At 32.0% G+C, this 60,948-nt stretch overlaps 4 protein-coding genes and 1 pseudogene across 6 annotated transcripts; 2 read left to right on the plus strand and 3 right to left on the minus strand.

Annotated features, from left to right (window-relative positions):
- Window positions 1-1,592: 1,592 nt before the first annotated feature.
- LOC146934208 (protein TRANSPORT INHIBITOR RESPONSE 1-like) lies at window positions 1,593-5,341 on the minus strand. The gene is made up of 4 exons (XM_085706090.1): window positions 4,622-5,341; window positions 3,274-3,778; window positions 2,379-3,171; window positions 1,593-1,990 (listed from the first exon to the last, which is right to left on the minus strand). The coding sequence occupies exons 1-3, from the start codon at window positions 5,080-5,082 to the stop codon at window positions 2,416-2,418; spliced, it is 1,722 nt and encodes a 573-aa protein (XP_085562216.1). The 5' UTR covers window positions 5,083-5,341; the 3' UTR covers window positions 1,593-1,990; window positions 2,379-2,415.
- A 5,984-nt stretch (window positions 5,342-11,325) lies between these two features.
- LOC146934209 (RNA cyclase family protein) lies at window positions 11,326-16,217 on the plus strand. The gene is made up of 7 exons (XM_085706091.1): window positions 11,326-11,660; window positions 11,757-11,969; window positions 12,053-12,205; window positions 12,643-12,821; window positions 12,893-13,068; window positions 13,206-13,422; window positions 15,836-16,217. The coding sequence occupies exons 2-7, from the start codon at window positions 11,765-11,767 to the stop codon at window positions 16,043-16,045; spliced, it is 1,140 nt and encodes a 379-aa protein (XP_085562217.1). The 5' UTR covers window positions 11,326-11,660; window positions 11,757-11,764; the 3' UTR covers window positions 16,046-16,217.
- Window positions 16,218-39,359: 23,142 nt separating this feature from the next.
- LOC146934210 (CCT motif family protein) lies at window positions 39,360-41,512 on the minus strand. Its single transcript, XM_085706092.1, has 4 exons — window positions 40,573-41,512; window positions 40,328-40,480; window positions 40,124-40,252; window positions 39,360-39,763 (listed from the first exon to the last, which is right to left on the minus strand). Exons 1-4 carry the CDS (start codon window positions 41,155-41,157, stop codon window positions 39,656-39,658), a joined length of 975 nt encoding a protein of 324 aa, XP_085562218.1. The 5' UTR covers window positions 41,158-41,512; the 3' UTR covers window positions 39,360-39,655.
- Window positions 41,513-44,881: 3,369 nt separating this feature from the next.
- On the plus strand, window positions 44,882-51,036 carry LOC146934211 (uncharacterized). 2 transcript variants are annotated; one of them, XM_085706093.1, is made up of 9 exons: window positions 44,882-44,973; window positions 45,085-45,240; window positions 45,347-45,368; window positions 46,457-46,513; window positions 46,602-46,683; window positions 49,805-49,900; window positions 50,149-50,273; window positions 50,364-50,382; window positions 50,472-51,036. In XM_085706093.1, exons 2-9 carry the CDS (start codon window positions 45,141-45,143, stop codon window positions 50,760-50,762), a joined length of 792 nt encoding a protein of 263 aa, XP_085562219.1. In that variant the 5' UTR covers window positions 44,882-44,973; window positions 45,085-45,140; the 3' UTR covers window positions 50,763-51,036. The 2 variants fall into 2 exon arrangements, with proteins under 2 accessions (XP_085562219.1, XP_085562220.1); XM_085706094.1 differs by having other exon boundaries at window positions 45,099-45,240.
- Window positions 51,037-55,105: 4,069 nt separating this feature from the next.
- LOC146934212 (uncharacterized) lies at window positions 55,106-59,607 on the minus strand (annotated as a pseudogene). Its single transcript, XR_015007695.1, has 4 exons — window positions 59,414-59,607; window positions 57,772-57,904; window positions 57,301-57,543; window positions 55,106-57,206 (listed from the first exon to the last, which is right to left on the minus strand). The product of XR_015007695.1 is annotated as an uncharacterized LOC146934212 (transcript).
- Between the last annotated feature and the right edge of the window lie 1,341 nt (window positions 59,608-60,948).

Here is a 60,948-nt window from a genome sequence, read left to right on the forward strand (position 1 = left end):
TAGTCAATGTCACTAATCGTCATCATTAACCTTCTTTTACCACCGTTAACCACAAATCAAACTCACAAAAAGTTTAAAAATTATATTTGCATTCTTTATGTCTGTTCTCATGAATTCAAATTGATCCAGAATTCATCATAGTACATCTCATCACCTCTAAAAAAATTAGAAAGTTCCAAGCCTCAAGAGCTTGATTAATACTTCTGAAGCACCAATGAATGGAATATCTTTAAGGTCCACTTCATGAATTGAATATCTTTCTGTTATATCCTTCGAACAATTTACTTTCCGCCAACATTAAAATTCAAGCTTTGTTTTTACTTTTTTTTTAGAAGAATGAATGAATCAGAATTTGAGAAAATCAAAGGTGAACAATAATCACTTATGCAAAAAAAAACAATCCAAAGTTTATGTTTTTTCCTGCTTTTATTTCTCACAACTCTATGAGTTTTTTTAATTATTTTTTAAATAAAAATAATAGCCGATGAGGATTGGACTATAAATCTTCTAAAAAAGTATTAGTAACAAACGTGAGCAAAAAACATTGTTAAAGATTGGACTTTAAATCCTCTAAAAAAAGATTAGTAACAAACGTGAACAAAATATTAGGATTCAAAATCGTTTAGAATAAGATTTGTTAGCACTATATTAAATGGACTATAAATCCTCTAAAAAAAGATTAGTAACAAACGTGAGCAAAAAATATTGTTTAAGATTGGACTTTAAATCCTCTAAAAAAAAGATTAGTAACAAACATGGACAAAAAATAATGTTAAAGATTAGACTTTAAATTCTCTAATAAAAGATTAGTAACAAACGTGAGCAAAAAAAAATATTAGTAACAAACATGAGCAAAAAATAATGTTAAAAATTGGACTTTAAATCCTCTGATAAAAATATTAGTAACAAAAGTGAGCAAAATATGTTGAGTTCATAAATAATTGGTATATGCCTTGACAATATTTTGTTTATAAATCAAATATCAATAATTTTCATTAACATTTTAAAATTTAAATCAAAATGATACAAATAAACATAATAAAATAATCACATGCGTTAGCGCAGTAGAAAGAGCGGACAGACGGGCACAATAGTGCCCGTCTTTCCGCTAGTGTAGATAATGAATATGAACTGTGATATGTGTTGGTCACCATCCTTTTTTTTTTTTTTTTTTACTAAATTTTGTTACTTGAGTTGAGCAAGTCAGAATTTAATTTTACACCACCGGTTATACAAAGCATCGTCCGTTATTCTCGTTATGTCTTGTTTCCAAAATATAAATACCAAAGTTCTTTGAAAATATGGTTTCTAAAAGTTAATTCTCATGCTTTAATTTTCTGAGAGTTTCTAAATTTAAATTAAAAAAAAACATGTGAAAAATCTTCTCATGCTTTTACTACATGTCATGCATAACAAAATGTTCATGCTTCTTTCTTTCAAAAAAAAAAAATGTTCATGTTTTTATCTCAATCCAAAGAATTTGATCTTCATGTCGATAAAAATTGATGTGCTACAATTTATCCAATCATGCATGATTCAATTAATTTTTTATTCTTTTAAACTCATTTATTTCAATGATTTCCACATCTATCTATCAAAAGGGAAATATGTTTGTCTCTTCCAGGATAAATATTTCAATTCAACAACATAATCTCTTGAGCGTGCAGCAAAACTCCTAACATGATCCCCTAAAATTAAAAAACTTTTTGTCTACAATCAAATAGTACAAGATTTTTCATGCCATTTACAATGGACACTTGCATTATTTCTCTTGGTGGACCCAACTAGTTGAAAGAAGGCAAGTTCATTGCAATTATTTGATGTCAAAAGATTACTTTATTGATGATACACCAACACAACAACAATCAATGGCTACATGATGGAAATTTTGATCTTGCAGAATCCCCTATTTTTCTTCCTTCCACCTTCCATATTACTGAGGCTTCATTGTCAGTATGCCAACTTTGCCATATACGGTCACATTCCAAGGCTGCAACACAAAATTATGAAGCAAGAGATTGTTGAAATACTAAAATATTCTCTTCATACTCTAAAGTAAAGTGACAAATAATTGGAGACAAATCAAAGTATTCAGTCATGCTTATCCATTTGAAAAAGTTGATGATGCATGACATGACAACATAGTTGACCCAAAAATAGTGATGTTTCCACTAGTAAGTAGTAACCAAGGCCATTATTTTTTTACCAATCAACAATTTGTTTTCCAAAGAGCAGAATCATATAATAACTCATGTCACTTCTTTCTTAGTCTAATTAATTGGGTTTTGGGTAGTTGTGAAGTGGCTGCCATATGGCATGCACATTTCAATGTGAGTTCATTGTTAACTATTTGTGAGAAAGAATGAGAGAGACATTACCTCTTGAGCTTCAAAGTGTAGGACTAGACTTGACATTTCAGAGAGTGAGAACAAATGGAGGGGCATCCCTTCTTGGGCCGGCAACAGAACGATAAACATAAACTTTTTCAGCATGACTATCATCGCTTCCTTCTTCCTTAATTACTTCAACATTCAACCTCGGCTTTTCTTTTGCTAACAATCTACATCCATTCATTGTTACTTGGCAGTCCGACATCCAAAGTGATCTCATTGACTCATACTTCTCCAAACCAGACAAAAGTGCTGCATCGCCGAATGGACAGTCCCTTATCTCAAGTTTTCTCAGCTTCGGACAGCCAGCAAGTACAGACTGCATCCCCAAGTCACTGCTTCCGGCAAAAGCCACTGAAAGCGTTTCCAAGTTTTTGGCATACTTCCCTATATACTCAAATGCGAGGTCAGTTAGATAACCTGATACAGAAAGCCTTTGGAGTTTAGTGCAGGTCTTAACAACTGCTCCAAAGGCCTCATCCATAGGTTCATTCGTCAGGTAATCTGGCTGATTAGGGGTCATGATGCACAGCCGGAAATGAGTGAAGTCGGGACAGTTTTGCACAACAGTAGCAACAGCATCATTTGTCATCTGATGGCAAAAGTAGAGGACGTAGTGAAGCTTCCGGCATCCTTCAGAGACAGCAATAAAACCTGATTCAGTAACCCCGTGCACAACGCCCTCGTCAAAGGGATCTGCAGGAAAAACACGTAGCTCCTCGAGCAATGGACAATATGATCCAACAGCTTCCAGTCCCTTGTCTTCAACTGTGTCTACAACCTGTATAATGTAGATGTTCCAAAACATTTTCATCATTCTTTTATGTTGCTAAAATGTCAATATCAATGAAACTTAATAAAGAGCAGATAAAGAAAATCATACCCAAAGGCGTCGAAGATTAGGACAGTGAATAAGAAGATCAGTAAGATCTTCACTGTCAACAAGAGCATAACTAAAATTCAAAAAAGTCAGATTTGTGCATGCAGAGTATAGAACTTGAAGTTGGATATATTGTGCTGATGCTGAAGCCACCCATAAACCAGAAAGGGTGTGAATACTCTTACAATTGTTGAACGCGCTTTCGAGCTCTAAATACTGCTGACATGTCAGCTCTTGTGAAAATGAGCCACTGCCAAGCTCACATAACTGAGGGGCAAGAACAAGAAGTCTTTGAAACTGTTCTAGCGTTACGCTTTTGTTAACCTTCAAAGTCTTCAAAGATTTGCACCTACCGACAAGTTTCTCAAGCGCATCGATATTTACATCATTGTTTAGGTTAGCAAAGTTCAATACTTCCAATGATGTAAAGCTTTCTGGGAAGCAACTCAACCAATCACCGCTTTTGTCATCGATGTCATTCTCTTGTATGTCAAGCTCGGTTAAATTCCTGCATCAATGTAATATTCAGAAGATGATTTATCCAAGAAATACCAAATTTTCAAATCTCGATATGATGTTGTCATTACTGAAGTTTTTTAGATTCATAAAATGCTAGCAAAATAGTGTAATTGATGTGATCAACAAATATCACACTGCTTATGCTTTCAGGGTAAAATTTTGCTGAACCAAAGTTAATAATCATATATGCAGTACTTAAAGGTTGCCCTATGCTAAATCTAAAAAAAAAAAAAAAATGTTTCCCTATTAAATCACATTTAATTATGTAACAATGAGGAAACTAAAGTTCCACAAGTATTTTTATGGATTCAACAAACATGCATGGTATCAATCAATTATAATAGCCGGATCATTAAAAATGCTTGTCCTTAATTAAGAATCTTTAAAAGCTTTTTGCACATATACAAGTGGTTGTGATTGCTTGACAATGTAAATAATTTATGTCAACGGTATATCAAAATTAAACTCTATTTATAAATGTCCTGTATTTTAGTGAATCCTAATAAATCAATCTATGAATTAATGGAAAATTGTCATTCTCATCAACTTTTCTCCAGTAAATGAAAAACAATGCAAACCAGGCAGCCATACAGACAACAAATCTTAGCCAAGCCTATCCTCATAGGACAAGGATTCTCTAATTGGTCTCTACCGAAAAATGTCCGGAAGGTCTAACGTTTATCACAATTGACAATAAATACTGATATATTTAGGCTCATCATCTTCATCCAGATTCGAATCCAGGATCTTGCAGTTGTGTGTGAATTTCAATTGGTATTTATCAATTAGTGTACAGATCATAAAATAAAGTTTGAAGACAAATAAATCTTACTTGCAATTAGTGGCAACTGCAGCCAAGCCATCAGTGCTAAATCCTTCACAGCTCAGCAGAGAAAGTGCTTTGAAATTATGAAAAGAAAAAGCCAAAAACTCTAAACTCTCATCAGTAACAACCATTCTCTTAAGCCTCAACTCCTCAAGAAAAGGGTACTTTTCAGCAAAAACAACCAACCATGAATGAATATCAGCACCCCAATTTTCAGGAACCAAGTTGAAGTCAGAGAAACGTGGCTTCCCTTTGAGTGTAACACTTCTTATGTTTGGAAATCTACTTGTCAAGATCTCAGGAGTGACAGAATAACAGTTACCTATGAAAACATTCCTCCTTGACAATCTTTCAGCGTTGTACCACTGTTTGCAAACTAAAGAAACTGAATTTCTGTCTTTGTGTGACTTCACTGTTCCAAGAACTTGTTTCAACACTTCATCTTTGTCTCTCTTACACTCCTCCATGTTCAACAACACAACAACAAAAAGAAACTAACTTTAAACTACCCTTTTGGAGATTTTTTTTGTCAAGTAGTTGAAATATAGCAATGTACTAACTACTAAGAGTGATTCTCAACACTGAAAATTTTGAATGCAAAGGTACTTGGTTGCATACCAAAACATGGAACTTGATGGAAGGAAAAAACACAGAAGAATAATTAATGAAGAGATCTAGAAAAGGAATCTGAGATCTGTTAAATAATACTATTTTATGAAGAAGAGTGATGATGATAAGGAAAGGTCAATGAAAGTAGTGATTTTTCACATGAATTTGTCCTTGTTGTCCAACAACACAACATTGTAATTGGTACACGTGTGGATACTTTTCCTTTCAACTATGTAGACGAGTCCTCGCGGATAACACTTGGTTGACAGTGTAGTTGGTGATATTGAGGATACTGTTCAAGCACAATGTCACGATTACAAAAAAAAATGTGAAAAAAAAGAAGAAAATCACTTGTAACATTGTGGTCGATCAATTCATCAATGTCATCCAAGTATTATCCGAGTACTATCTAATATGAGTTTATTTTTTACTAATCTCATATGAAAAAATAATGACGGAATTAATGTATCTAGTTTGCGTATGAATTTTATTAAATTATCAGTTTTTGTATATATATTTTACGTGTGGATTACAATAGATAAAATATATTATTTATTCAATAAATACAAAAAAGAAGAAAAAAATTACTTTTATTTGAGATTGGAAGGAGTATTTTTTATTAATTTCTTTTCTCTCGAAATAAATACAACTATTATAAATAATAAAAGTTTGTATGATGATGTGAAATTGTTTTTGTAAATGTTGAAATAACATTTCTTGCGGTGACAAGAGTAAAGGTGAAAACAAGTTAGGCCAATCTAGGAAGATCTACATCCTAATCTATGTTGGTATCAATTTTTTAAAAGCATGTTTAGCTAAAAAGATTGAACTACATGCTATAAGAAAAGCCTTTGATACCTTATGTAAATATGAATGATATTTTTTTTTTATTATTATATTAAATTTTGTACTTTAGATTAAACTATAAATTTGTTAGTCTTCGTTAGCTTAACTCAGTTGGTTGGACAATGCATAAAATATGCAAGGTCCGGGGTTCAAACCCCGGCCACTACAAAAAAAAAACTATAAATTTGTTAATTTTTATCTGAAATATTAACTTTGTTGATCTACATTAATTTTTCCATATTTAAATAGTGAAATATGATGTCGTATATAGTCAATTTTTGTAAAATATCATGTTAAATATCAAAATGGAGTATGATCTCATTGAATTGTCAGATCATTAGTATATTTAACCGTATATACGATTACTTATTTAAATAAGTTCATATAAAATAGACTTTTAAAGCAATGGAGAATAATTTGTATAGTTAACAACAACTTGAAAGTTCAACTCTTTAGACGGTTTGCTCAAAAAAAAACTCTTTAGACGGTAAAAAATTCACGATGAATGACATGAAACTCAAGAAGTAGTATGTCGAATGTGCCTGCAATGTGACTTTAAAAACCTGTTGTGGTTACCTAAATAGTTGCCATCAATATTACTAAATGTGCAATTATAATTAGAGAGTTTCACTAAACCCATTGATCCTCAAGACTTGTGGTCGGTGAACTAAAGATGCAAGAATTGAGAGTGGCACACATATTGCAATTTTCCATTGAAAGACAATAAGTAAGGATCGTAGTATGTGAAAAGCAACCAAAGTTCTGATTTCTTCAAAGACCACCACACCGTAAAGGATAAGATATTGAAATTAGGGTTAATTATGTTTCTAGTCCCTATAAAATAGCGATCTTGTAAGTTTAGTCCCTACTTAATTTTAATAGCATTTTTAGTCCCTAATTTTGTTTTTCTGCACTGAGTATTAGTCCCTACTCAATTCAAATTTTAGTCCCTACTCAATTCAAATTTGTTTAATTTATGCTTAAACTCTTAAATTTTTGAACAATTTTTTGCAGACATGTTTAGAACATTACTAAAAGTTCGTCCGCAAAAAATTATCGCAAAATTTGATTTCTACATCCAGATTTTATTACTTTTTATCTTTAACTTTTGTCGTTTTAAAAAATTCATATTAATTCATTTCATGTCAGAAAATTCTAAATTTTAGTAAACGAACCTTTCATAGTGTTCTAATCTTATCTCAAAAAAATCGTACAAAAATTTAAGAGTTTAAGGATAATTAATCAAACTTTGTTTTAGCAGGGACTAAAATTATAAGTAAATTTTTTTTTATAGGGACTAAAAATGCTATTAAAATTAAGTAGGGACTAAACTTACAAGGTCACTATTTTATAGGGACTAGAAACATAATTAACCCTTGAAATTATGGGAAGAGAGACCTAGCTTAAGCCAATTGAGAGCATCGAGATCAGAGAAAATCTCAACAAAGAGGAAGCCCAAAACATGTCGAAGATGTTAAGGTCGTGAAATCTCAAATGCAATAAAAAACAATTCATCAAAGGAAGAGAAGCACATACAAAGATCTTTCTCTCATCTTTTATCTCTCACTCCCACATTTTTTTTTCACTTTTCATTATTTTTTATTTTTATTTTTTCATTGAATAAAAACTATTTATCTTTGTCCTCTCCTTCGTATTCTCTATTTCTCCGACTCTCTTTTTACACTTTTCAAAAGTTTTTTTTTACTACCACTTCATTAACAATTGTAAAACACAAAAATTAAATCCAATCACTAATAGCAATTCCAAAATTTGAAAACGTTGACAAGAGAGCAAAAACACATGGCTGTCTCCATGCTCTCATTTTTAATCAGCTGTTAATAAGTTTTAAGGCTGCAAACAAGCAAGTTCGACCTCAGAAGTGCTGGGAAGGATAGCGAAAAAGATATCAATGAAAGGAGAAATGTGAATTATCATCCTTCCTTAAAGTATAATGTGAATTGAATTACAGTATTATAAATTAATTAATTATTTTAATTAATAGGTTTGTTATCAATTTAAGAGAATTTCAGACCAATTAAGAGGTTTATGAGCTATTTTTTTCTCAGTTAAACCTTGGTTGATTTTTTTTATTGATATTTGAATTTAAAGTTCAAGTAACACATGTCTCTTGGTTCATTTGATTTGAGCCGAACTGAACCAAACTAAATTGTTCATGAACTTAAATCGAGTCGAGTTGAATAAACAATTTTTAATGAACTCAAATTGAGTTTTAAGCTGGACTGAACTAAGTTCGACTTAACTTCACCTTCACACATAAGTGTTAAATTTGAGTGAAGTATTTGTCTATGTGGTTATAAGGCCGGAGAGTGTGCGCATATGTTACCATTGGAAAAAAAAAACATTTTCTCTTGTAAAACAAATTTAGGCAATTACCGGTTATGACATAACATTTTAGATCATGTGTCAGCGCTACGTTAAACATCCATGTCTTAGATGAAAAAATGAACAGACGGACCAAACTGATATACAATTAACAATTTCAAAATACTTTATCATCTCTTCAATTTTGAGGGGTATTTGAAATTTTTACAATCTGGGGTTTTTATTTTTGCATAAGCGGGGGTTATCAACTATTTACACAAAATGAATACCCCTCGAAATTGTCCTTGTAAAATAATAACAAGCTTTTATGTTTAGGCCCAACAAAAAAATTATTTATTTTTAGTTCCTATTTACATTTTATAAGGATTATTTTGGTGGACTAAAAATGTCTATTTTTGTAAAAAGTTTTTTAAAATAGAGACTATTCTTACAAACTACAATATTATAGAGGGTTTAAATTATCATGAAAATTTATATGGATTAAATCTGAAAATTTGTAATTTTGTAGGGATTAAAAATGTATTTAACAAAAAAAAAAAGCTTAAATATGTAAATCGTCCTTGTAATTTGGCGTGTTTTTGGTTTTCGTCCCTGTATCTTTTTTTGTTCTAAAACTGCCCCTGTAAGTTAATAACTTTTTGATTTTCGTCCATCCCGTCAACTTCTGTTACAAAAATGCACATGTGGCAAACAGAGGATGACGTGACAGATGATGCTGACATGGCAAACTTATTGATGAGTCACATAGTGACAGGGACCAAAACCAAAAAACAAAATTAGTAGAGGGACCAAAGCCAAAAAAACAAAATTCGTAAAGGGACCAAAACCAAAAAACAAAAATTGTAGATGGACCCTGACTATTTCCAGGACCAAAACCAAAAAACAAAATTTGTAGAGGGACCAAAACCAAAAAACGAGAAGACGAAAAATTCAAATTTAATTACATTTCTTCATCTTCTTCCCACATCTTCTTCTTCATTACTATCATTGTCTTCATAAACTTCATCATCATCATCAAACAAACACAGAAATTCATCACTTCAAAATCGAAAAATCCATCAACTCAAAACAACAACAAACTCAGTCCAACACCTTCAATTATACCTTCATGTGATAATTTCTTTTTTATTTCTTCTCACAAACAACGAAATCAAATTATACCAATATACCCAATGTTCAACGTGCAATCCAATTTCACACACTTTAAAATCGTTTAAAATAAAACTCATCTCAATTAAACATTCCAACATATTTTTCAATTCTATTTATTATCCCTTTAGATCTTCAAATGAAAACAATATTCATATCAAACTTGAACCTTTTTCTTATAATCCAATTTCACACAACAATCTTCCAAATCAACCGAAAAAAGAACACGACCCAAATGTCCGAAACAAAAATGATGAGATTAAAGTTCAAAGAATCGACGAAGAAAGCATTTGGAGTGACCAAGAAACAGCAGAGACGCGAGATCAATGATGAGACGAGAGTTGGTAATAAAAAAAACAGAAAATTCATTCATTAGGTTTTTCAATTTGAGAATTTTTGTGAATTTTTTCAATATTGGGAATTCAAGCATTCACAATGAGGATTTTGTTGTTATAATTTGATTTTGATATTACCAATAAAAGTTTAGTTGGGACTATGGACATTGTGGATTTTAGTGTTGAGATGTCAATCTGACCATTGTCAATGAAGATTTTGTTTGGGTTTGTGAGTTGTCTATTGAGGGTGCGATGATGATTTTGAGTTTTTTTTTTAATCTCTTTTCTGAGTATTTTTTCTGGGTTTTTTGATGAATTTATGAAGACAATGATGAAGATGTAAAAGAGGTGGAAGGAAGAAGATGAAGAAATGTATTTTTTTTCTCGCTTTTTGGTTTTGGTCCCTTTACAAATTTTGTTTTTTTGCCTCTGGTCCCTCTACAAATTTTGTTTTTTGGTCTTGGTCCCTCTCACCGTGTGACTAATCAATAAGTTTGCCACATCAGCATCGTCTGTCAAGTCAGACACTACCACATCATCATCCGTTTGCCACATGTGCGTTTTTGTAAGGAAGTTGACGGGAGGGACGAAAATAAAAAAAATTATTAACTTACAGATAGTTTTAGAACAAAAAAAGATAGCGGACGAAAACCAAAAACACAAACAAGATTAGGTGGCATTTAGGGTGGGTGAGGGAAAGAATTTCCCACCATGGGAAAGATACTTTTTAACGGTTGGATCAAAGAAAGACCATAGTATTATCATAGTCTCTCAATATTATATTATTATTTTTACATTATCTTCTATCATCCTTCTCTCTCACCTCCATGTCTCTACTCCCTCACCCACTACCAAGCAACATCAACAACAACCACCTCTCAAAATCAACCTATTGACCTCCACTACAAATCCAAGCAAAAGAAGCTAAATGACCACCTCGCTATTCCCCCCATTCTCTTAGCCTTTTCTCACAAACAATGGACTGTAACCTTAGCTTCTTTCCCACATGTTGATCTCGTTACACTTATAATCTCACAAACAAATTCCTTAAAAATATTCATCGATAGAATTATCAACATTTTCTTACAAAAACCCTACAATGTCAATTTCAACATAATGAACATGAATCCTAAAATCAAGGAATGGCCGAAGAAACAGCAAAAACACCACAATAATTAAAACTTTATCTTGTTATTTTCTGTTAGAAATTTCATGAAAGTCTAGGAATAGAAAATTAAAATTAAAATGGAAAAGGAAAACAGTAAAGATTTTGGGGTTTTTTTTTTTTTTTTTTTTTCTATCAGTTTAATCATATCACTTTGAATGCATCATTCAATCTGTTTTTTGTTTTTTATTTTTATAATGATATGGTCATTTAGATGTTTTTTTTTAATTATTTATCACCATGAAGGGGAAACCCAGAAGTTGTTGATGGAAAGGTTGAGTGGGTGGCATAGAGGGGAGAGAATAGAAGTAGAAGATAGTGTTAAAAGAATATAGTGCTGAAGGACCATGATAAAAATGTGTTCCTTAATTGATCTAACAGTTTAAATAAACTGACCCATGATGGGAAAATCTTTCCCATTCCCACCCTAAATGCCACCACAAGATTATTACAATACAGGACACGCCCTGAAACCTAAACCCCGAGAGTCTCCGTTGAAAAAGAAAACCCTAAACCCCAACTGCTTCATCTCCGCGCGGCAGCTACACATCTCCTCGGCGTCCAATTTTCGGCGTCCCTCTCCACTCCGGCCGCCACAGTGAGTTTAATCCTTACTACTCAATCGTATCCGTTATTCCTCTATGTCGTAATTGATTTTATCTTGTTATGTGAAACTCGGAATTTTTTGGTCAAGGCATCATAATGGGGAAAACAGCGTACAAGAAGTTGAAGGGTAGCCAAAGTTTCAGACAAAGGTTACTTCTCTCCACTCTCTCTTCTACTCCTATTACCATTGAAGACATACGCCCCAACCAAACTTATCCTGGTCTTGCCAAACACGAGATTTCACTCCTCCGTTTATTTGATACTGTCTCTGATGGTTGCACTGTCGAAATCTACGAAACTGGTAATCTATTTTTTCTTTACCTTTTGTCTTTCTTTACTACTTCTTTTTTTGAAATTATAATTACTTTGATTGCGTTTTCGCAGGTACCAAATTGAAGTACAAACCAGGAACTATTATGGGTGGCAGAATAAATAATCCATTCCAATGCGATGTTTCACGTTCCATTGGTTATTATCTTGAACCGCTCATTGTCTTGTGTTTGTTTGCTAAGGAACCTCTCAACATTAGACTCAAAGGTTATTCTTACACTTGTTCTTCTTTTTATTTCATTGTTAGTACTTATAATTTTACAAAACAAGTAGAAAATGAAATAAAAGGATCAATATAATGCCTTGTTTGGATAAACAACTTAGCCAATTGCCTATAGAATTAGCACTTATTGTATAAGCTGTTTCTATAACAAACGATGAAATAAAAGTCAAATTGTTTCCATAAACTATCTTGGAGATTTTATGGAACTGAGCTGGAAGTAGCTTATGGACGGACTGTTTCCATAAGCTCTTCCAAGTAAGTAGGTCGATAAATGTTTATGTCAGTAGATAAGCTCAACTAAGTCAATGCAAACATGCATGGAGTATATAAAAGCTTCAAAACTAGAACAGAAGGACCGTTTAGAAGATATCCCTTAATGACGTTGATTGAGAGTTGAAACTGTTGAATGTATTGTTATCAGGAATTACAAATGATTCTAAAGATCCATCAGTTGATACCTTCAAGTCTGCTGCTTTTCACATACTAAAGCGCTTTGGAGTGGATTTTGAAGCCATAAGTCTTAAAATAGAGAGTCGTGGACTACCTCCTAATGGTGGCGGCGAAGTTGTTTTGTCGCTTCCTATTGTTCAGAGTCTAACCGTAAGTTTCTCAACATCTATTTATGCTTCATTTCAATTTATTTTGGTAGCTTATATTTCTTTTCCTAGCAGGCAGTGAGTTGGATCGATGAGGGTTTTGTTAAAAAGATTCGAGGAGTTACGTTTTCAACCAAAGTATCTTCACAGTTTGAAACTAGCATGATTAGAGCTGCACGTGGAATCATCAATCCACTAGTTTCTGATGTGCACATTTTTACTGATCACAGAACAGGTCCACCGGCTGGAAAGTATGATTCCTTTCTTTTGGTAGATATTTTGGAATATTTCATTTGAATTTTTCAATGTATATTTGATAGAAACAAAGAAAATCATATTGCATGAAACCATAATACCTTTTTATTTATTTGGTCGTTTGTTGGCACAGCTCTCCTGGATATGGAATTTCACTGGTTGCAGAGACTACTTCTGGTTGCTACATTTCTGTCGATACCACTGCTGCTCATGTTAGGGATGAAGATACTTCTGGCCTTGCAGATGATGTGAAAAAGGATCTGATGCCTCCAGAGGAGATTGGTGAGGGGATTGCTAATGTTTTACTAGGGGAGATAGCTCAATCTGGAGTGGTAGATTCATCATATCAGGTTAGCAAGTTGATAATTTTAGCCCGCTTTAATCGTTGTTTATCTAATGATTGATACTGGTATCTAACAAGTAGAAATATGGAGGGAAACCTTTTGTACTTGTAGATGATCCTAGCTAACAGATGCCGGTGATAAACAGTAAAAATATAGAATAACAGATTATAGAGAGTTAGACTTTTATCTCTGTTTAATTTTCGACACATCTTCAGCTGCCCTCACATCCCACCTTCAGCATATCCTAATCTTTTCCTCCTCTATTGGACAGTCTTGTTTGTTACAGTAAACTTCAATCAGTCTCGTTGATAATCACTTCTTTTCATGTTTTTTTTTTCTTTATTTTATATTCATTTGTCATGTTAGTTAGACTGATTTTCCGGGTGTGCATGTTTTGGATATTCATAAAACCAAATCATAACTAGATTTCAACTTCAAAAATCTCTTTGTAAAACCACTTCAGCTTCAAAGTCAGTTTTAGCAAAAACTTGTTCAAAACCTGTTGCAGCACCAATTGCATAACTAGATTCTTTGAAGAATTGGAGCACAGGAGCCACAATTTTATAAAGCCACATCAAAGTGCTACCTAAGTGCATCATGAAACATGTAATTGAATATAAAGCAGTAGTTTCTCTAATTTCTCTGGAACTACGAGTTTCTAAAGCAACTGTTGCATGGGTGAAGTTATCAATCCAAACTTAATGCTTCAGAGAATGTGATAGCACCCTTGTCAGAATGCATAAATCATAATTTATAAATGAAGTTAAAAGGACAGAGACTTGAGATCTCAGTATCTCTAGTAGTAGTAATTAATGTTGTCATTTTTTGCTTGGATAATCTTATGTCTAGTATGTGTTCCTATGGGTGCTGCATTTAAATCATTCCATGACATGGTTATCTTTTAATGGAAGAAAAAAGCATGTTTTGTCATGACAAGAAACACATAGACTATTGTTTTACCTATTTGAATAACTAGCATGAGATGAACAGGGTAGAATTGTGTTCAATTTATAATATAACTCCTAAAAGCAGTCAAATAAAGTAGAACCCAATTATTATATGAAATCTTTGCCTTTGCAATGCCAACTTTGCATTTGGCCCATTTCATTTTTCATATACACTGTTGGAAAAAATGTTAAACAAAGAGGTATGGTAATGGACGCATTTTCAAAGAAAATCTTAGCTGTATAAAACAGTTTTCAAAGGCATTTTCAACCTTGCTTGCACCACTTCAGATTCTGTTATTTTACTTCTTTGTGAAACTTGCTCTCTTTAGCAATATTGCTATATTTATCTGTAGCTAGCCATGAATATTGAGTTAGTAACATAGTTATACATGGCTTGATGTCTTCCTTGCTAGATGTGCTGCGTCAAGGCTTTGCCTTGGGACTCCAAGTCCAAGGTCATCAATGCCACTAATAGTATAAATAAGATTGGATAGTATCACCCAAACATTTAATTGATTCTTTCATTTAAAGTTCAAATTTCTCTCATATAAAAGACAACAATCTCAAAATGATCCCTGTGAGCATCTCATTAGTCATAATTTTGGTAATTTTTTTGAGGTCAAGTCTATGGTTCACAAGTGAGACAAGTCTTGCTTGCACCATGCACAAAATTTATTTTCACCAATGGATTGGATCAAATGTGATATGATGTGACTTATTGATCTAATGTTAAAAAACAAACATGTGCATGGCGCAAGACTAATTTACTTGTGCACATTAGACAAAGCATTTTTTTGGTGCCAAAAGAGGATTTCTATTTGGTAATAAAAAGTTTAAGTGAGTTGGGTCCCGCGTGTTCACCAGGGTTAGGGCAGACCTCACGACTCAAAGAACACTTGACAGAGGTACTTACAGATCACCTACCAACGAGGTCCTTATGCCGACAACGTGAGTTGAATCAAACCTGTGTTGGCTACTAAAAGAGGATTTATGTGATATGAAACTCAAAGCTTCTTTTTATTATTTGTATTTTGCTTGGTAGTCTCACTTAACTAACCTAGTTTGATTTTGATAACTTTTAGTTAACAAATCAATCAACAAAAGTAACTCTACAAGTTTAGAGTTCACACCGTTTTCGCAATATCAAAAACACCACAATCAAACCCTTGCAGGCACAAATTTGAAACAAGATCCTTTTATGAGTAACCTAATTTTCGGATTGTGTCATTTTGTATTTCGGGTTTACGATAGAACATTATGGCGTAATTTGATCCATATAGCCGACCCCAGTTAGTGGGAAAAGGCTTTGGTTGTTGTTGTTGTTGTCATTTTGTACTTCATTGTCAAATACCAACATATTTTTGACTTGGTAAATGCTATTATTTGATGGATTGTGCATATCATGAAATTTGTTTCTATTTTCCATAAGGGAGATATCTAATGTTTATTTTTAATATTTCTGGTTTATATAGGGTTTGCTATTTCTTCTTTGTGCTCTATGTCCTCAAGATGTTTCCAAAGTTCGCGTTGGAAAACTTTCCCAACATGGGATTGAAACTCTTAGAAACATAAAGGATTTTCTTGATCTGACATTTATTATCAAACCAGATCCAGATACACAGTCAGTTATCCTCAAATGTATTGGGTGTGGCATGAAGAACCTTTCTAGAAAGGTCTCGTGAAGACAAGTCTAGTGAATTGAGTTTGTTCGCCAATTTTGATGGTTATTATGTATAATTTTGAGCATGATTTCAATATTTTTCGTTGTTTAATTGTTCTCTGGATATGTTAACCTCTCAATCCTTTCTGTGTAATTTATTTATAATATATATGATTGCAACTATTTACTTGCTATTCTTAGCTAGCAACCTCGTAATTTCAGGTCATGGTGGCACATACTATAACTCTAGTGCATTTTACATCTTAAAATATAAAATATGTTTGTCATCAGTTTCAGGCGAGTCAAGGGGGAGCAACTATAATCCAACCACGTACTCGTGTATTTATTTTCTATACTTTTGATTGTCTTTCTTTAGGACTGGTTTGGTGCGCATAATAAGATATAGACATGATAAAATAAAGAGTTGAATAAAGTATATGATGTGATATGATATGATAAAGAGTTGTTTGGTGCACAAATGATAAGAGGATAACAATTTTTTAGAAGGAACATTTTATTTTATTACGTGTTTGATGCACACTTGATCACAATATATTATATTTAAATGATAAAATTATCCTTGTGAAATTAATACATATTTCAGAAAAGTCATTTTTTTATTGACATTAAAAGAATATTAAGTAATGAAATAATTAGAAAAAACACTTTTTATAGAAAACAAACGACATAAATTAGGAAAAATCATGGACGAGTATAGATGGGAACAAAAGCAACGACGGAAATTTTTCTTGATATGCAATAATGATGGAAACACTCAAAAACCCATCACAATTTTATGTCGATTAGCACGCAGAAGCAACGATGGAATCATCAACGAGGGATAAATATATGAATTTGCAGCAACAATAGAAATGTAAACTCAAGTACTCGTTGCAAAAATTTGATGTCTATTAGCACTCAGAAACACAAATACTGGGTCAGAGTGATAGGTAGAAGCACAATCTCGGAGTGAAGTTGAGGGGTTGCAATTGGAGTCGAAGATGAGTCTTTTACTGAGCACGATCCTTGCTGATCACAAAAAGATTTATGCATTTTCCAAGATGTTTTTTGACGAGTAGGAATCAAATTCAATACTTTGTCATACACATCAAAACACTTCTGCATTAATGCATCGTTTGGTTACACGTCTGAGCCACTTTTCTCGCGTCTCAATGCCCTCTTTCCGTGATAATTGTGAAGCTTGAAATTATGGAGTTAGATAAACACACGGTGGGAGGCAAATTCAACGTGGAAACAGACACAAGCTATATCTTGGTGGTACATATTTCAACATATGCAATTTTTGAAGAAAAAAAAGCTATTCTTGAGTGTGGAATTTTTAACCGAAAAACAAACGTCTCCTTAGGAAAAGGCCAGACTATCAGAACCTTCACCACTCTCTAAAATTATAGTAGTATAAAATATCAATTAACGTTAACAAGTCTTGTGTGGTCACTACTATAAATTTAAATAAATTATTTAAGCACATTACTTTGGATTTGTGATTATGACATACTAGAATTATCCTGCCGTAAAATAAATTTAAATTGTGGCGTGTTTACTTTCATATTTTTTTCTTTTCATCTATGGTGTAGTTGTATTGAAAAGAGGGTGGGGTTTAGCATGGGAATGGAGGGTTGTTTCCCATCATGGGAAAGTAAATGTCAGCCATTAGATTAGGTAGAGAACACAGTCTTATTATGCACTTACAACACTAGATTTTTTTGATCACTATCTTCTACTTACCAACCCACCACCAGAGGCTGCAACACCATCAAAACCACCGTGTTTTGACCACTCAATACTCACTCTCACATCTGTATTTTTTTCTTCTTCTTTCTAAGCAAACCCACATGTATTTTTTTCATCTCAAATATTTTTCATCCCAAATCTTTTTCATAAAGAAGCTGCCTTTTTCAATTGAAACCCAGATTATGAATTGTCCCAAAAAAACAAAACCAGGTTGTTAAGATATTAAATTGGCAAAGGATCTTCACGTGTTCTTCATCATCTTCATGTCAAAAAAACAACTCAATATATCATTTTTTTAATTAAAAATTAATTACTCATCTTCATGTGTTCTTCAAGTGATTCTTCATCATCTTCACCAATTTTTCTTACTAAAAAGTTCAGATCTAGAAAACTACAACAAGAAAATATACAGATCTGGAAAATCACCACAACAATAGAACCAACAATAAAAGGAAGTTGTGAAAAAATCAACTAAAATAATTCCCAAAAAAAATCCATAATGTTTATGCTACCATTTTCATTACAATTAAGATATGAATGGAACACGTGGTTTTGATGATGAGAACATTTGAAGTGTGAATAGTGCCAATGCGATGGAGATCAGTTTTATTATGCACTTACAACATTAGATTTTTTTTGTCACTATTCTCCCATCCATTTAAAAAAATTGTTGCGATAGAAATTGATGAATTAATAAACAACTTATGAGTTACTTATTATATGTTGAGAGCTGGGACCGTGAAGCTTTATGTTGGTGGTGGATGAGAGATGAGAGAGAATGGTTAGAGAAGATAGTATAAAAAATTCAATGCAGAGAGTGTATGATAAGAGCATGTTCTTCTTTTAATCTAGTGGTAAAAATCTAACTTTCCCATTGTGGGAAAAAACTTTGCTGACCCAGGCTAAATGCCACCAAAAGAGGGTGGGGTTTAGCATGGGAATGGAGGGTTGTTTCCCATCATGGGAAAGTAAATGTCAGCCATTAGATTAGGTAGAGAACACAGTCTTATTATGCACTTACAACACTAGATTTTTTTGATCACTATCTTCTACTTACCAACCCACCACCAGAGGCTGCAACACCATCAAAACCACCGTGTTTTGACCACTCAATACTCACTCTCACATCTGTATTTTTTTCTTCTTCTTTCTAAGCAAACCCACATGTATTTTTTTCATCTCAAATATTTTTCATCCCAAATCTTTTTCATAAAGAAGCTGCCTTTTTCAATTGAAACCCAGATTATGAATTGTCCCAAAAAAACAAAACCAGGTTGTTAAGATATTAAATTGGCAAAGGATCTTCACGTGTTCTTCATCATCTTCATGTCAAAAAAACAACTCAATATATCATTTTTTTAATTAAAAATTAATTACTCATCTTCATGTGTTCTTCAAGTGATTCTTCATCATCTTCACCAATTTTTCTTACTAAAAAGTTCAGATCTAGAAAACTACAACAAGAAAATATACAGATCTGGAAAATCACCACAACAATAGAACCAACAATAAAAGGAAGTTGTGAAAAAATCAACTAAAATAATTCCCAAAAAAAATCCATAATGTTTATGCTACCATTTTCATTACAATTAAGATATGAATGGAACACGTGGTTTTGATGATGAGAACATTTGAAGTGTGAATAGTGCCAATGCGATGGAGATCAGTTTTATTATGCACTTACAACATTAGATTTTTTTTGTCACTATTCTCCCATCCATTTAAAAAAATTGTTGCGATAGAAATTGATGAATTAATAAACAACTTATGAGTTACTTATTATATGTTGAGAGCTGGGACCGTGAAGCTTTATGTTGGTGGTGGATGAGAGATGAGAGAGAATGGTTAGAGAAGATAGTATAAAAAATTCAATGCAGAGAGTGTATGATAAGAGCATGTTCTTCTTTTAATCTAGTGGTAAAAATCTAACTTTCCCATTGTGGGAAAAAACTTTGCTGACCCAGGCTAAATGCCACCTGAAAAGAGATGGGAGCACAAACGTAGTGAAACATCACTATCTGAAATTTGGTTAGAACCCATCATGTAGACGTATTTGTGATGAAAAGAGTTGATAGTTGCCTTTTGTGGAGATATTTTTAGACGTAGGTAAAAGAATCTCCTGTTGTGGAGACCTAAAGAGATCTCTAGCATTTGACTACTTTTTTTTTTTTTTTTTTTGGGATATTCTTTTTGCTTAAGCATATATTGTAGCTGATTAATACTAATTACTTTGAATAATATGAATCCCATTCCAAACATAAGCACTCATTACACCTATGTTCAAAATATATAAAGAAAAGGGAGCCCAACTTTCCTCAGCATTTCTTCCTAACCGTTGCATTATTGATTTTTTGATGTAACATAGTTATGAATTATTTATGGCAAAATGTTTACACACACGGAAAAAAAAAGAGGAGGAAATATATCACCAAAAAAGAGAGGAAGAAAATGAGGGTGAGAAATGTAAAAGTTGCCGCCGTAAACTAGTATATTTTCCATCCCACTAATTAGTAATCTCTAAGCCGAGCAACTGTCTTAAATATCCTCACAACTTAGGTTGCTTGAGCCTTTACGAGATTAGATCTTAAGTCTGCAATGGAATAACTGTTTTTATATGGGTTTGGACTACGTGCATCTCAAACGAGCGGAAACTAAATGAGTTCTATTTCATAGTGAGAGTCATGTTTCCAACTCTCTAAACATTGTGTTGGTCTAATTTTATAGTTGGAGTACTATATAAGTAGCTAAAGGAATGTATGTAGCCGATGTACTTAAAAGGCCATTCTTTTTTTTTTTTTGGTACAACTTAAAAGCCATTCTATTGTCTCCTGAATTCAAAAATATATGGCTACCACAATTTGTAAAATCCATTTTAATTTGAACCTTTGTCATTTCCTTGAATTTGGTGTAGAGGAAATGAACACTGTCCTTTTCCATGTAGTTGTTGGATAATAGTTTTACGCCAAACTTTTTCTCAATTTCTGATTACCATCTTGCTTGATTCTCCACTCAAGCTAAAAGGGTCCTCAAAGTTTTCAGTTTTATCAGTCTTACCCTGGACAAAACTTCCATCATCGATAACATGTGCACTTTTCTTGTCTGCCAGATCACATATATTATTAATTATTCTAAAATGATTCTTTAGAATTACTTGCCATGTCTAATAAAAGGTTTCATTCGTGTGCAAAGCAAAACAATAAAACTGTTTTATTGATGATTTTTTGTTTTAATAATCCCATCAAATCACTAGAAAAATATTCCAAAGGACATGGACCGAACAATGGAATCTTTGATGAACCAATAAAAAGTCTTTTATTGGACCAAACAAAAAAACAATCCTAATGGTCAACTTTCCCTCTCAAGCACCCATCATCCTTATGAAGAAAATTCTCTCTAAAGGTTCATAGGGAATAAGCCTAGGCTTTGGGAACAAGAGGCTAATCATCTTATAATAATCAATAACAATATTGCAATCATAGAATGTTGAACTAATATTTTTAACATCCATTCTTTGCCATGTAGTAGTTTTGGTCAAAAGTGGGGGTTTGGAATCATTTGGGTGCTTAAGATAAAAAAAATTATTAGCAAATCTTTTTCCTTGCTGCCCTCTCCATTAAGGGCATTGTCTCCCTCTATCTCGTATCACAATCTTATCGTAATAATAATAATAATAATAAGGAAGTTAGTTTATGATTATATATGTACTATGCTACTATAATTAAGAGAGATTATGAGACCGCATTCAAAAAGCTACCAGGGATTGAGAAGGTGCGGTCTTTCATTTAGATGGTCTCTTATTCTTTGGCTGGTTACACATTTTTTTTGCCTTATTGATATATTAATCAATTCCTTCAAAAAAAAAAAAGATATATTAATCAATCAATTATTAGTATATAAGGCAGTAAGTTTTGGATATCACCGCGATCATAATAAGACATGGACACCGCAGTCATATTCTATATTGCGGTCCGCAACTTCAATTGTAGCTGCAAAATAAGTTTTAGGATGTTTTCGCAACAGCGTCACAATCTTAAATATGGCATCAGTTGTATTTACCTGCATTTTGTCGTAATATCAAGGTTCACACATAACCGTAATTTAGAACTATGACCACAATTATTCTATTGGATTATACTATTGGATTAAAATTAGACGATTCATATTCAACATCAATGAAGTATATTTTTAGTAAAAAAAATAATTAAGGATTGAAAGCTAACCTAGAAAAAACCTTTAATTTAATACACTAATTCATAATGTAAATTGTTTAATCTATATCAAACTCGTTTGATCTTATGATTGAAATGAAAAGTTTGTGGATTGCAATTTCCATTTCTTTTCCTCAAAAGAATGTGATGTTCATTCCAAGAAAATCGTATAAGAAAATTTGAAAAGCTTGATGAAGGTTTTTGTTTTGTTTTGAGGTAAAGCTTGATGAAGGTTGATCTATGAAATTGGATAGTTTAAAAAGGAAACATGTAAGCTTTATAATTAGAAGCATCTCTACTTTAATCATGTATGGAACAATTATATAAACGAATACTATTCTCTATGTCCTCACTGTGTTGTTCTGTCTTCACAATGTCTTTTCTATAAAATTAGTGATACTCTCTTAGGGCATAAAGTATATATTGGAAAGCTTCCTTCCATTTTTCACATATATATTGTCTCTATTTGGGAGTATTGCTGCCAAAATGGCAGCTGAACACTTGTTACCCCACTTTAATTATGCTGGTATTTGATAGTATATATATATGGCATATTAATCTCAGATTAATAATTTAAGCATTTTTAGTTGGCAATCAATTTGTATCTTTATGCCCTCAAGAGCAAAGTAGTATGCAAATCTTTATGCTTTTGAAATTCAAAATTAAAGAAATTAAAAGACATTCTGACACCTTTTATAGCTTTCAATTCAATAATTATTTATTTTAACTTCAGCTATATTATTCTTTTTTTTTTTAATAAATAAATTAGCTTTTGTTACAAAGAGGGGAGGAAAGCACAGAGAAGATTGGTTTCCTGTTATTTTCATGCACCGTTGGCTTACAATTTGAAAACATTTTCAGTGAGATATTTTTTTGGCTTAAATATGCAACTTAAAATTGTAATATTGATTAATATAGTCTTGACATTATTAATATATAAAATGATTATGGAATTACAGAATAATGATCAAGTTCGTCATCCTCTTTTGATATAAAAACCTAAAAATAACCATTGATAGGAAAAGTTGAGTTAGAAGCTCTAACCAGTTCACTTCTTTTGGATTACTTTTGATATGACTTCCTATGTTTTGGGTCACGAAGGGGAGCCCTAAGCATGAGAGATCATTACATTGGACTAAAATGAGCAGTTGCATAAGTGGAATTGAACATCAACTCTCAATAAAAAAAAAAAAAAAAAACTCAAGAAATTGTGTATACGCGTCCTCACTTATATGTTGTGCAACATTTGTTTTTTCATTTAATGTGTGACTTCTAACTTACACATGACAAATCAACAATCTATCATATAGCCAATTTTTTTTTTTTATCCACATACACCTGCACCGCCATTGCCACGGAACAACTAATACCCTTTAATCAAAACATCGACTATGATACCATTGTTAGGTCACAAGAGGAGCACGAAAAAACCCTAGGACCATCATACTGACATTACAACCAAGGGCAACCACACAAGCGAAATTTGAAACTATATGTCAACCTAAAATCTATATTGGACATATGAATCACATCTTTTATATATCAAACATTTAGCTCATTCATAGTCAACGTGAGATTGCATCGCCATTACAACCAACATAACATGTCTCTTGACTACACCATCAGAAAAACTTTCGATAAAAGGATTCAAACATAGAATCAACTCCCTCTCTCCACCAAGCTAGACCAAGGATCTAATACCACTTGTTGGAGGAGTCCAAAGAGCATCGGGAGCAACAACATATTAATAATCCAAGACCAACAAAAGACCGAAACATCAAATCTTCACAAAAAATTGTAAAACGTCGGATATACAAATTACTTCTTTATTATATCCAACATTTATCTTATTTATAATCAATGTAGTATTGATGACTCACACGAATTCCACACACTATGCAAGGAGAGATTTTTTTTTAAATGAGATATGTGCTTGGCTAAAAGGAGAGATTGCATGTGCACTTGTGTGAATACATGAAGGAATTTAGTCCTCCACTCCACACTTTGAGTTTGATGTGTGCTCTAGTCATCATTTTAAGCCAAAGATTTGACAGCACTAAAGTGTGAATCGTAAAATATATATCAACTTCCTTTTATCCTTAATTGGAATTTCTTTGACTGATGTTTAATTGGAAGATAGAAGTCTACTAGTGCTAAATTGATTAATTTAATTAACCAAACACTACTATATTTATCACTTAATTATGATAATCAGTAAAGAATAACAACTTTCGTTTTTATATTGATGCTTCTTTTTGTCTCTTTTTGTCCACCAAAAACTCAATTTGGGAGAAAGCTTTTTACCATTCGTGTTTTATCCTTCATGTGCTTAGCACCTAATTTTGGAGTTAGATGCCATGTTTGTAAATTGTTCTATTCCACACACCAATTTTGTGGATGGAAAAAAAATAAATTGTCTAGGAAAGATAGCTTCGCTAAATCAAGTTGGCAAGTTAAACTAGGTGTAATTGTAGCTGCCTAGAAACCTAGGATGTTCCACTCACGACAATTGAATAATCTTTGCTAATTAGTGACCGTTGGCATCAATCATAGTGTATAAACATTCTTGTTGAGCTAACTCTACTAGCTAGATTTCACATGGTTGGAAGGCAACGAATTTAGCATAATCGATCAATTGATCTTTTCTAATTTCTTGCTGTCTTCATTTTTAATTTTATTGTTGTTTAAAATGATAAATGTAGTACACGGTTTTTTTTTAACTCAATAAATATAGTAGACCACCACTAAAAAAAAAATACTCCATTCATCGCAAAATGTAAACAAAAAAGGGTCAAAATAAGTTGATGTATTTGGTACAAATTTTGAACCAAATACATTAACTTTTGTTGACCAATTTTTGCTTACATTTTGTGACGGAGAGAGTGTATAGTAGACTTAAAGACTTACATTTTTTAATGGGGGTTGTTAAATTATACCAACCTAAAAATATTAAGGTCTAAGTTACCAAATGTTCACTTTTTTATTTGAACAAAAATACTCACTTGTTACTATTCAAACAAATTTTAAACAGAATATCATTTTTGTAAATTTAGGAAACAATTTTCGGAATGTTTTATCAAAAAATAAAAATCAAGTGCAATTTACTAAATTATCCTTTATTTTAAATTGGTTTGAATGAGGGTGAGTGGAATTTTTTGTCAAAATAAAAAGGCACACGCTTCCTGACTTAACTTTAATTTTTTGTCAAAATAAAAATGGATCACAAAATTTAATTAATGGTTTATTCTATTTGGTATCACATAGTATGAAGAAAAGATAGATTGTGGTAAACAATGGAATTGGATGCAAATGTAGCATTCCGTAACTTTGGAAAACTAGTATGTGGACCCGTGCCAAGCACGGGCTAGAATTTCTCCGTACTTGAGGCGAGAATATGTTGTGATTTATCAAGTGTCAGTTACGGTCTAACATTGAATAGAGCAGTGGAAGTTGAACAAACTCTTACACTTGCATGGTTGCTCTTTATCCAATGAGTCGACCCATACCAATTATGATTCCCTTAGAAGGTCCGACGATGATATCATAACCCGATTCAACTTTGTGGGGAAGTAGCATTGGTTCATGATGGTAGACCGCAGATGCAGAGAGTCTCGTACTTAAGGAATAAATGTTAATGTGTTAAGTGTGAGTTAAGTTTCGCATTGGCTGCAAGAGTAACCGTTGAATTCATATACCTAATGCCTTAAGGTTTAGTGTGGAGATGTGATGTCAATCTCACTTTTGTGGTATCTGTTCGTCTAATGTGATGATCAAATTCAATGTAGAATCAACCAGAAGTCACAACATTATGATGAACTGTTTTTTTAGTTTTTGGATTTATTATTTCAAATTCCTTTATTTTTTTGTCTTTAGTGCATGTGACAATGGAAAATTGCATGAATGTTATGTTGAGTTGACAAAATACATGTTTATTAGACATTTACAATTATGTAATGTTTTTTTTAAATGAGTATAATAAAGAAGATTTATGATCATTTCTTTCTTCTTAAAATTCTTTTTTCATCTTCATTTTATTTATAATTTGTTTTCTCTCCTTTCTTGTAAGAAAGAAACATAAACCTTCATCCATGAAACCACCATCAACCCACATGTTTTACCATGTAGTGATGCAATATGATATTACTTGTCTATGTCAACAAATCACAAATGCGAAGAGTCCCACACTTGAGAGAGATATGCTAATGTGTCATATGTGAGTTTATATTCTATATTGGATTCAAGATTAGATGGTGAGAAAAATATAAGTGAGAAGACTCATATACATAATGCCTTAAGATTTTTTGGTGAATTAGAGTGGTGTCAATTTATGTCTAAAATTTTATTTCTTGGATGTGCTATTTTTTTTATTCAACCTCAATTATTTCAAAACATTTCAATTTTGATCTTTGGCGGGATCTGGAAATAGAAAATTGTAGATGTTTTATGCTGAGTTGAACAATAAATGCTTATTTGACATTTTAAGTTAAGATATGATGTCAATCTCACTTGCGTGGTTGCCTTTAACCTAATATGATGATCCAACTCAGTGTATGCTACATATGTAGTCTCCCTTTGTAGTCTAAGTCTTAGCATTATGATGAACTATTTTAGTAATGTTTGGATGCCATTTGTTTGGTTTTTTTATCTAAAAATTTAGTTTTTGCATGTCTTTCTCTTTAATGCTATTTTTAATTCAATTTTGGTCTTTGGTGGCATGTGACAATGAAAAAATGTTTATGTTGTTATACTAAGTTGACAAAATACATATTTAGTAAATATTTTAAAATGATGTGACATTTTTTTAATTAAGTATAATTTTTTGGTAAAATAGTTACCAAGAAATCTCTTACTCCTTTAACAATCTCATAGAAAAAGTACACACTACATTTTTTTCTTTATCATTTCTCTCATGTTCAAATTTCTTTTTCGTATTCATTATGTGAACCGTCAATACTTTCCTAAAGACTTGGTGCCCTCCAGAAGGGGCAGTCCCATATTTTCATCACTTTGCCTTGTCCCAAGACTCGTGCTTGGGGGACTGTGAACCGTCATAATATTCCAAAAGACTTAAAAACCCTCCAGAAAGGCTCTAAGCCCTCTAGAATGGCTCAGGCGCCCTCCAGAAGGGCTCTTGAGGATTAAGCGCGCTCACCTTAGGGCGCCACCCTTCTTAGCTTCTAGAAACCTCTAGAAAATGCGTAAAATACACAAATACCACTGTTGCTTGGGAACCAAGCAACCGAAACCGAAGCCGAAGCCCATAGTAGGCTATAAATACCACCTTGAGAGCATTCTCAAAGCATCCAATAATCAGTCTAAACCCTAGAATACGATACTTAACCCTAGTATCCCTTGTGTTTTTTGCAAGTACTTTATGTTTCTTCTAATTTCCGGTCTCTATTCTCATGAAATAAAGGTACATAAACCTCCTCTATGAAATCAACATCAACTCACCTTTTTGAACACGTTGTGTCTCTGTTTGACTTTATATGATTATGTCACATAATAAGAGGATGCATATAGTCACATACTTAATTAAATGATTTTAATGTGTGAAGTATAAGTTAACGTTCTACATAGTTGATGCAAGAGTATACTTCGGATAACATATTAGTGTGATATCTCATATACCCAGTGCCTTCAGGCTTTGGATGAATATTTGGTGTCAATCTCACTTGTGTGGTTGCTATTGGTCTAATATGACTATCCAACCTCATTTAGGCTTCTATGGAAGTCCCAAAAATATGATAAACTGTTTTGTTAAATTTTGGATGTAATTTGTTTGATTTTTTATCTTGAATTTTCGTCATTGGAAGTCATTCGCTTCCATACCATTTGTAATGTTCATATTGTTCATTTTCATACCAATTTTTCTTTGTTCGTTTTCATCATCCATATATCTAATGCCTTAATTTTAGGGTGAAAATGTGGTGTCAAAATGATTTGTGTTGATTCTCTTAGTCTAATATGATGATCAAACTTGACGTAGGATCTCTCGAAAGTCACAAACTTATGATGAACTGTTTTTTCTTTAATTTTTAGATGTCATTTGTTTAATTTGTTTGCTTAAAATATAGTTTTTGGATATCATTCTCTTCCACGTGAATCTTTTCATTCAACCACTCTTATTTCAAATTCATTTACTTTCGGTCTTTGGTGGCAAGTGATAATGGAAAACTGATTTTTTTAATCTGATGGAAATCTGAGTTGACAAAATATATGTTCATTAGACATTTAAAATTATGTGGATTTTTTTTAATTGAATCTATTTTTTTTGTAAAATAATTACCTAGAAATATCCAACTTCTTCAACAAACTTATAATATTACCAACAACTCCCATTATTCCATATACTCCTGCGAATAAAACACATTTGTTTCCTCATCTTCTCTCATGTTCGAATTCCTTTTTCATATCTGTTTCTTCCTTTTACATTTCTTTCTTGCTTCTTAAGAAATAAACGAACATAAATCGCCTTATATAAAACCACCACCAACCAACCTGTTAGAACATAATGTGTCTATGTTTGACCTTATTTTTTTAACATGCATTTAAGCATTGTTTTTTAGTTTCACATATGTTTTCTCAACCGGAGGTTACCATATTTGAGGTGTATACCAACAATAAATGTGAAAGTCTAATTGATAGTAGTTTATAGCCTTATGTAATTCAAAAGCAATGAATACGAATGAAAGTGAAAGTCATTTGGATTTGAGGAAATCATTCTAATTAGAAGATATAAGGATTTTTTTGCCCTAATTTTTAATTTTATTTTTTCATAAGTGAATATGCGCACATAATTAAAAATATACTAACATTGAATTGTAAATATTTTTAGGTCCTCCAAAAGTTAACTACGCCGGAAGAAATTATATTCAAAGCACTAAATGTGAATACTTCTTATATAAAGAATTCAAATATTAGTTCAACACCAAATTAGAGTATACACTATATGAAAGGAAACATTATCGGTAACTAAAATTAAGTTTCGCTTCCTTCAAAAAAAATTAAGTTTCGCTAGAGGTTTATGAGTAGTTTGTCCAATTGGTTTTGAAATATGTTCCAAAATTTGCCAGGATAGATATTACAGTCAAAGTCTAAATTACGAATGGTGGAGTGCACATCAATATTTTGGTATTTTTTGTTAAAAATATATCGGTATTTGGTATATGTATTTTGATGCAAAAAAAAAACAAAGATATTTTATTTATTTGAAATCCATAAATTTCTCACACATAGCTTCCCAAATATCACAAATATTCTTGTTATTGTCGTTGACAAACAATTTACATGAGAATGGAAATGGATCCAATACCTTTTGCCTTATATGTTTTGATAATAAGACCCGTAATTATTTACTTTCCTTATGAAAAATGGCACAATGAATATCATTGTAGACAATTAAAAAAATTATGTCCGTGTAATCGTTTGTGGATCATGCCTAATTTATAAATAGATTGACATGTATATTCATTTTAAGAGCTATTCATTTGAATATTTCTCAAGTAAACAGGTGTGTCATGATTGACATCATGAACGGATTACGAACAATTTGAACGAATATGCTCTATGATTCCTTCACTGGATTGATCTCAGAGATGTTATCAGATCTTGATGTCATTACAACACTCTATGAAAGAGAAATATGCAAATGAAATGATTGAAGAAACATGAGGTACATATGGTTAATAGTATAAGTAAAATATTATTTGAAGCAAATTGAAAAAAAATGATGTAATAAAACCAAAATGAGGCACTATGATTGGCTCAACAACATAAAAATGACACATGTTAATTTGTCACAGTTTAATGATTGCCTAATCAAAATTAAAACAAATTGATGCAAATCAAAACATTGCCTAATTAAAATAAAAGCAAAATTTGTCAAATATTTTTTTTTTGTCCGATAAGATCCAAGATTTGCAGCAACACCAAAGTTACTCAGAATAGACCTTTTCCTTCTTTAACTCCTTAAATATGTAGATTCAGAGTTCTTTGAACACCCACAAAAAATTAATGCCAAAGGCATTCAATATTTTGTTGTCTGATTAGATATATACAACTCTACAACGTATGCATTCATTATAATATACAACTTTGTATGTATACATATACATATACAAATATTTCTGAGATGTTATACAACTTAAATTAGTTTCGTAAAACATACAACTCTAAAATATTTGCGGTGCCTTTAAAAAGAATATTATTTATAGTGTTGAACTTCAATCCTTATAGTCATGTGCTTCTATTTTTGAATGAATCTACATAACTGAAAAAAAAAAATAGAACAAATCAATAAAATTTAGTCAAAACTAAAAAATAATTGGTCGAAGAACAACCAACATATTTCACTCCTTGCTAAAAAAGAAGAAAATTAAACAAAAAAGAGACTTAGTCTGAAAAAATAGAGAGATGATTGAATATAAAATGATGGTTTTTAATATAATGGAAACTCAGAGGAATTAAGAACCAAAAAAAATGCAATATTTAAAGAATTCAGTTGTAGCATTATTTATAGGCACCATGAGGAAAAATAGGGTGGAACCAATTAACTTTGATTGGGTTGATATAAGAGATGTTATCAGATCTTGGTACCATGATAATTTTTTTAGAGTTTGACAACGCTATAAAGAAGAGAAATAGAAAGATGAAATGATTGAAGAAACATAAAGTATATGTAGATAAACGGTATAAGTAAAGTGCAATTTGATTAAATAAAAAATATGATGCAAATAAACAAAACAACGTAATCTGATTGAATTATTAGATAAAAGAGAAACATGCTACATTGTAATTGGTTTAAGTGTTAAAATGTGACGATGTTATAAAATTTGATTGGTTTACTTATTGAGTAAAGTACACTCCCCTCCCCTCAAAGATGCTTGAATTACACTCCTCTCCCCTCTTATGTTAAAATATACACTTCCCTCACCTCTTATTCAAAACATATTAGAAAATATTTCACTCCCCTCCCTTGAGAGAAGCTTGAATTACAGTGCCCTCCCCTTTTATGTTAAAATCTACGCTTTAGTCCCTTGATAATTTTTATTTTATTTTTAATAGTCTAACAAAAAAATAATCTAACACACTTAAAAGAAAAATAGCATTGCGGGTTCATTTCAATATAATCAAATTTTGAATACATATCTTTCTCTATTTTTTATTCACAATTTCATTAACATATAATTTTAAACCCTATTATAAAATATGAAACAACCCAAAATAAAATTAAATTATGTTAAAATTTACTAAAGTCGATTAAGTATGATTATTTAAAAGTGAATTTTATACTCTAAATTATAAAATTAACAATAAAATATTTAAATTTAATTGTTATTGACATTTAGATTATAAATAAACAAATTATATTTAATTGTTATTTAAATTAACCCATATATTTTTTGGTGGAGCAAAGTTTGTGGATCAATTAAAAAAATTAATCATGCATTTTTGAGTCAAAGTAAAAATTATGGACCACGTTTTCAGACCCTACATTTAATTTCCTTTTTTGAAGGAACGATATATTTCAACAACCGAAACTATTGTTTCCCTCAATTTACAAAACGTTTTGCATGGTATAAAAGAAGTAAACTTTATTCCCTAAAAAAAATAAAAGGAATATTTTAATAACCCTATATTAATAAAAAAAAAATTAAAAAATCATTTATTATGATTTAACAAATTGGTGAAATCTGTTTAACGGAATTTGCGACTTTAGAGGAATGGCCTTGAAATATTATTTTTTTTAGCGCAATTCCGATTTATTTTTTTTTGGTTCAAGGCTTACTTTATTTTTTTTTAGGGAAGGTTCAACATTTATTTTAGCAAGAACATTAAATAGAATCAACTGAAATTATATTTTCGATATTATTTAATGATACATTTTTAATTCTAATTACATACCTCCAATCCCAATTTTTTTATGTCCTAATTAGAATGACTAATTTATAGACATATTTGATAGGTTAGTTTAGTATAGGTGCTTTTCTTTCTTTCTATACACATTGGGCAATTCTCAATCGAAATTAAATTAGAGGATTTTCACATTCATTACCAATTTAAAGTCATGTTTAATGCAATGATCTCACACATAAATGTGTGTAACATTACTGATCATCTTTAAAAACAAAAAAAATTAATAAAGCAATACGTTTTTTCTACCACAGAATATATTAATGCATATGTCCTGATTTAAACTCATATTTTCCTTTCTAAAGCAATACGTTTTTTTTAATAAGAATTCTTGAACGCATATTTCCTTTTTAATAAAAATTCTGAACGCATATTTCCTGAACTCATATTCCTGAACGCATATTTCCTTTTTTTTTCCTGAACGCATATTCCTGATTTTTTTCTAAAAAAATCATTTATGATTTAAAAAATTATGTTTGCAACATCATTAAAAAGAATTCTGAATTAAAGCAAAGCACGAAAAATAAATCTATTTTCAATTATCTATTTTCAATTATGAACGCATATGTTCGTTTTTTTCTATATTTTTACGAAACATAATTTTTATTTCCTTTCTATGTTACTATACAATATATATTTTGAAAATAGAAGCAAAAGAATATAAACTTAAATCATACAATATATATTTTGAAAATAGAATCAAAAGAATATAAACTTAAATTATATTAAAAATTAATGGTTACTACCAAATCTAATTAAATTATTTTAAAAAGTTACACTTTTATCAAATCATTTTTTTTTTGACAAATCAAATCATATTTTTATTATTTGACATATATCAATTATTTGATCCCTTTGATATTTAAATAATTATTCCATTAATCGTATTTTAATTAGATATTACTTGTTTTATTTTAATATCTGAATTCAAATATTTTAATTTAAATTATTTGATTATTCAAAAAAAGCATATTTTATTAAAGTTTGTATTTTTTGAATACGAAATGTTTGATTTCTAATTTAATTTCAAATATTAGAATTTGAAATTGTAAAACTTCCTTTTATACATAAACATTAAATACAAATTTGTGAGGATGAATGTGGTGAGAGTATTTTGTGAGGATGAATGTGGTGAGAGTATTTGTAAAGAGAATAAGATGAGAGTGCCACGTGTCATAAGAATAGGAGGAGAAAAAATATTTCCATAAAGGGCTATGGAATCGGCCGTAAATTTATATTATATAGATATAGATGAGCGAAGCTGAAAATAAAATAGAACAAATACACAAAAGTCATCCAAAATCAAAGAATCATTAATTAGTCATAGATCAAACCACAAATATTACGGTTGAAAAAGACAATAAAAAACTTGAATATAAAAGCCAAAATAGAGGCAGAGGGCTAAGCAGAAATGTGTTTCACTTAGTTAAATGTTAATATTCAGTGCTTGTGTGGAAATGTTGAGACTCGAAAGCAATATATATAGAAAAATTAAATCGTAAGAATTTGAATGATGAAAGTAAGATGACCAAAATCAATGGGATATGATCAGTTAATTTCGTTTTATCTAAGAAATAGAAAATGGATTGATTATGAATTTAGATTGATGGGGAGGAGAAATAGATGAATGAGACAATTGAATAAGAACGTGGTATTTATAGGTTAACAGTATAAATGAAATATTATGCAAAACAATATAAAAATAAAAAATATGATGCAAAAAAGACAAAACGATACATTACGATTTGTTCAACAACACATAATGACACACGTCTAAATGTCATTGGATGATAACTTTTAATGACATGATTAAGAATTTTCAACCACAAATGGGCTTCTGTTACAATTTGATTTAAATTAATAATTGAGCAAAATTCTAGAGATCGTGAAATCATTGTACCATGAAATCATGATATCAAATAAAAGGATTTTTAATTTTTTTTTTGGTAACAGATAAGTTTAGGTGGGTTCGGCTCCGGTCACCACCAGGGTCAGGGCACGCCTCTGGGCCCAAAGGACACTTATAGAGGTACTTACAGATCACCCACCAACACTGCCCTCACATCGGCAGAGGGAATCGAACACACAACCTTCTGCAAGGAAGTGGCCCATTCCTTACCAACTGAGCCAACGTGTGTTGGTAAAACTTAATGATATACTCCCTCCGGTCACTATTATTATAAGCAAATTTCAACTTTTTAGATTCATTCAATAAATGATGTATGTGGTCTATATTATAGACCACATACATCATTTATTGAACGAATCTAAAAAGTTGAAATTTGCTTATAATAGTGACCGGAGGGAGTAAGTTCCTTACAAAAACTTAATGATATAAGTCAACATTATTGTACCATTTTTGTATCATGTATACACCTTTTTTAGAATTCAAAAATTAAAATCATTTATGTATAAAAACAATGATCACGCTAGTCCTTTTCTAAGAATTCACAACTTCAAATACTTTCTTAATAAAAAATACTTTCTTAATAAAATCAATGATCACACCAAATGAACATATGCCCAAATCAAAACAATTAATGATGATTAGCATATAGAGAATGACACGTGTCCTATCAATAAAAATTAAGTCAGATGTTTATAATAGAGATAGAGATTTAAGATTCTGGAGTTTGGGTTGTTCAACAATGTAAAACTAATCATAATGGATGGCATGAGGATCAAGAGTAAGACACAAATAAGAGAATGAGACCTAGCTATATATTCTTGGGTAATTTAAAATATTCCGTGAATTTTTTTTTGGTTACAAAATATTCCGTGAATTTGTGATTAGAGCTTTTCAATTTTTCTACAATTTGTTTACCTGTAATGCAATTAATTTATAAGTTTTATTTTTGAAAAAATAAAAAAGAGCTTTTTTATGATGGTTTAAAGGTTATTCAAGGGTGATTGACTATGAATAAAAAGGAAAACTTATATTATATTATTTAAAGCATATCATGATTTTTTTTAAGATAGTCTTGATTTTTTTTACATTTAATGCAATTAACGTATGCATTTTATTTTAGAAAAAATAAAAGAGAATTGTTTTTATGTTGATTTGAAGGTGATTGACTACATAAAATGATAAATATTTTTTGTCAAAAAAAAATGATAAATATTTGAATTAGTACATATCTCGTACATTAATACATATACAACTCTACAAATGTAAAGATTCATTAAAATATAGAATTTTGCACAAAAAAGATTATATATAACTTTAATCAATTTTGTAAGATATACAACTGTACACTTTTCTTCTTCTTCTTCTTCTTATGAGAAATCACTCTAGCATCTAACTTCAATTCTTACAATCTCGTGCTTCTTTTTTTTGGTAGTGTGCAATCTCGTGCTTCTATCTTTGAATGAATATAGATGACTTAAAAAAATCAAACAAATCAATGAAATTGAATCAAAAGAGAAAAAAAGAGAAAAAAACTATCATATATCTCTGAGAAAAACCCTCACACACACACACACACACACACACACACACACACACACACACATATATATATATGCACACTCCCTCCGTCCCATAATATAAGCAAAAAATACTCATTTTCTTTGTCACAAAATATAAGCAAAAAAGACAAACTTTTATCCCATTTAATCTTGTTTTTTTAAAAAATATCTTTTTCAAGAAAAACTTTTGTTTATCTCATAAAATTAAATGCAAATTACATTCAATTTTCCGTCTCTTTCATTTTTCCATAACCAATAGCCAATAAAAATTATTTTTACAACTTCCTATAAAACTTTTTCCAAAGAAAAATCAAAAAACTATACTCCAAATTCTTATGTTTTAGTTTTCTTAATAAGTGTGATTTTTTTTTTTTTGCTTATAATTTAGGACGGAGAGAGTATAATATAGATGCCAACCAAGTATACTGCTGATTCAGCTTGTGGCTCTTGTAGGAAAAGGTGAAGCTCCAAACGTATTGGTGGTTGAAATCGCACTATGTTTTGTTCGATTTTGATTATCCCTATTGGAGGTTAAACCCCTTAAGTTGTATTCAAGCAATTGTGTAATTTTTTTTTCTGATTCGGCTGGTTGTGGCCTAACTTTGTTGTAATTATTGTGGACGGTTTCTTTAGCACACCTTGTGCTTGAGGAGCTGCCTCTTTAATATAATTTTGCTTAGTTTCTTCACAAAAAAAAATACTGCTGATTATACTTACCAAAAATAAAAAATATCGTATTTACAACGTTATATATGGCATGTACATGAAAAACTACCTAAATGATTACATTAAAAAAAATACATGTATCTCATAAGCATTCATTTAATTTTTTTTTATGGTGTTAAATGTGTCATTTATTACGGGTACACTTTAAAAACATAAAATTTAATACGGATATAAAATCTTAAGTGTTAAAGGTGCCATTTAATATTCCTTCATAAAAGTGTCATTTAATATAGATATAAATTTCGATTTATTCGGATACACTTTATTATGGTGTTAAATGTCCAATTAAGTCCTCTTAAAAAGACAGGAAAAATACACAATCAAGTATACTGCTGATTATTCTTACCAACCGTGTTACACTAATTTAAAAAATAAAACAAATACCGTGGTTAAAGTGTTATAAAAAGAAAATATTTTTTTGTTTACTCTTTTCAGGGGGTAAAGAAATTTCATCGATACAATTTAAGCGTAAAAATATAAAATAAAATAAAAAAGCAATCACGTATCATATCAATTGAGCCAAAAAAATATGAAAACTAACAAACTTACGAACAAAAGAAAAAAACAAACAAAAATACGAACAAAAAAAACTATCTACTATGAAAACTAACCACCCTGATATTTCAATTTTCTTTTGAATGAGATATATCAAAAACGAAATCAATTTTCAGAGCCATTTGGATCGTAAAGAGAGATACAAAGAAGACATATAGAAAAAGAACAGAAACAGAGAGACAACTGGAGAACTAGAGTTGTGATGTGAAGAGTCTGATTTCCAATAGGTCTTATTTATAGTATATTTTACAGGATAATTTCGTAAAATAACAACATTTAAATCGACCAATCATATTTAAGCTCATATCTTAGTCATTAAGCAATACATATTAATGTAATTTTTTTTTGTTCTTAGTCATTAAGCAATACATATTAATGTATTTTTTTTTTTTTTGTTAAAGCGTATTGGCCAATCATATTTGCGGTTGACATCATAGTCATTAAGCAATACACATTTTATGACATCAATTCCATAAAAAATATATTATTATTAAACTCCTACATTAACCTGACAATCAAAACGTAAGATTATGTTTCCTAAAAAAATTTATTATTATTATTATTATTATTATTATTATTATTATTATTATTATTATTAACAATAAAAAATGAGTATTGTAGCCAAACCCATTTATGAGCATGATCACATCTTATTAACAAAAAATATATTTTTACGACTATTGATATCATTATTTTTTGTAACAAAACTATTATTATTAAAAATAAAAATTAATTTGTTATATGAATTCATTAATTTCATAAATTCATTAGTCTATATTTACATTTGAATAAAATATATTCATCATAGTCTTAACCAAATAAATTGTCTCATGTTGTTGTTGTTGTTGTTGTTATTATTATTATTATTATATTATATTATATTATTATAACGAAAATAAAAATAAAAATAAAAATATTGATTTTTGTTCGTATTTCTTTGGCATTCAATAAAATACATGATATTAAAATTATATCATAATATTTCACAATATTATAATTATTATAAGAATAAAAAAATGGCTTACATTTTATATTTTGTGATAAATTACAAATCTGATAATCTTTTTAATAGGTTAAAAATATATGCAATTTATTCTGCATATATTTTTATGTTATAATTGAAAATATCATATTATATAAAACAACCTCGTTAAAATTTCATTCCTTAATATCAACTATAAAATTTATGATAATTGAAAATATCATGTTATATGAAACAATCTCGTTAAAATTTCATTCCTTAATATCAACTATAAAATATATGATAATAAAACATTACATTACACGATTATACAAATAATATAATAATACAATATAATTGGTCTTCCAAAAAAAAAAATACAACATAATTCATACACATGGTTCCATATATTAATTAGAAAAATTAATACACAAAGTGACAATAATGTATATGTTTGAGAATAGAACAACATTAGAGTGACACATGTCATTAGTTGAATGAAATTGAAAACAATAAAACATGGTGACACATGTCAAGAATAGAATAGAAGAAAAATATTTCCATAAAGGTCCATGAAACATGTCGTAAATTTATATTATATAGATAACCAAACAATGATATGCCATAACATTCCATATTTCCATTCTATTCAACTTCTTTCTATTGCATACCATCAATCTAAACTTACCTTATGAACTACAAAATATTATTGGTTGAAGTTTACACGTATACTCCTTGAGGCTACCCAAAAAAAACAAGAGTAAGACCAAAGTGATTTTTTTATTTTTTTTCCATTGGAACTATGAACCTCCCACTAGTAAGTGGAAAATATAGACGTAAATAATTTCTTATACGGTCATTGTTAGGTTTAATTATTTCGTAGGTCTCTTTTGTCAAAAAAATTATTTCGTAGGTCTCTGAATTATATAATAATTTTTAAATAAGTTCATGAACTAAGAAAAAATTATGATTGAATCTTTGAATTTGTCAAAAATGTTTAACTAGACCTTTTCTTTTAATCAAGTCCCTGATCCAAGTCCTAAATTTACAATGGAGAGAGGTTAATTTTTATGAGTTTACATCTTCTATCCAATACTTAAAAAAAAAAAATATTGAGTCAAATATTTAAAAGAAGACAAATCATTAAAAAAATATTGACATGTATCACATCAACGATTTTGTATAATCAGAATCTATTAAGTACTAAAAGTGAGATAATCTTATATGATTGTGATCGAAGATAAAACAATTAATTGCAAGAACTAAAACATGATTAACCCAATAACGTAGAAGCATAATTATCAATGATTATGATTTAAGACATACAAATCTTAACCTTTGAGCCTCCTCTCTATCTCCCTCTCTACTTTCTCTTTTCCTTTGTCATCCAACTGAGGTCGGGGTGGATTTTGGCCGTTTATTTACCTGAAATGGATTGTTTTTTTCCTCTTAAATTAATAAGTGGGCATGACATAGTTATGATTTCGTCGTTTGCAAGTAGTGTTGTTTTATTCATCGTTGTAGTGCAGTTTGTTTGATGTTCCGTCTTGTTGCGGTATTTGTTTAAATTTATTTAGATTGACATATTCAAATCAAATGACTTGTATGTCAACGGGTCCAAAAATATGAGTATGTATTTTGTCGTTTTAAATGAGTTTGTTCATAGTTTCAACTTTTCATTTTTAGCCTATTAAATCAGTGTTGTTTTCAATTTATTCTACTCATTTAAATGAATCAATGCCTTCTTTAGTAAAAAACATGGAATACGATTTACATATATTAAACAATTGATAAATCATACCTGAAATACAAAAAATGAAAAGTGGAATATTATGCAACTATAAACTAGCTATGTAGAGCACCCTCCAACAACCAATTAATTTCATATTGACCTTAGGAACATCTATCTTCTCAGATTCCAGGTGAGGTGAGTGAGTTACTTTATCTTTTTTATAACAATAGCATTATGTTATCAAGAAATAAAAGAAAGACTTTCAGCTTGATCAAGTGGTGCAAGCATAAAGTCTAAAGATTCCTAACACTAAACTCATAACCCAAAGTACTGAAATTGACCAACTCCGTAACCACTATTCTTCAGATATTGTTCTGCTACTCCCACTGTTACATCATCTTCATGCAACCGCAATTCTTCCATCTACATCAAAGCCACATAAGAATCAAAACCCTTTCAACTCAATCAATAGTCATTTACAATGTGATCTTCATAATGTTATTGTTTTAACTGAAAAGCACTTGTGCAAATTGTGTCATTAGAAGATTATAAAATTTATTTATTTTTATCATTTTCTAGCTTGTCAAAAAAAAAAAAATTACTAAAGCAAATTTCAATTATACAAATTAAAATAACATAAGATTTTACTTGTACAAGCTATGGTGTGAGTGTGACACGTTTAACCAAATGTACAATCCTTACATGCTTACTATTTCAAAGACGTTTGCTCTCACATTGATGTTAAAATTGAAGAAAGCAACAAAATGAATCAGTAATATTTACCCAGAAATCGACTTCGTCTTCATCTCTGATTAAACATGGAGCCTTAGGAATCTCCGTGGGCTCGTCATTGCGTGCAAACCTGCCACGTACGCGTGGTCGATTGTCTGCTAGTGTCTTTCTACATGCATACTATAAAAACAACACATTCAGACTCTTCTCTTTCTAATCAAACATTCTTAATTACAGTCTAATGATCTTGATTACCTTAATAGTCTTGTTAAAGTTCCTCTGTGTTCTCTTGGCTCTGTACTTGGAAATTTTTTCTTTTCTTTCTTCCGCGCTATAACGACCTACTTTGAAATTTTGTTCCTCTTGCGAATTCCCCTCCGTTGGAGACATATTATTTTCTTTCATGTTCTGTTTCAAAGACCAAAACAAACTTCAATAAAATCAACTTTGAAAAAATGAAGAAAAAAAAAATGATTAGCTATTTTTTTTAACAGATTTACCTGCAAATCACCTGTGCTACAAACCCTTCTCAAACTATTTTCAGGGGAGCTTAAATCATGCCTTTGAAATTTCGATGAATCAACGAGATTATCATGGTGAGTTTGAAATAGAAAACTAGGCTTCTTTTCAAAAGAGTTACTACTGAAGCTTCTTTGCATGTACTTTGATACATTCTCATCACCACTGTAACTATGAGGAAGGAATTGATTATTATTAGTATTAGTATTGTAGTTATAATAATCAATACTTATTTGCGATTCCTCGTTTTTAACTTGGGAAAAATCAAAAGCTGAGAAACTTTCATTACAAAGAGGCTGCACTGTACTGTGGTTTTGATCAGTTGGAGGAGAGAAAGAGAAAAAAGAAGGTGAAAAAGGGTCTAGAGAAGGAAGAAAAGGTTCATCAAATGGGTTTGAATTTTGTTGAGAAGTTACTTCATTAGTACTGTGATGAGAATTGGTGAAAAAAGGGAAAGAGTCCGAGAAAAATGGAAGGTCTCCACTTCCATCATTAGAAGAGACTATTTCTGAGGTTGAATGTGTGTGGAAAGTAGTGGTGCCGAATGAATATAGTTCCGAAGACATAGAATCAAAATTCTATTGAACTGAATTACTTTTTATTGTGAATCAGTATCCTGCCTCTGCGCACGGCTGCAGAGACTAATTACTCGAACCGGATAGGATCACAAAGGGATCAAATCTCTCCCTCAAAAAATAGCAGTTATGTGTTGCTGTGTATGAGTATTTTGTTTGTGAAGCTACACTTTGGACTGAATGATGGTAATCACTGATCCTTGTTGAACAAGGAGACAAAAGTGGTACCTTTGTGTGTCTGTGTTTTTGATTGTGACGTTGCCAAAACCACAGATTGAGACTTGAGATTTGAGACCAGTCCATCACAGCTTGAGTTTTTGCTGTGATTTATAACAATTCATTCTTGCCAATTTGCCATTTTGTCCCTTTCTTTTTTATATTCTCTAAAGTTACCTGGTGGGACCTTTTTGAATTTTAAATTTAGTAAGAACTGTATAATGTCATCTTGCATTTTATGACTTGTGTAAACTAGCATAGCTTAAAATTGGAGGACAATCACATTAGACTAATCCCCTCGAAAAAAATCACATTAGACTAATAGCAATTTAGGACTCATTTACTTACATTTTTATCCAAAATTTTAAGACAATAAATTTATGAGTAATTTCATTTATATATTGTTCAACACTTGTATTTTCATTTATTGAGAGACTATTTTACTCACATTTGATATATCAATTAACCACCCGTAACATTATGTTACATGTCGGTCTTTGAGTGTTAATTATTGCTAGGGTTCAACTTAGCGTCGTGTTGATGTCAATAATGATTGTAGTGACTATATCGCTAATTATATATATATATATATATATATATATATATATATATATATATATATATACACACACACTACATGTTTGAGCATTTGGCTGAAAATATTGATGACTCAGTGAAGACAGCACCAGAAATGGTCAATGAAGTTGCAATGAAGCATGTGAGGAATATCATAGCACAGTTGCTAAATTTATGGATTTGTTTGCTTGTGCATGTGATCCTTAGTGCAACTTGCTATTTTCGCGTACCAAGTTTTCATACGTTTCAAATAATGAGATCTTAGGAGATGATCCATGGTTCACGAGTACGATAAACTTATATTCAAGACCTAGTGGGATGATGCAATGTTACTAAGTTTTTGAGGTTTTCCAAACCAAAAACCTTTACGCCATGATTGTTGTGGTGATTATGATCCTCTTGTGCTGAAAAAACATGAGAAGTGGAATATCTAGATGATTGAAATATAAAGAGGGGAAGGTTTTGAAATTTGAAATAATAAAGGAAAAAACACTAGTTAAGGATTGATATTTGAAACTTTTTTGTTGGCCAAAGGTTGAGGAAATAGCGATGATTCAATTCTTGTTGTTGGACACAAATGGAGTGATGGTAATTTTTTGCTTGCCTTGTTAATTTATTTGATATCATCATAAGTTTGTTTGAGAAGATACCATCATTGTATACCTAGCAAGTATTCGGGGTGATTTGGATCTAATCAAAGCTTTGTCAAGGAACAGGGTAGAGAAGAAATTTTTCCTCAAAAAAAAAAAAAGGTAGAGAAGAATTTTAGTCCAAAAAAAAATAGGTAGAGAAGAATTTCAGCATATAGTATTTCTTTTGATCCTATCTTCACATTTTGGAGTATTTATCATGCTCGAAAGGTCCATGACCTTGTTAACGTTGTAATTAGTTAAATATATTTTTAATTCTAGAAAATAAACTATTACAGGACATGAACCTTGCTTTCATTAAGTGAAATGCTAAAATGAAATAAAAGTTATACATATTTAACGTTGTAATTAGTTAAATATATTTTATCAAAGAAAAAAAAAAAAACTCTAACGTTAACTATAATCGATAACTAGTAATCTTGTCGAATATTCTTTGGACAAATTTACAATTGACAACATACTTTATTTCTTTTGTAAAAAAAATAAAAAAAATACTTTATTTCTTTCTTGAAAATTGGGTCAAGAATTGACAATATACTTTTTACTTACTAAAAAAAAAATCATTTTTTATTTATATTTATTGTTGAACTTAAAGTAAGACGGGCTATCGATTAACATTCAGCTTTAATTCTGTTTAAGCTTCCAACGTTTGCGTTGTGGAATGTATTATGTTCCTCAACTATAAGTTTTTTAAATTGTTCAAAGAGCGTCAAGTGTATAGTTCGGTGTTTTTGGAGCTACTGAACTAAGAAATGCATGAATGAAAAGTAAGCAGAACGAGAAACGATTGTGTTTTTTTTTAAATTGTACAATTATGGTATTTGTGGGTTAATGTTGATCCTACTAGTCAAAACATCATGACTACATAATTTATTCTTCCTCGGCTATTTGTGCATGTAGTATGATCCTTTATGTTGTTAGAATATATGGCGCCCTACTTTTGACTTGATCTTCCCTCTTTCACAATAATTTTTGTTTCCTTATGCAATTCTAAATCGAGCTTCTGAAATTGAGAGAACAACACGTACAAAAATAAAAAGCAAAGTAGAAAGTGCATGAATGTAAAGTAGAAATCAAAAGAAAAAGAAATAGTACCTTGCAAGTCGAGCGATTGAGTTGTGAGTTACGACGTTGGTGGGAGTGATATGATATGTAATGCGAGAATACTAAGGAGATAATCTGTTATATACAGAGGTTTAGTTGAGGTGGCGATGCAATTTTAATCTCAACAAAAGATTAAGGACCTATACTTAACTCGATTTGATAACTTCCATATTTTTCTTCCAAGAAAGTAAAACGACATGTACAAAATAAAAAGCAAAGTAGAAAGTGCATGAATGCAAAGTAGAAATCAATAGAAAAAGAAAAGAAAAGAAATAGTATCTTGCAAGTCAAGCGATTGAGTTGTGAGTTGCGACGTTGGTGGAAGTGACATGATATGTGATGCGAGAATACTGAGTTGAGGCGGCAATGCAATTTTAATTTCAACAAAAGATTAAGGACCCGTACTTAACTCAAGTTGATAACTTCCATATTTTTCACATGTACATTTCATCATTAGAAAACACCCCATGTTTATGAGTGACATTATAAACATGAAATACGAGGAAAGATATAGATTGTCAAGTTCCATCATAGCTTTGGAGTGGTTGTTCACTCCTACTATCTTTGAAGATTTCTATTCAAGAAAAATTTGATTATTTTATATTCAAATATTTGTCTTTGTCTAACCAATAATTTACTCCTTTTAATTCAATTGTTTACCATTCTCTTTTTTTTTTTTTTTTTTCCGGGTAACCTTCAATTGTTTACTGTTATCTTTGTTTTTTTTTTCTGGTTAGAATTCACGTTTTTTAAAGTTAATAAGCGGGGTGTTCGAGGTTCGAATGTCAGCCCCTGCATATAACAAAACATGTCAATGTCAATTGAGCTATGCTCACGAGGACATTGTTTACCATTATCTATTAACATCCTATTTATTTTTAGGCGTAAACAAAATATAAATCAAATAAAATAATTAATATTTTGATAAAATAATTAAAATAAAATTTTAGGATAAAAAAAAAATCCCACAATGTATGCCTAACTAACTTGGTAAACGTTGGGATTATCGATAAGCAGCAAGAATTAAGATGAGTCCACCCTACGATGCGTCGTTTGTAAGAGTGAGTCAGGTCAGCTATGGTATGAACTATTGTAACTGCCAGGAAGCCAAGTGAAAAAGTCGAAAAACCGGCCAATAATATAAAGACTTTGCCTTATTCAAAAATTCCATTTCATTTGATTTGATTTTCTTAAACCCACCCCACCCCACCCCACCCACGCGCTTTCTCTCTCTTTCTTCCAGTGTCTTCTACTCTACACCGTAATTCCTTCATTCCTTGGTTGGATTGATTGAAAGAACAATTAATTTGTTTCCTATTTCGTTATTTTCATTTTCTATAAATTCAAATACGCGTTTGTTTTTCTCTCTCAGATCTATCCATCTAGGGTTACTACTTCTCCTCCGGCAAAGAAGAAGAAGAAGAAGAAATGGCGAATCAGCAGAATCTTGAGAAAATGCAACTCCGGCAGAATTACCGGAATCTATGGCACACTGATCTCATGAGAACTATCCAGGTCGATACTCCATGTAAGCAAACCAACCACACTTTCATCACTCTTTTTAATTATTTCGTTTTCCATTTCTATCATTAATTTAATTAATTATCAAACTCAATTCTTCTTCTTCTTCGCAGATTGCTGCTTATCCTTGTGGTGGTATGTCATCCATAACTCTCTTTTCAGATCTCATCATCATTTATTTTCGCTCTAATTTTTTTAGATTAATTTTTCTTATTTTATTCTTGTGCTGTTAAATTGTCGTTTATGGATTTTAGATCTTGGATTTCATATACGTTGACTTGCATTGACTATTCAAAACTGTTTGCTTAATGGAATCTACGTATTCTGTTTCAAATTTGAATTGATTAGAGTTATTATTATCTCTTAGCACCAACTCCTCTGATCAAAGGCGGGTCAGTTGTTGTCAGACACTTCCAATACTGACATATGTTATTATTTGTTTAATATTCATTGTTTTAGTATACGAGGAAGAAAAAAAAAGTGAAAAACGCAAAAACAATGTTGGATGAAAATAAACTATGCTTATTTCTGAATTATTATGTAGTTAAAATAAATGTGAAATTGCTAATTAAATAATTTTTCAAGTATGAGATTTTAATGACTGTATTACGTACTTTTGTGGTTTAAAAGAAACTTCTTGATGCCACATCGAGCAATCTTTTGACAATTTGTAATGTATATTTATGCTGATCACCAGTTGATCAAGCTGAATAATTTATTCTTTTGTAAGAAAAGAGTGTAGTGGGTATGTTACTTTGCTCATTGAAGTTTATGAGTTTTTCAAATGTATTTGATCGTAGTGCTTTCCGTGGCACCTTGAGCTTATCAGCCTTCTCAGTCATGCGATAGATAGTCAGGGTTATTGAAAAAGTATGTTCCTTGAATTTAGATGCTCATTCAGACTTAATTTGATAGTACACTGCGTCTGTTTGGTGTATATTTGGTGTTTTGAGCTAGTTTCCATTTCCATGTATCTCTGTGTACTTTGTTTAAGGAGATCATCTAAGACCAGCTTGTATAACCTATCTCCGCTTGTGATCTATCATTTAGGTCCTTGTCAGTTCAATGACCCGATTCATTACTTGGTGATCAGTACTTTTTAGCTCCAATGCACTTTCAGTTTATTGCAATTTTACATGGCCTTAAAAGGAGGCATAAATGCAATCTATTACTTATTACTTATTTTCCTAATAGTAATTTAATTTTCTGTTGTCTCATTATAGTGCGCCATGTGTATCATACTTGCTTCGCAAACGAGCCCTTTATGATGATATGTCAAGGTAATTGATGCAGTTTCTGCTTTTCCAAACTTCCAAAATGAATTGCACAGTTTGTTTGTGTGATATGTATTTATCTTGTTTGTTCCAGATACACATGCTGTGCTGGTTACATGCCCTGCAGTGGTAGGTGTGGAGAAAGTAAATGTCCTGAATTTTGCCTTTGTACTGAGGTATATAAACTTTTACTTGTCTTCCTTCTTTTTTTTACATGCCTGATATCTGCAAATGCTGCCATGGGTGTTCTTCAAGAGTAGGTTGGGGTTATGATAGTATGAAACCTTAGACATTGCATGATTTAAGCTCATGCATAAAATGGGGAAATAATAGTCAAAGACATATAATATGACTAGGGCAAGAGGTAATAGAGAAAGAAAATACATGTATAGGGTTGTCGTTAGTCTAGTAAATTGTTTCAAATGTACAATATTAAGCTTGTTGCTGCTGTTTTTATTGTTGTATTTGGGATAGTGAATGTAAAAAACAACAATCAATCATAGATCATGTATTTATCCAAACACTGACCTCTAAGCCTTGATAGTTTCTTCTACGATGACATTTTCCTATTAGCTAGGGCGATACCGTTTTATTACGTCGTACACACGCACCTACACATACTTGATGTTGTCCTCCATATCATCCACCCTGCTTGAATCCTATGGTGTACATCTCCCTCTATCACTCACAATACCTGCATAATTTGCTTCAGTATAAACCTCTAGTCGGACTTTCACCTCTTATGAATAAGAGTGATCTTCATGTCGTGGCTTTGAGGTATTGCAGAATACAACAAACTCACCCTCGTGAACTCCCAGTGTTAATCTTTGCCACAATGCCAAATACTTTCAATTTTTATTGGTGCCATATGATTGAGTGTATCGGTCAAATGTGTCATCTGATTTATGCTTAACCGTACAAATCCACCTCTCATCTATCTCCTTTCCTCGATTCCTTTCAAGGGCGTTTATTTACTCATTTATAGCCTTACCTCTGGTTCAGACAGTTGAAGATTTTTTGGGGATAGATTGGGTTTTCATCCCTTTTTATAAGTCAATGTTGCCTAACTGGCCTTATTTTTCACCCTCCCCCCCTTTCTCTTCAATATAGATAAAATTGTCAATATTCTGTGATTGGTGACCCAATGGGACTAGCAATTGGTCTGTTCCTGGTGCACCAGCATCAGAATGTGATGGGATCGCGGTCGAATCTCCCGCAATTTGAGTCTCTGTTGTTGCTACATCCAATTTCCGCTTTGTCTCCACAACATTGTACCAGTGTATGGTTCTTGTTGATGACATGTTCAGTTTTAGATACGCCGGTTTGGAGGACGGTGCAAAGCTAGACCAACATACTCGGTGACCAAATATCGGTCCCATCATAACCACAATTCAATTTGTCGTCATTCCTCGTCTATTTTTAAAGAACATGATTGTTGCTCCCTTTCTCCTCCTTGGTCGTTACATAGTTCCTCTTCAGCTTTTCTATTGAGTGTTCTAAAGTCCCGGTCTGTGATTCAATCTCTGTTCTGACTTGTTTCAAGGAAATCAACTTGTCAAATATATTGCTACATCTATCTGTTCTACACCAATACTTGGACAATGGACACACGCTCCATACTGAACACCAATACTTGGACAATGGACACACACTCCATACTCATAAATGTCCATTGAAATCAGTGTTTATATGGTAGATTTTTAACAACCGCCATAGGCTATTTGCAAAGGGATGTCCGCCATTGAGTTGCGGTACCATAGGCCGCAATGGTGTGTTTATATGGTAGATTTTGGATCATCTGTCATCGACAACATTGATTGCAATTTATCGTGAAATTGGATTTTTTTTGTTCTGCAAAGAACTTTTGCCTTTGGCAATCCGCCCAAGAGGGTCAGTTCCCTTGAAGTCAGGCAGCTCGGCCTTCTTGGCCCACATGTCCTCTATCTCTGGTATTACTCTCTTCCTTCAAAACCGGCTGGTCGGATGAATTGACAAAACCCGAATTAAGAGAGAAGTGAAAAATAGTATTATTGATTGAAAAACTATTACAAAGAAGAGATAAGTATCCCTCCTCCCATCTCTAAGGTTCTATCTGAAAATTGATTTATGTTTCTAACTGTAGGATGATTAAAGGACCTGTAGTATATCCTTTGAAATTATAGGGAACAATCCGTTTTTAAATTTCCTTATAGTTCCACCATTTCTAATTGTACCTCTTTTATAGTGCTCTAACGGTAAGTGGCCTATTTAGGAATGTTTGGAACGCTAGGGAGTCAATTTAAAACTTCTATTGTATTAGGATTTAATTAATTTAAATCCCCAATATAAAACTTGACCAAGATTTAATGTTTGAAAGGAAACCTGTGGTTTTAAACTGGATTTTGAGAAAGCTGGAGGATCATTTCTGTTGGCAATTGATAAACAAGGTTTTGGATAGAAATACAGTTTGTTCAAGATGGAGAATGGAGAATCTGGACCATGGAGTTTCTTTTCACCGGTTTTTATGCCATTGTTGATAATGTACTAAATTATTTATTTCATGATCAAATGAGGACGTAGGATTGAAAATACACTTTCAGGTGGTGGATAAGTATGTTGTTGATTTTCATTTATTAACCCGTTGTTCAACTATAGTATTTATCCTTTTTTTTCATTTTAGGTTGTTGACTTGATTCATCATAGTTGAAAAGATGAAAATGTACTGAAAATATAGTTAAAGTGAAAGAGGTCTCTATTTTAATATAGTTGTAAAAGGTCCTCAGAGCTATAAGTGAAACAATTTTTTGGACCTCGTTTGGGGTTTGTTTGTAGGGATTAGGATTCCCTAACTGTGGGTCTCTACGTTTGGGGTGACTTTAGGCTAAAATAGTAAGAGAAAGTAGAAAAGTGTGGAGAAATTTGGAGGGAATGATGAAAGAGAAAAATAGATGAGAGAGATAGAGAGAAAGGTAGGTACCATTCCCTCCTTAAAAGGTAGTGAATCCCAGCCCGTTTGTAGATTTTCTGCACTTGTGCATTGAATACAATTCATTTATCTTTTGCAAAAAAAAAAAAAAAAAGCAGTATCTTTACCATTAACTAAAGATCAGACAGGGATGCCTTAAAGCTAGTGTTTGTTTCTGCACTTGTGCATTGAATACAATTCATTTATCTTTTGCAAAAAAAAAAAAAAACAGTATCTTTACCATTAACTAAAGATCAGACAGGGATGCCTTAAAGCTAGTGTCTGTTTCACTTGAATTTTCTGTGGTTAGTTTAGATGAACTGTCAATTAACTATTATGCATTGTTGTTTCAGGTTTTTCTCTGCTTTGGAAATTCAGTGGCCTCAACTCGCTTTCTGTTGCAAGATGAATTTAACATTCAAACTACGCAGTGTGATAATTGCATTATTGTACTCTTTCTTCCCTTCCCACTCCCATCTCTTTATTTCATTCATACTCACATCACAGACTGATACACATTGACATACTTTTTTTTATTGATGTTCTATTAAATCATATGCAATTTTTTTGTTTAGGGTTTCATGCTTTGCCTTAACCAAGTTGCATGCATATTCATACTCACATGACAGACTGATACACACCGAAATACTTTTTTTTATCGATGTTCTATTAAATCATATGCAATTTTTTTGTTTAGGGTTTCATGCTTTGCCTTAACCAAGTTGCATGCATATTCTCTATTGTTGCCATGATTGTGGGAAGTGAGGAAATTTCGGAGGCTTCTCAAATACTCTCTTGTTTGGCTGACCTTGTTTACTGCTCGTAAGACTTACTCTTTCTCAAATACTGTCATTGATTGTGCACGTTATAGTGAACGGTTTTGTACTAAACTTATGTTTCTTTTGTTTGTAGGGTGTGTGCGTGCATGCAGGTAAGTATGTTACTTTTTACCGGCAATTGGTTGATCAATATGTTGTTTATAATATAGATTACGATTAATTCAACAAATTTTATTTGCAGACTCAGCACAAGGTTGAAATGGACAAGCGTGACGGGAAGTTTGGGCCGCAACCAGTGATGGCAGTGCCTCCTGTACAGCAAATGTCCCGCATTGATCAACCAGTTCCTCCTTCTGTTGGGTATGCACCACAACCAGCATATGGGCAGAATTATGGTTATCCACCTGCCCAACCACCAGCTCAGGGCTATCCCGCTACTGGTTACCCCCCTGCTGCTTATCCTCCACAACAAGGATATCCCCCTGCTGCTTATCCTCCACAAGGATATCCCCCTTCTGGTTATTCTAGGTGATAAATAAATTTAGAGCAGTTTGTGTTGGTCAAGACACCTATTGATTGTTTCAGGAACCGTTGTTTTCTTCAATTTCGTACATTCAAAGCTATATCAAGCAGTCATATGTGTGTGGTGAAAATGCACTTGCTATATAGATTTTACTATTTTGCATTTTTCCCCCTAAGTTTGGATTTCTGACTGAGATTACAGTTGCTATCAGTTTGTCCATTCTTATACTTTTGACTTCAATTTATATATTGGTGTTTATATAATCTTTTTTGGTTATGTGCAATATGGTGTTATGTGCTGTTCCAAGTATTGCAAAACCCGCGATTTAATGTGTGATATTAGGCTCACAGCCGCCAAGTTTGGCCAAGAAATATGTGCAATAATAGTGTTGTTGAAGAATTCACTTTAGAGTGTAAAATGAATATCCATTGTTAATAAATCAAAGGTAGATATTATAGATGCATTATAACAAGTCACAAGCTTGTTAAAATAACGACCCTTGATCTATCCAAAAAAAAAATGACCCTTGACTTTTTTACATTATATGTCCTCAAACATTGCAAGATTTGCCGAATCAGCATCAATTACATCAATAGAAGGTATTGCACCCATAGAAGGTATCACACCTACAAGGTTTTGTCCTTGGTAGAACCGCATGTGGTACGTGATACATAGCAGTTGAGAATCAACATTGCCCTCAATACTATAAGTGTTGCTATCAGAATATCAGTTTGCTTCCAGTTTTTGTTTTTCTATTTGTGTCTTTCACTGCGTCATTTTTCCTTCTAATTTCAATATTAAATATTTTACAAATAGCAAAAGTTATGTAAACATTAAATTTTGTCAATTCTCCCTAATTAAATTTGAAAAAAAATCTCCGTTGGGTAAACACCAAAATAATAAAAAATAAAAAATGTAATTATTAAAAAAAATATCATATACAAGTTAGATTTTACATTTTGTTAGTCCTTTTCTAACTAATTTTTAAAATTAGTATAGTAAATTATAAATCCACCTATGAATCAAATTAAAGCTCATCAACTTTGAATTTAAATTTATTTTGGTGTACAATTGAATAGCATATGCATAATCCTTTTAAAATTTGAAAAATAAAAACATTGCGTAAACCTCTGAAAATTAAAATAATTGATGCAGCAAGAAAAATTTAGTAAAAAAGTATTGATAAAAAAAATATAGCAGTTCAAGTAAATCAATTCAAAGTATAGTATTCCTTCTGCCAAAAACAACCATTCCTTACATTTCAATTTTTATTGAAGAATTCTTTGTAATTCATAGTTGTCCATGCAAATAGCTTGAGGAAATATTTATAGCGTTTGTCCCCTTTATTTCACCACTAATCTCTTCTCTTCCGATGTTACATGGAAAAACAAAGAAGGAAACTAAACATAGAAAACTCCTTTGGCCCAGCTAACTCTTCTGGTTAATATAACATAAGGGAAACAAACACGTGAATATATACATATATGCATGAGGGGAATTCTACGAACACATCAAATAAATTCTATGAAAAGAAGAATTGTCTTGAGCCATAAATCAATTCAGCTGGACTGGAAAGGAATCAAATCTTAAGAAAAAAAAAAACATAAACTTTGAGATCCATGTTATATCTCAATAACGTGGTTATCGAATCGAGATTCAAATCGTGGATCGGAAGACCTATTTGCTGAATTCTTAATCTAATCTATCATGTTAAGAATGGTATTGTTAAGATACATGATCAATAAAAATATGATATTTTTAAGTAAAAACAAGCGACTTTGCAAAAATATAAGTAGATATATCATACATGAACCTCAAAAGAATTCAAGATTCAAGTCAAAAACAAAAGGACAAAAAGAGTGGCTGTTATACAAAGTTGACAAAATTCAGGTTGGGATTCAGAGATGGGATCCAAATACAAAATAGATACAAGCAGGAATTCATAGACAGGAGACCCTAAGAATGTCTGCGACTGCCCATTAAAAAATTTCAAATTAAATATAAGAATGGCATCGGCTTCTATAACACATCATTATCGGGTAAAGTTCAAAACACTCAAGTACTTGATAAAAACACCCATCATTGGCCAGATATAACAAGAAATGACAGTGTAGATAAGCACATGAGTTTATTGGGAAAACACGGTTTGGACCCAAATCAAAATGGCCAATCAACGATTACAAAAGTAAGCTAAACCAGAACTGTGATCATTATCATAAAACAAACAGAAAATTATGGAATAATCATGATACTTACCATCAATAAGACCTTAATAGTGTGATTGTTGATGCAGATCCTTTTTGAGTCGGCACTTCAGAGTCCCAACAAAGTAGGGTGACCCATACAATAACCTAAATTTAATACAGCATACAACAAAATCTTATCTGGAAAGCATAAGGATAATTCTGTCAAAATCTCTAACTTGTATAAATATTAAAGACTGACATTATGTCGTATTCAATCGCGTAATATGCAAGAACAAGAACACCAGAAAGAACCATATTGCTGATTATAAAAGGCAAATAAAACTTTAAGGATATACTCCAATAGAAGAAAACAAGTATTACAATTAAGTCCCTTCACATAGAACCATGCATAATTTCACTCCATAATGCTCCCTTGTGTCCTGTCATTTAAAAAACTAAAGCAATTTCATTTATTTCCTAAGAAACCACCGTATCTCTCTCCTTAAGTTTCTAATATCTATGTTTGTCTTCCGTGCAAGATCTCTTTAAGTTGTGATAAATTATATGCTCTTTCAGTAAAACCTAGTTTTCTTGAATACTCGAGAGTTCAGAAAGTTTAGTTGTATGTTGCTTATCTTGATCGACAAGTCTCTACTCTCTCAAATTCTTCAAAAGTATTGGAAAAATGTCAAGAATCAACTCCTGAAAAATGTCACATTTTAGGGAAATAGGTTCTGTTTTGGTTCAAAATTTCAAAACATGTGTCTCAGACCAAGTAAAACCTGAAATCAGCTAGCTACAGTGGAAGAAGAGCTTTGTTTAGTGCCATAGAAACATTGATAGCTATCTACAATCCTGTTTTACTTTTCTTGAAGATCTGAAAAACTTCCTAACTGATTGAACTCAAAAAGAAGATACAATTTTTCTTATATGCATTGTTCATTCAAAACCTCAATGGGTGCAGGTACAACATGTAATAATAATTCATAGAAGACATCCTGAAAAGTAAAAAAAAGTCAAGAGAAAGGAAATTCTGATTATACCAGTTTAGCATAGCCCTCATTCTCTTCAAAAGTATTGCTAATTTTGACCTGAAGTCAACAACACAAATGAATCAAATACATACAATAATGAAATTCCCGTTCGAGCAGACAGCGCGGAGTGAAGAATATAAATTCTGAATATTGGATTCTGAAAAGTTGACTCTGAAAATACAAGAGGCGTTGAGTAATTCTAAGGTCAGTGTAGCCTAACTGATTGGATTCAGTTAGTGAAACTTCGCAACTAACTTGTACAATAGAAACGAACTTTGTTATTTGCTATCAGACAATGCTAACTAACTATTAACCGACTATTGCTATATACTCTACTAAGTGCTTACATATTCAACACGAGCAACAAAGACCGAGTAAGAATGAAGTTTATGATCAGCAATGATGTTTGTGGCATATAAATGAAACTTTGTAAGATTCTTGTCTTATAACCGTTTCCATCGCATAAGCAACAGAGACCATGTACGAATGAAGGTTAAGATCAATAACAATGAATGTAATGTATAATAAAGGGGTGTGTGTATGTGTATGCGCGTGCAAGTATATGGGCATTTCTTTTGTTGGGGACTGGTAAGTAGCCACCCCCACTATTTCCTCAAGACAAAAACCCAACTTATTTCCTCAAGTCTTGATACAAAACCCGTGAGTAATTTATATAGTAAGTGAAAACATAAGAAATAGGAATAATCATAGGGAGAAAAGAAAGCAGAAGCCCCTTGCATGGTGGCACACATTTATAGAAATTAAGTGCTCACCCTTTTACACACAACACTAATGCAAATAAAATTTAAGACAAATGACGGCGAAAACAAGTTTCCATTGTCATCATTGTTAAGTAATTAACATTCAGAGCTTACCTTTCCACCTTCAGTGGTTTAGGTGGAAGGTATCATGTATTGCCTCCCTTCATTGCTGAAAGTATTATGATAAAGAAGTTTGACATCCATTTTTAGAAATTTATCTTCTATCAGAGAATAGTACCTATCATTTCTTTTACATAGTGATATAGGTAGCATGTTAAGCATTCAACACGGGTACCAACCTATTTGAAAATGTAACAAAATCACGACAACAATAATTTAAAGAGTCTTGCTAATAAGTAAGGATTCAAAAATGGAAACAATTGATAAATTTCATGTAGAAAAAGTTGTTTTTTGATGTTTCAATGTGCTGAATACACAAATCCCAAGATAAAATTTCTACTTTAAACTTTTTACCAAGTGCCCTAATGACACTTGTTAGCATTTCCCCAATAAATCATAAATTTACACGTACAGTTGAAGTTTGAATTCAGCTTGAGTACATTGGTTTCAAAACGACCACAAAAGAAATACAAAAATTGGAGCTTAGATAATAAAAGCTAATCATTTTGACTTAGTTCAAGCCTACTAATAAGTTATTGAAGTTTGAAGTGATGATGGATTAGAGGAAACACGATGTCCTTTGACAAAAAGTTTCAGTTTTTCTATTTCACCAATAGCGGAAAGCCATTCAGTAAGAATCTCCATGGTTACATAGTCAGGATTGCAAGCATCTTCCACCATCCTATCCATAAGTTCAAATGCTTTGTGCAGCATTCTCTTATCCTCGACCCCCTTGAAAATAGCATTATACGTGGTTGTATTAGGTCGAACCCCCTTTACTTTCATGTCATCCATCAAAGAAACAGCCCTTTCAACATCGTTGTTTTTGCATAGAGCGTCTATTAAAATGTTGTATATCACAGTGTTCGGAGGAACCATAGATGTAGAACACATTTCCTCAAAAATCTTAATGGCCTCATCAATGTTCTTTTTTAAACAATATGCATGTATGACTGCCCCATATGTGACAACAGAGGGCTTAAGACCCTCTTTAATCATCTTTTTCATTACCTTGGTAGCAGTTGCAAAATCTCCAGCTTTGCCAAGGTAAGAAACCAAAGTGTTATAGGTGACAATGTCGGGCTTGACTCCATTTTCTTCCATTTCGTTGAGCATTTCATAAACTCGCTCCAGCTTCTTCTTCTTGCAGAATCCACTGATGAGAACATTATAGCAATGTCTATCAAGGCCAAACCCAGCCCGTTTCAACTGCGACACAACAACACTAGCATCATCCATCCTTCCAGCAATGGTTAAACCAGATATCAAACAATAGTAAACAATTGCATCCGGTGAGCATCCAGAACTCAACATCTCATCAAAATATTGCATGGCTTTATCAATATTGTTCACACCACAGAAGGCAGATATCAATGCAGTGTATGTAACAGCGTTTCCTTTCAGGCCCTTGCCTTTCATCTCATTGAAAAATTCAACTGCACTAAAGACCCTTCCAATTTTGCACATACCATCAACCAATGTATTGAGGGTGACCACATTTGGCTGTATTTGTTCCTCCTTCATCAAGCCGAATAGCTCACGTGCTTTATCAATGTTGCCAGCTTTGCAGAACCCGTCAATCAAGCAATTATATGTAACAGTGTTTGGCTTATTTTTCTTCTCAGTTTTCATCTCTTCCAACAAATTCAAACCTTCTTCTTCCCTCCCAACTTTACAAAGTCCGTTGATCAAAGTATTATACAAGACCACATCAGGTTCAACACCAATCCACTTCTTTTCTCCTTCTTTACCTCTCAATTTATCAAACACCCCCAGCGCCTCATCAATCCTCCTAGACTTGCAAAGTTGATTAATAAGAATCCCAAAGGTTATGACACTGGGATGTATTTTTATCTCTTCCATCTCTGCCAACAGTTCATTCATCTTGCGAATGTCTCTCTCCCGTCCAAGCCCTGTTAACAAGGCATTGCAAGATGCAGCTTCAACTGTACCACCCAATTTAATCACAGTATGCAAAAGTTCCCACGCTACACCATTCTTCCGATTCCCGCACAGCTTGGTTAACAACTGAGTAAATTTAAACGTATCAGGGAAAACTCCATATTCACCAAGCTTAGTAACCAACCCCACAATTTCCTCATCAGCAAAGCCTTTTCCGGGGCGGTCCCTCTTCACCAACTCACCAAAAACAATTTCACCGGTGAAATCATTAGGAGGAAATCCGGAATCCGGTTGAAGCATTTGGTCGAGCACCTGGCGGGCATCATCAATACGCCCTGATTTGAGCAAACCCACCAACAAATCGTTGCAAATTCGTGAACTTTTCAAAGATGGGTCAAGGTCGTTGAAGTGAAGAAGTGATTCGTCCAACGTTCTGGCGTTTCTTAAGTCCTGGAAAAGAAACATTGGCACTAATTCACAATAAGAATTTATATAAAGAATTGAAATAACAAAAAGGAAAGGTTGATTGCAAAGTAATACATACTCCTCTAAGTGGATGCTTAACATCCGGATTTGACAAAGGTGGCTTGTTGACCAATTGTGGTTGAGAGTGAGAAGAGTTGGATTCAAGGTCGGAATCATCATCAGTGGATACATAAGTGAAACTTCGTTGGTGCAAAAATGGCAGAGCCACGCCATATCCAGTTCTGAAGATGGAAGAGTGAGAAGAGTAGTGTAGTACGGGCATTCGAATTCGCATCATAGGAAGTGTCATAGTGATTATGAGCTGCACTCATTAACCACGCAAGGAGAAAATGATGAATAAGTTGGAAAATTTGCAATAAAATAACCAAATTTCTGTAGCTTTTGCTAACCTAAAAACATTGGTGACTTTAAGTAAATTCACACACGATAGCATGGGAATATGAAATAGTGAAACAAGTGAGATGCATTTCAAACTAACAACCTCAATAGTGATAGGAATAGATGTAAAAAGAGTGTGTGGGGTACGTACCGAATGCTGTTCAGAGTGAGAAGAGGCGAAGACTTCGGATTCATCAGTGGAGGTGGTCCGTCATCTGAGCAGGGGCGGACCTGGAGGCACAATATCGGTGAGGCACAATTTTTTGCAGGTTTGTGGGAAGGATCTGTTTTCAATATTTCAAAGTCAATGATTTTGTTACTCTCACTACTACTAGCTTTGTAAATGTCTTCATCTCAATTCAATTATACAACAAAAAATATGTTAGATTACTACTCATACAATATAAAATCAACAAACAAAACAATATATCCTGATGTAATTATTCTTCATCCTGATTCGATGACAAAAATAGTCCATTCTATCGGTATGTCATTATTATTATCTTGGCTATCATTGAATTTAACTATACAGATTCATGTAAATGTAAATCAATTCATTAATTCTATCTTTATATCAAGTTTAATGTTTGTATCCAAGTTTCTGATCAATTTCATAACTCAACCAAACTCATTTTACTAAGGAAAAAAAAAATGTCATAAAATAACATTCTCGTTGTAGTACTATTCCTGCATTTGCTGTTCCCTAAAATGTACTAAACAAATTAGAGTAATTAAATGGGCTTATATAAAACATAGGCAAAATAGCCCTCATGCCCAGTTTATCGCAGTTTTGGATGTACTGACGGAACACATCCAAGAGTTAGCACCGAGATGTATGCTTTTTGCAGATGATGTAGTCTTGCTTGGTGAGTCGAGGGAGGAGTTAAACGGGAGGCTAGAGACTTGGAGGCAAGCCTTAGAAGCGTACGGTTTCCGCCTGAGTAGAAACAAGACGGAATATATGGAATGTAACTTCAGTAAAAGGAGAAGTGGGTCTACCTTAGAGGTGAAAGTTGGAGATCATATCATACCCCAAGTTACACGGTTTAGATATCTTGGGTCCATAGTACAAAATGACGGAGAAATAGAAGCTGATGTACATCATCGTATTCAAGCTGGGTGGTTGAAATGGAGAAGAGCCTCAGGTGTTTTGTGCGATAAGAAAGTACCACTTAAGCTGAAAGGAAAGTTCTATCGGACAGCAGTCAGACCGGCAATGTTGTATGGTACGGAGTGTTGGGCGATTAAGAGCCAACACGAGAGTAAAGTAAGCGTAGCGGAGATGAGGATGTTGCGTTGGATGAGTGGTAAGACTAGACATGATAGGATTAGGAATGACATCATTAGAGAGAGAGTGGGGGTAGCACCTATAGTAGAAAAGTTGGTAGAAAATAGGCTTAGATGGTTTGGACATGTAGAGAGAAGGCCCGTAGACGCCGTGGTAAGAAGAGTAGATCAAATGGAGGAGAGTCAGGTTAAAAGAGGTAGAGGAAGACCTAAGAAAACTATTAGAGAAACCATTAGAAAAGATTTAGAGGTCAATGAGTTGGATCCAAATATGGTCTTTGATAGAACATTATGGCGGCATTTGATCCATGTAGCCGACCCCACTTAGTGGGATAAGGCGTTGTTGTTGTTGTTGTTGTTGTATAAATAAAATCAATTTAAGACAAGTAGCCAAAACCTAATGATATTGTAGCCAAAACCTAAAAGCTAAAATCAATTTCAATTTCAATATAGTAGCCAAAATTGGGGGTTTATAAGAAAAAACGAAGGAAAAAGAGAGAGATGACCTAAAATAGAGATGATGGTGGTGTTGTGCTGGTTCTGCAATTGGTGGACAGTGGTGGTCGGTCAGGGGCGGCCGGTGGGTGGTGCACCGGGTGTTTGTGGCTGTAGTTTGTGTCGTGCGCATGTACTGAGATAGAAGAAGGAAAAGAAAGCGTGTGCTTCTGTTCTGTTTCTGTATTCTATCTGAGGAAGTAGTGACTAGTGGCGGCGGGAGGAGGAGTGTGGTAGTAACTCGCCGTAAAACTCCATTCACCTCTTTTTATCTCTTTTTTCATTTCCAACAACTTTTTTTTTTTAACTCACGTCGGATCAAATGACCACCAACTAACTAAAGGACCATTTTCACTGTCCACTTTCGAAAGCCTCGTTTAAAACCAAAGCTAAACTTATTTATTTATTAAAATTGACATCAGAGATAATCGAACATAAAAACAACACTTCAAAATTTCAAATCAACCTCAAATGGGTAACCAACTTTTACTTTCTTACTTCAATCAATCTTATTATAAATAAATAAATAGATTGAAAATTGTAAATTAGTATTTTCTTTCTTTTCCTCCCAAAAAAAAAAAAATATGTATATTTACTTTCCCAATTATTATCTCCTATAACTTGCAAATAAGTATTGAGTAGACAAAATATTGTCAAAAAAAAATTGTATTCCCTCATTTCCTAAATATATATCACTATTTGATCATGTGTATTATTCATATCATTTTTTTAAGATATTCACCTAACTTATTTTGATTATATTTTTAAGGATTAAATGTGTTTACAGTTCCTATAAATATTTTAACTTTTTGTTTTTTGTCCCTTTAAAAAAAAAATTGTGAGATTCTTATAATATTTTAAACATTGTTGCAAAAGCTCATTAAAAAATATAAAATATAAAAGATACATGTGACTTGACTTAATAGTAAGGACCAAAAGTGTAGACAAAAAACTTTTGGAGTACTAAAAGTCTAAGCAAAATTTTAATATCTGACGAGTTATGTTCACATAAACTAAATATCTTAGTAAAATGTTAACGGGTGTCTTTGATTTAAAGTCTTACTCAATGACATTCCCTTAATTTAAATATGTTTAATTGCATTTTTCATCTTCCTATTTTATTAAAGTCATGAATATATATTGTACCCAAAAAAGTAATGAATATATTTTTTTTTAAAGTAAAATTTTAGGTATCTTAGTGTTTGATTGAGTATCAATACCCTGAAGATAAAGTTTGTATAACATTTAAACTAGTTTTAAAATAGATTGATATAATTCAACACTAACGGTATGTTTGTTTCAAAGGAAAGAAAGTGATGAGGAGAGAAGGCGAGGGAAAGAAAGAGTTTCCATTGTTTGGAACTCTCTAAAAAGTGTAAGGAAAGAAGAATTTATGTGGGGCCCACGTGAGAAACCTTTCCACCCATATGAGCACGGAAAGCTTCAAGAATGCATGTGTTTTGTTTAAATACCCAAAATGCCCCAACTTTTCTTATTTTTTTATGGGTTGTGTTAACCGGTGCCCCCGGGGCATTGGTTAAGGTAT

This window comes from Medicago sativa, chromosome 4 (genome assembly GCF_051527215.1).
Source record: "Medicago sativa cultivar Bolivia chromosome 4, Bolivia_mono, whole genome shotgun sequence".
Classification (NCBI taxonomy): Eukaryota; Viridiplantae; Streptophyta; class Magnoliopsida; order Fabales; family Fabaceae; genus Medicago; species Medicago sativa.

What these genes read in the sequence shown, in the direction of transcription:
- LOC146934208 (XM_085706090.1), bottom strand. Translation starts at nt 5,082, where the DNA reads ATGGAGGAGTGTAAGAGAGACAAAGATGAAGTGTTGAAACAAGTTCTT. An exon ending in GCAGTTGCCACTAATTGCAA is followed by an intron (nt 3,779 to 4,621) that starts GTAAGATTTATT and finishes ACATTGATGCAG; the next exon opens with GAATTTAACCGAGCTTGACA. An exon ending in CTAATCTTCGACGCCTTTGG is followed by an intron (nt 3,172 to 3,273) that starts GTATGATTTTCT and finishes TACATTATACAG; the next exon opens with GTTGTAGACACAGTTGAAGA.
- LOC146934209 (XM_085706091.1), top strand. Translation starts at nt 11,765, where the DNA reads ATGGGGAAAACAGCGTACAAGAAGTTGAAGGGTAGCCAAAGTTTCAGA. An exon ending in TCTCAACATTAGACTCAAAG is followed by an intron (nt 12,206 to 12,642) that starts GTTATTCTTACA and finishes TATTGTTATCAG; the next exon opens with GAATTACAAATGATTCTAAA. An exon ending in CTATTGTTCAGAGTCTAACC is followed by an intron (nt 12,822 to 12,892) that starts GTAAGTTTCTCA and finishes TTTTCCTAGCAG; the next exon opens with GCAGTGAGTTGGATCGATGA.
- LOC146934210 (XM_085706092.1), bottom strand. Translation starts at nt 41,157, where the DNA reads ATGTCTTCGGAACTATATTCATTCGGCACCACTACTTTCCACACACAT. An exon ending in ACTTTAACAAGACTATTAAG is followed by an intron (nt 40,253 to 40,327) that starts GTAATCAAGATC and finishes TTGTTTTTATAG; the next exon opens with TATGCATGTAGAAAGACACT. An exon ending in AAGACGAAGTCGATTTCTGG is followed by an intron (nt 39,764 to 40,123) that starts GTAAATATTACT and finishes GCTTTGATGTAG; the next exon opens with ATGGAAGAATTGCGGTTGCA.
- LOC146934211 (XM_085706093.1), top strand. Translation starts at nt 45,141, where the DNA reads ATGGCGAATCAGCAGAATCTTGAGAAAATGCAACTCCGGCAGAATTAC. An exon ending in AATTTTGCCTTTGTACTGAG is followed by an intron (nt 46,684 to 49,804) that starts GTATATAAACTT and finishes TTGTTGTTTCAG; the next exon opens with GTTTTTCTCTGCTTTGGAAA. An exon ending in AGTGTGATAATTGCATTATT is followed by an intron (nt 49,901 to 50,148) that starts GTACTCTTTCTT and finishes TTTTTTGTTTAG; the next exon opens with GGTTTCATGCTTTGCCTTAA.